The following is a 72,089-nucleotide window of genomic DNA, read 5'->3' on the forward strand; positions in this document are numbered from 1 at the left end:
TGATTGCAAGGTGTACTGTAGATAACTTCTACGATTGTAAACTGGTAACTTTTTTTTTACTTTTCAATTATTTCCATCTTGCAATTCAGGGCTGCCATGCATAAAATAATCTTTTTAACATCAGTGTAACTTCTTGTAAAATACCAATAATGTAAAATATACAGTTAAAGGTATTTTGTTTGGATTGCTGTTTTAAACAGGTCTGTGCTTTTAGTTATCCTTCTGTATTCAGTACTGAAACAAAGCATGCATTCCTGTTTTTCAAACCTGTGACTGAAATCATAGATTGCAGTACAGATGAGGCCATAGGTTTTGTCTTGATGCTTTTCCCTGTTAGTTTAAACACAAGATACTGCTGGCCAGTGCAGCTCTGCTTTGGTTTCTAATAGAATGCCAGACAATAGTCTATTCCCTTGTTTCTGCATGCCTTCTTCATAGCAGATGCTTATTATTGTGCCCTCTGCACACAGTTTAGCTTCAGGGCTCCCTGAGATCAACAGTGCCAAAAACCAAGCAATATCTGCTGTTATGCTGTTCTGCAAAATCACTTAAAGGACGTAACACCCTGCTATATGGTAATAATATACTGGTTGTTTTACAGTGGATGACTTTCTTTTAAAAATAAAAACAGTGCCTTGTCTGTACTGGACAGCTAAACTGACTCCCACACACTTTTTTGTGAAATCTCTTATAGTATCTATAAGGTGTATACCATATTCTACACACAGAACTGTTGTTGTACTTGTTTTTCTTCTCATTATTATCTTTTGTCCATGTATACATTCTCGTATTTGATCTTAGTGATTGACGTGTGCTATTTAAAATGTGATGTTATCAACCTACTAAGGGTGTTCTACAGGGTTGTATGCTAGGACCTTACTGTATGTCGCTCAGACACTGTTTGTAGGTCAAATGAGATCCTCATTTATATTAACTTCTAAGGTACTACAGTGCCAAGAAAACTTTTATGAACCCCCAATGTAACTATAGAAATAACCTTTCACCATGCTTATGAGAAAAACAAACCAGTCTTAATAAAACAAAGGTCATATTTACTAATCTAATGTTTTTTTGAGATGCAGTGGTGTATGAAGTAGAACATAATGAATAATTAACAAGCATTGTATGTAAAATAGTAAGTGAACTACTAGTTTCCTGAGCACAATTAAGGGGTAAAATTAATTAATTATCTAATTAAATTAGAACCAGGCAGTGATATAATTGGGTAACAAGTAAATAAAAACTAAGTTTGGACAGCCCTGTCCTAAACTCTGTAGTTGTCAGGGCTTTATAATTAGTGGAAACATGTCATGCCATGGTCAAAAGAGATTTCAGAGGGCCTCAGAAATAGAGTAGTTGATGCTCATCTGGCTGGAGACAGTTATAAAACAATTTCTAAATATTTGGAGCTCTACTGTATCTATCCAGTGCCAGACAGATAGTTTTGGAAAATATTCAAGACTGTGATAAGTCTATCCAGGTCTGCTCATCCTGCCTAGATCACACCTAGGCCAATCTGAAAAATTATTCAGGAAGTCACAAAAACCACACCGTCACATCTGTGGATTTAGTTTTCACCAAGTTGATTTGCTGTATTTGTTCCTTTCACTTTATTTGTTTGTCATGAAGACTCGCCGCTGCTGTGAGGAATGAAGCAGGGAACTGCTGCAAAGGTGAAGATGGGGTGGGGGGAGAGATGAGTACAATGTTTGCATGGGAGGTGAGATACTGTATCTGTGAGTCATACTGTATATTCTCATAGATGACCAAGACGCAATAGACATGGCAATGCCAGTAGCATCCTGTGCCTTCATTCCATTCCCTGGCACCACTAATCCAAGCAGGAAAAAATTCCATATAAATAATCTCTCGAAAGGATGAGATCCATTGATGCTATAGAAGGGAATGTTTCTCAAAAAAGCAAGGATAACGTTTTATCTGTGGAGAGACCTGCCAAGCAATTTTGTTTCTGCTGATGTTAGAGACCACGATTGCAGTTATCTTCTAATATTCTTGTTAAGTATAGAAGAATCCTGTGTCCTAAACTTACAGTAGCTTTATCCAGACACTTCAAGGTATATACTTATTTTTACAGTATACAGTATAGTGCCCCATTAACAGAGAGTGCACAAGAAAGAAAAAAAAGTTCTAAATGATTGCATCTACAAATGTTATTCACATCTGGCATTATTAAAAAGTTTCCTTAACTGCTTTAATGAAAACTGAATATTTTTAATTACCTCTTGAAGTGGCAACAGATGCACAAAGTTAAATATAAAAAAAAATAAAAATAAGTAACACTGTGGCCAGGTATAGACTGATGAACTCGTATCTTTTTTTTTCTTCATCCAAAATGTATTACAGAGACAATTAACTGAGGATGTCCTAGCTCTTCTTTGAAAATTGTATTTTTTGTTAAGCTTAAACAGAAGAATCTCTTTGAATAATATACACGGTTTGTTTTTTCTAGAAATTTGATTGTGATATTTATCAATCTTACTCTGAAAAACGCAATGTTTGCTGATCAATCCATCGACATATAATTTACTAAAATTATTGTTTGTAGTGTGGGACTTCTTTAAATCCATAAATACAGCTATGAATCTGGGAGGAGTAACTGAATCATAATCATTACTGAGTGAATAGTGGGAATTATGGGTGTACTGTAGTTGGTACATATTATTCCCAGCTTTAATGACTTTGTTTTAAGATAACTATAATAGAGACTATCTTAAGAGTCCGCTTTGAAATCTCACTGCCAGCCAAACGAGTTGGACTGAAGGGTTTTTCATTTCTTCGACACTGCAAGCCACGTATCACAGAGAATGAACACGATCCAAAAAGATTGTGAAAATTAAAAGCAGCACAAAATAATTCAAGAGAGTACCTGTAGTAGATGCTTATACAGATAGTAAATGTAGTCCATAGACAGTTATTTGTTGTGAAGGCTTTTTTGGACTTGGAAAGAATACTAGAATAGGAATAGAACAGAATAGAAAATCCCCTTTTCTTTCATGCCCCCTGACTTGAAATTCTCACTAGGTGGTAACCCCCTCCCTACCTCCTCAATTAGCAAGAACCCCAAGATCCACCTTTGATTGCTGTACTGAGGGGCGGGCTGAGGAATGCTTTGATGTTGTCTGCGGCCGCTCCCCAGTCTCGGACATTTCCCTCCCCAGTCCTGTGGACCTGTACAATGGGGAGCTTGTTAAGAAAGGAAAAGGGTCTGCAGACGCTGGAAAAGGGAATTGGCTGGAAAGGCTACAAGAGTGGAGCAACCATCTTCTTGGCAGCAGTAGCGCCAGCTAGGCAAATCCCTCTACTGCACAGAAACATCTAGTGATGAGTCAGCATTTAACAAAACAAACATCAGAAAACAAGGATTTTTTCCCCACAAAATAGTAGATAAAGATAAGGAGGCCCACCCTGTCAGTCACATCTTAAAGGCCCCTAAATGCAAAAGTAGAGATTATGTTAAAATACTGAACAACATACAGTATACAGTAGGAGCCAATTTTCTTTGCAGGCACATCTTGAACGTACCGCCCACTTATTTTGTATGCAGTTGATCGTTTGTGAATTTTGGGCCCTTTAGTTGCTAAGATTTCGATGGTGCTGTGTAATTGTTCTACCATTCCTAAAAGTCAGTGGTCAGATTTTGATGTGCAAAATAATTTAAGAATAGGAATATTGTTCTTAAAGTTTTTTTTGGATAAGGCCTTGTTACTGAATTAAGAAACTACTATTTAAAAATAAAAAAGAAATTACATACACCTCTTGGTATACACTAGAAAAGGCGTACCCTTTCCTTAAAATGAACCTGAGTATTTCTGAAGTATGACTTTGCAGAACAGTCTTTTCTTGCTTGACACCAATCTGTAGTTATAAAATCATTTTAATAAAAAATACATATCTCACACTTTTCTTCAGATTATCATCACCATGAACCATACAGTATGTATATGCATGTATAAAATCATGGAATATTTCAGAAAGAAGAAAAAGAATTAGCTACAGTACCTTGCCAACAGAAAAATTCTCAGGTCCTTTTCCTCCTCCAGTAGTTTTCTGAAGAGCTGTCCTCAGGGTAATTCTTTATTAAGGAAATATTATGTCATTAACAGTGTTCCGGATGTTAAAGCTATCCAGCTTCTGGCCTATTTTGATGCTCCAGTACTTTTCCACAGACAGACTTATATCTGACTCATTCTTTTTTACTTTGGTTCCTGCAACCATCTGTCAAAATGTGGCACTTAAGTCTAATGCAAAATTAGAAACTCATAACCACATAACATGAAATATAAAATTTATTCTTTCCCCACTGTAATACTGTAATTCAGGATCTGAGACAAAACATTGCTGTAAAATCAACATGGATTAACATGACAGCACAAGGTTTTCTTTCATTTGACGTTTTATTTATCCCACAAATTTCAGCAATGATAAGAGAGATACACAATGTTAAAAGCTACAAAACACAAAGGTAGATGGAAGATAAAGTAATTTTTGTCTTTTAGGACATTTTGATATTGATCATTTCAATATTTCTGATATACAGTACTGTATATTAGAGGTAAATATGTTTTGTAGTGATAACAGGCTTTACTTTGGGTTATATTGAAGCCATAATTTCAGTCATGATTGTATTAGGTTCAAGGCTCACTGCATTCTTAATGCATTAATTTACTGTGTATGTAAAAATAACACATGGGAAAGCTGTACTGAATTAAATGTATATGCTAATATAAATATATTATGTACTGTACAGATACTGTTGAGTGCATATGGATTTTATTGCCTATTCAAATATTTGTATTGTGAATTTTGTGCTCTGGAGTAATAGGCCTTTGTGCACATACTGTACAAACAAGTCCACAGGGAACACATTTCCATAGAAGATGACCATTAGTGTCCAGCAGAGGGCATGCAGTGTATTTCCAGAGTTTTAAATAGCCTGCATATGTGGCAATATAGTGCATATGAGTGTATGTACTGTACTGTCACGATCCATGGAAAAGTGCTCCTCCTGATCTGATATCCATGCCGTCAAAATTTCATTGCTGTACTCTGCACAATTATCGTGCAGGATTGTACGAATAAGTAAATTAATGTAATAAATAAGCATATGATGAAGCAGATTAATAAATAGGGATATTTGATGATACCAGGTGGCATGAAAGTGTGTGATGGGAAGCGCTGCTGCAGGTCCCACCAAGCCTTGATCCTTGCCTTGTAGTCCTGCCTACAGTATGCCCTGTGCCCTTTGCATGCCTATGCACAAGCTTTTAGCTCATCACAACACTCTAAAGATCATACAGTTTCTGAAATTAGATGGATGGACATTTAAATCTACATACTCCTATGTTTACAGGTGCATAAAATGCCTATATTACTATTGGCAGTTAACTCACTTCTACAACTCACCTCACTTCTATAACCTTCAGCAATGAGAGTACAGGTATTCCTTCAAAAAGTGCACTGTGGCACCATATCATGAAAACTGGCATCACCAGAAGTGATGCAGACATCACTCAGAATATTTCTAACTCACAGGCAGCAGCCCATCACTGGAGCTGTGATTGTACTGCAAGGCGAACACACTCAACTGTAGCACTGCACTGCATAACCAATGGTATTGTTGTCACCTGGGACATTCTGGTCACAGCCCTTTACTGATCTATCTTAGACTTTATCTGGCCATGTCAGCATTGTAATGCTCAGTTTGCTCTCCAAACAAGAGCCAAGGCACAGACATTTTTACATTGCTCTGTGGAAATGGCTTCTTTTAAAAGTTTCTTAGATACCGAAGACAGCAAAAGCTAAATATTTAATGGCAAAGTATTTGTCAAAATTAAAATTAGAAAGCACCCACATTATTATCTCCGTGATGTCAGTTTCACAATTCCAACTTAGGTGTGAGAGCCAGAAAAATCAGAGTGTGAATTTTTCTACAGTCTTTTGGCAGGAAGATAAAGCTGTGACTTGGTGTCTGATGTCTACAGATATGTGTACAGAGTCTGCTGTCAGTGCCAGGTCAAACTGCTGGAACTGTCTGATTTCTTTGGTTTAGCTAGAGACTCTGTTGAAGTCTGTGTAACGTGTACATGGCCATTTCTCAGAGAATTAAAGACCGGGTTCACACTGAGGGGGAAGGAGGGGGACACAGTACAACTAAGTGTTCCCATTTTGAAATGTTTGTTCCTGTCTAATCGTTGTGTGAAGATGCCACTCTTCATTGAATAAAAGACGGACAACAATGACCTTGACTCCCCTATTCCTCTGTGCCTGCATTAATTACACTTTCTTACTTGTTTTTTAAAACTTTCATGAGTACTGATTAAATGTACATTGACAATGTGAACACAATCTAATAATTCTTATGGTCTGTAGCCAGTTCTTAAGGGCTAGAGACGTCAGTGTTTCACAGGTAATTTTCAAAAACAAGAGATTAAGACCTCAATAAGGGGGTTAATCAATATGATATTAAAACATTGAGTTCACTTTAAGTAATGAGGGATCAGAAAGGCAATAAAAGGCCGAGGATGGCTCTCTAGATCTGGAGCTGCCCGGGTCCATTGGTCTAAAGGTAACTACACATTAGTATGGGTAAGAAATCTCTCTAAACTGGTGTATCCATTTTCTAGTAGGCCATCTTATTCTTATATCTTACCTTCACAAAACAGACATTTTCCTCTACTACCAAACAGTGATCAGTGCGAATTTGGTACATATTATAGTTTTTGTCAGTGATCCCTGCATGTTAGTATGGTGAAAAATTCAGTATAAAAAGGAAAACATACGAGTGCATCTGAAACGTCCATACATTAATAATTTTTCTATGGAATGGATCATTTTCAGAATGGTGAAGAAATCACACATCAGTTGTTTTAAAAAAAGGACATCACGTTCTTCATGTGGGAATGAAAGACACTCCAGCATAACAATCCAAAGCATATGTTCACGTCAACAAGGAAACAGTAATCTGCACAGAAAATAGATGGATGTGACTGGCTGTCTTCAACTCCAGACCTATATTCAATCAGACGTTTGTGTTTCAAACTCAGAAAGGTAACCAAAGGGTCTGAAGTACCTAGAGCAATTCTGCCTGGAGGAATAGTCAAAAATCTCCCTCAGAAGTGCAGGACCTGGATAGCACATTATAGAAAAGTCAGTGTAATCTCTGCCAGAGGAGGATTTACAATATTAGCTACAGGTTTGTGAATAAATGTGACCTTCAGCTTTTCTGGACTTACTTTTTTATGACAAATGTGATTTTGCTCTGTGCAATGCTGTTAAAATTACATTGCCATTTTTTTTCAACAGGACATACTATCCAATCCGTAAATCTTTTTTTTCCCACGTAAGAGAGGGTATTGATAAACCCTGGATTTCTCTGAAGGCATGTGCTACATACATTACTCTGCTTAGTTTCCTAAAGGTACTAAAAAGTTTTGATGAAACTATAATAACTTAACAAAATCTGTTCTTATTAAAAATGTGAATTCTTTTTTCAATATCAATATGGGTGACTACAAATATTTTTATTAAGTTGTCTAGTTGTTAAAATATATTTTACCATAAAGCAGTCCCTTTTGGCAGTAATTATGAGGGAAAATCTTTTAGCATATTGCGAATGCAGGTTTCCTGACCAGTTCACTGAATCAATGTCACCTTTGACAAGCTTACCACTAGGCAGACGTTGAGGAAAGTCATCTAACAATAACTGCTTTCATAGGCCTAAAGGTTTTCTCAAACACCTGACCTAGCACCCAGAGGCAGTATCCTAGAAGAAATAACAACACTGTTTGCTTAGTCAAGGAAAGTCCTGGGTAGAAACAAAGGGCATTTTAGGTTTCAAATTTAATATAACCACCATAAAAAATTAGGACAAAGGAGTCTGTGTGGTTTGGTATTTAAATAAAAAAATGGTCATTAAAATAGTTGGAAGTGACAAATATTAAAAGGCCTAACACAAACCATTACTGTTTTTAGTTTTATGAAGTCATAATTATTTGATAAGCCTACATAGTACACCTAATATATATGCTTGCTTACAATACAATCTTTTCCCTAATGTGGAAGATGCACATACTGTAGATTTCAGTCCCTTTCATTTTTATATTTTCAGTTTTAGCCCCTCTCTCCAAACAGCTAGATCTACAGTACGTCAATCCATGTCAAAGTCCCAATTTTACAAGAGAGAAATACTCCTAGCGTATTGTAAGAAGCAGCCTTAGATCTGCTAATTTCAGGAGTTACATTACTGCTGCTAAATCTTTGTTGTGAGATGGATTTTTATAGTTCTCATTTAAAAAACAAGACAATTAGTTTAACAGGGTAATATATTAATGGAGTGGGAGGAAATGATTTAATAATAATAATAATCTTTATTTTATATAGCACCTTTAAATGTGACTTCTCAAAGTGCTTTACAGAAAGAAAAAAGCACACAATAAAAGGAGATAGCAGTTTTAAACAATTGCTCTAAGGTTCTGGAATACAGTAGGAGAGCAAAGGGGCACAGAACCAATTAAACTGAAGCCCATTTAAAGAAAAAGGTTTTGAGTTTTGACTTGAAAGTGATCAGGGAACGTTTGAGGCATATCAGGAGAAGGCTCTGTCACCCTTAGTATGTAGCCTGGCTTGGCGGACATACAGGAGACCAGAATTAGAAGAACAAAAGTTATGAGGTGGGGAATAGGACAATAATAAGTCAGACAGGCACTGAGGTGTCAAGCCATGTAGAGCCTTATACTGTAGGTGAGCATGAGGACTTGGTAGTCGACTTGAAACCCGATAGGAAGCCAGTGCAAGGGCTCCAGGATAGGAGTAATGTGATCACTTGCAGTCTGGCTGCCGAATTCAGGAAGAACTGAAGTTTGTTCACTGTGGATTTAGATACCCTAGCAAGTAGGGCATTACAGTAGTCAATTCGAGAGAAGACTAAAGTGTTGACCAGGTTTAAAGCTACAGTTAGCGACAACATAGGATGGATTTAAAACATAGAATTTAAGCTGTGTACTTTGGTTTTATTCAAGTACATAGAAAATAATCCTTGCAGGGAATGTACTCAGACAGTACTTACATAAGCCATTTTTGCGTTTAGAACTACAGTAACTGCCTGTTTCAAAAACTGACTGAACATTAAACAATTCTGGTTATAATTTGGCTCAGAAAAGTAAGCTATTTTTTTTCTTGACAGTACACTTCAAATATCAACTAGTTCAAAATACAACTAATACCAAAAACTGCATCACTAGCACACTAGCTTTACAATAAATGTGTCTGTAAAATGAATGAAATAAATCAATCATTTAATTGTTTTATTTTTCATCAAACTGACAATAACTTAATTGAAATTGCTGAAGTTTACAAACAAATCTTTCACTTACAGTAAATGTTTCATTAAAACAGACTTCTGAAATGTGATCTAATCAAGAAGTGTTGTCATGCACAATGTTTTTTCATGAAAACCATTTCAAGTAAAACCTTTAGAGGTTTATTAAGTAAAAACATCCTAAAATGTGGGATTTTTGTTTCTATACATTTACTTTTTCCAATTCATTCGCTGTGAAAAGATACAAAAATAAAACCATTCCCTGAACAGCATACAGGTACATACTGTAGTTTGCCCAATTGAAAATGAGATTTCTCAATATCAACACATCATCCATTCTAAAATGTTTTCCTTTGCAACCAGAAGTGGAACTAATACTAATAAATCTAAATAAATAAGAATGATCAGTAAAAAAAAATCTAAAGCACCAGATGAAAGTTACAGTTTAGCTCATTTTACTTTTTGGAAGGAACCATAACGACCTTTTGATGTTCCATTCTAAGTGACTATATTCCTTCTGGTAAAGTTTAAGTTAAGGAGAAGAGGAGGATTTGCACATTGCAGAAAACAACTTTTCAAACCCTAATTTTGTCATTTGTTTTACTTTTCCCACAGTTGTTTTTCACAATTCAATACAGTAAAATGCAAAATAGTTCAAAGGACAAGGGGAATTCAAAAACACTTTAACGGTAAAAAACACAAAGGTGCAAAGGCCAATTCCTGTTCATGGGTCAATAAAAGAGACAGCAATATATCTAGTTCCATTTGTGGTTGGCAGTCCTTCGTGTAGGTGAGTTAGTCTTCCTGGGTGCATGAAACTCCAGCCTTTTCTAGGGGATTCAATAGAGCAGTTGTATCGATGAAACCTACAGCCACCTCCCTGTTGAAATGAAATTAATATACATTAATAGAAACACATAGAATCAATAAACAGTTTTCCTTTAATCCAAACTTTTAAGTGCTGCAAAACCACAGACTGTTTTAGAGTCATGATCTAGATGTTTATTATACAGGCTTTATATGTGTTGCTTCTTTGTGATCCATAACCAAAAATGGATGAGAGGCACTAAACCCATTTTGCTCACAGCCAAGTAATGAGGTGGGAAGCCTAGTCACTATCCTCAGGGGACAAATCTCAGGGAGAACAAAACTAACATGTATGTCTTTGGGAGGTGGAAGGAAATGGGATCACATGACCATGAGACCATGTTAACTCTGTATGGACAGGCATCAAAGACCAGACTCAAACCCAAAAGTTTGGAGCTATGAAGGAGCCACACATACTGGTTATTTATTTGCTGCAGAGGAATTACACCACATCAGCTACTGATCAGTTACTCCATTCGAGATTTGCTGGTCTTTCCTCTATGAATTGTCCAAACTGACAAAGCCGTCTGAAAGAATAATCAGCTTGTTCTGGGTGCTTTCCACATTTCAACAGCTACAGCCCGGAGCAGAAAATTAGGAGCTCCATGGTCACACAACTATAGTTGGTAAAAGGGATTTGCCCCTTCTTGTTAGCCAAGCTAAAGAGGCAGTGGTAAGGGCTCTGGAGTCATACACTAGATGGAGAACTACTCTTGTTCTGTAGAGCAAATATCAGTAAAAATTCCCAACTCGATAAATGGGTACAGATGTTAATCTGCCAGCCAATAATTAATAATAACTTAATTATCCTGCAACATTGCTCTTTGTTGCAACGCTGAAGAAAAGGACATGTGGGAAGAAAACAGAAGTGCTTACAAAGTCTACTGCATTACAACATGGTTTGAAACGCAAGATAAGCCACTTTGTCAAATATTTGAAATAAAATTAAACACAAAGAGATTTACAGAAGAAGCTGAATATAAGTTATTTCAGAAAATGGCATTTAAACTTATGAATACTAGTCCTTTAATATAAATAAAACAAAGCAAAATCCAAAAATAATTCAGTATAAATATATTTTGAAGAAGGAAAGGTCATAAAGAAAAGCTGTTAAGGTAATTGCTCAAGAACAATTAGTATATTTATTGGTTTACTAAATACATATTAACACTGTTAGCACTGTGCATAACAGCATCTCACCTGGAAATCTATTCCTTTTCTGTTTAGGGCGATATTGATGGTGAATGTAGAGGAGTCATGATGTGGTCTTAAAGCTGGCTGCCTGACAGGACTGTATTTAACTACAAAGTTCAGCAAAGCATAGCCCTGAAAGAAAATAAAAATCAGTTACTAACATTGGCAGATTTCAAAATTCATAGTTGGTCTCAGTAAATAAACCAGAGCAAGAATACAGAACATAATCTTAGGAGTGCTAGCTTCTAAGTTAGCTATAGTCTTAAACCTTCTGTGGGTTAGACTACAAAAACAAATAAAAAATAAATATTTGTGTGCATTTACAGCAGTAACTAAACCCTGTATCTTGGCTATACTTTTCCTAAATTAATTTAACTACAGTAGAGTTTTGTAAAACATTACGAATCCTCACTGAAGGAATCAAAATCTTAACTCCCTTTCTCACCTACTGTACCTTCTGCCAAAAGGTCTTATTATAGACCTATAGATCTTTCTAACCAGATTTATAGATAAAATACTGGTGTGAAAATTACACATATGAAATTTGATGTAGTATACTGACCTGTAATATTCCAATCAGGACAAAACAAATGGACTTTATGGCAAATATTTAACAGGGAATCATCAGTGAACCCATATGAGAGAATGGTATTCTTTTATTACAAACTTTCTAGCAATCAAAAGCCAATAACAGGACTGTACGAGAAACTAAATATGAATTACAGCTGTGATATGGGTGGCACTGGCCAGTATCAAAGCTTTAGAGCCAGCAGTAAGACTGGAAAAAGACATGATTTCATGCATTACTGTTTTGGAAGATATTATGTTATACTGGTCTGACTGTTGCGTATGGCACAATTGCACAGTAAAAATTACCTTGGTGTAATAGCCAGAGAAAACCTTCAGTGTCACAGGAGAAATATACTCTCGAATGAAATGCAGCCATTCCTTTTCAAAATCAACTTGTGACATGTGAATATCATCGGTTGGGACATTTTCATAACCACCAGAAATACGCTTGTCCTAAAAATAAAAATGAACCAAAGTATCAGGCACGGAACTGCAATAAACATTTTACCATAGCAGGCTTGTTTAAAAGAAGAGAGAAACACATTTATTAAATTAACTGAATTAGTTGGTATTGAGCATGAAGGAAGATTCTTTTCAGATATACTATTGCTTTTTCTGTACATTTTCCTTTTTATAAAGTCAGGAGAAGCCATGGGTGTCTTTGCCAGACTTACTGTAAGAGCATGTACTGTAATTTCAAATGTCACTGGCTCAATTAGTAACAAGCAAGAAAAGACATTCTGGGTAAACTGTTCCATTTACACCATTTGCTTTTTTAAATAAAATGGTATTATCAACCTTTATAGTTTAGATTAATTATTTTTTAAAATATATTGTAATGCATTCACAATAGTAATTATACTTACCTTATGCCTTCCACCTGACCATATCCCATAGTGTTCCATTTCTTCTACTAATTCATCACAGGCTTTATCAGAAAATACAGGAAACCAGAAAACATCTGGACAAGGCTAAATGACATTACAAAACAATGAAGGATTAGAAGAACAAAACAAAAGACATACTAGTCATAATGATTTCTAACAAAATATGGTTCTTTGCTTATCTGTTGGTCTTCATAACTTGCTACGAAATAATTTTCTGGATGCTTTGGACTCTGACCTCTCTAGCTGGTTACAAAATGTAGCATACATACTGTCAGTGACTGTACAGTATACTGGTTTACAGTAGGGTGTGTATGCTCTATACTAGCAAAGGGCAGGTGAAGCCAGAGGAGCTGAACTCTTGAAGTATGGGCAAAGTGGTTTAATTAATTGAGCAGTGTAGCTGCCTCGTTAGCACCCCCTTCAAAGGCTTATATGTTCAGATGTGCCTGAGTCCATCCTGGTATAAAGTTAAGTCTATGTATATAGCCTGAGTATATTTGGGATGGAAGTTTATCTCCACATCCAGGGAATTAGTTTGTTTTAATGGATGGATAGACACAGTGAGACAGGGCCCTAATTAAAAGATGGGTGTGGTCGATTCTTGTTTAGGTTTCTCTTACAAAAGCCAACTTTTCTTAAGGGACCATCTCAATATTGTGTACAGTATACAAAAGCTGCTCCATCCCAGCATCGTGAGGCTCTTGGGTGATCTATTCAAAATTATTGGTGTTAATGTTATGTCTGTAAATGTAAAAGAGTTTGCTACATCACAATGAGCAGGAGAATTCTAAAGTACCTACTGTAAATAACAGAAGCTGTGCATGAGTTGTAAAAGTGTACAACTTATTAAAAAAAAACTTTCAACAGTGGCTACATTCATATAATTCTTCAGTGGAATACCAACCTGTTCTGCGAGGTTTTCTGTGAATATTTTGCTATAGTTTGAATGAATGTATTTTTCTTTCCAGTCCTGTAACAAAACATGAATGTTAGTATAAAGTGTGCAGTTTGCTAGCCAGGAATCTAAAAATAAGAACAGATCAGGAGCTTCCTATTCCTGTTGCAAAGACCCACAGTAAGACTGACGCTCTTCTGTGCATATTTAAAATAAGAGACATACAGTATTTATATATACCATATAAGGGGATATTAAGATTTTGTATGCTTTATTAGGACTTATCAGATGATTCATGCAACATCTGTACCACTAACATTCTGTCTCATCTTATTTAACTTCCTTGAAATCCTGTTTCTGGTTGAGAAGTAAAATGAATTTCTAACTGTGAACTAACAGGCAGCAGCAGTTACATACAGTATATTTTGGCTGAGGGATCTGTTCAGATAAGGCACTTCCATTAGCTGGGCATCTGGGCAACTTTTACTGGCATGGTGGAATTTTACTTACCACTGGGTTTTCAAATATTTGCCACAAGTCATTGTTATAATGAGATGTGTTGTAATTAGCTGTTGAAATAAGTCTTCCAAACTCATGTCGGTTTGTAATGTACATGAAAACCCCCTATGGCAAATAAAAAAATATGTTAAGTTGCTGCATAAAGAAAAGCACAAACAGGAAACTGTTAAAAATAAAAATCCAGAAATGTTTATATTCCTGAAAACAGAAGGTCATATATAAGATAATATTCTCGTGGGAATTTGTCGTCATACATTTTGTTTTTAATTACATACTGTAAACACAACAGCAAAAACGTTAATACATAAAATTTTCTCATTGACAAAAAGCAAAAATATAAAACGCTGGAATTAACTGAAATTAAAATAAAAATGTTTATACCATACCTGGAACAAAGATGGAAAAATATAAATAGCAACAGATACAAGTAAATATTCATGGAATATTTATTGAGCACACAGGTAATGGAGTAATATGAGCAGGGAACAGAGGGGGAGATGCTAAGGAAAAGTTTGCTCCAAGAATTTGATAACCTTGGGCTGTGCAGTAGAGTTTGTACAGTATGTGTGTATTTTCAGTCTAGGCTTTAGAGCAAAATTTAAATTGGCATTACAGAAAACCCACAGAAGGAGTATACCCATTTAGATTTTTAATAGATACTAATAGAAGTAATTTTGAGTCATTTTAAAATTTGTCAGTTGCTTGTCTTTAAGAAATGTATTTGTTGTGGTTCAATTTATGGAGCAATTTTTAGATCAGATTCGCGAGTCAGTGTTATGCTCTGGCCTAGGCTGGAAATGGTAAGGGAGTTTGGAATTAGATTGTTAAACATGTGCTGTGGATTTTTGCTTATAAACAAGCATCAGACAGCTATAGCAGGGAATGTAGGGAGGTAGTTGTTCTGCTTTGGACTTTGGCTGGCCTTAAATCTGGCTCCTTAATGATAAAATAAAATTATGACTTCAGAAACTAGTCATGTAAAGACAATACTTCATTTTTGCCTGCAGATGTTTGGTTTGCATTGGTTCTGCTATCTTATCAAGACAAGTCATGAAAATGCTAACTGAAGTTTCATACACAAATGCCTACAAGTTAAAAAAATGTGCTTCTTTAATAAAAATGTTTCGAAACTATAAAATTATACATGATTATACACGTATGAGTAACATATAAATACAGTAATAATACTGTCAATTTATCATATTGATAAAAAAGCAATAAATAAATGAATTAATGCTTTTGTTATTCATAAAGGATGTAATTAAAAAGAAAGCCCACATGAAATCACTGAGCTTTTGAAAGAGCACCTATTCTTCCCCTTTGGGTGGTCAAGTATTAAACATTATCAGGGGTTCCAGTAACTTCCAAACAGTACATTTGTCAACAAATATTATATTAAACCTTACAATTGGCCTTTTTACCAGTGTTGTAGCACCAAGAACTGGTAGGTTTCCTTTCTTTTCTTTTCAGCATATAATATACCCGTTACCTGTTCCTAATTATGTACAGTACTTTTAAAATCATTACTATAAAATTGTAGCAGAAAAGCATAGGGAAACACACTTTACAACTGATCTTGTACCCTTCTTATCAGTCTGTCTGCACTTAATTGGAAAGGTGTTATTTTACAGTAAAATGTTTGAGAAACAGCTTGCTTGCGAATCTCATTTATTTAACTTCATTTTTAAATGAATGCTATAATGAATGCTATTATTTTTTTAATAATATATTTAAAAAAACTAAGGCTTTACACTTTATGTGCTAAATATACTGATTCCTGTGGAGTTTCCATAGCTTATAATTAAATTGTTAATTAGCTGTACATGTAATTAGCATTCTCAAGAAAAGTAGATGAGGAGTCACCAGGAGAAACAAACAAAAATAAAATCAAAATACTGACTGGTAATATAAAGGCCTCTAAGTATGCTATCCCTAATAATGGATAATGGTTTCTAGCAGAACGGAAGCAGTCCTTTATTGTACCATCATACTTTTACGTCAAAATGAGAAGACATAAAGTAAAACAAAATTAAACCTTTGGGGGTCTGAGCATATGGAATGTTTCCGGAGAAGGGGAGTCTTTTTCCCTTTGTATTGTCTAAAATGAAGGAGAAGCACCACATAAGTTGTGTGACAATTATATATTTATAGAAATATATATGTAGAGAGACACATAGATACATACTGTATATGTGACATACACCTTGGAAGGAAAGAAGATAAGACTCCGTAAGAAAAGAAGATATGCCAAAAACAGCAGGACTCTCTTAAAGCTGATGTTTTGGAATGTCTTTCTTTTACATGGAGCATGCTGGTAGATTGCATAGCTAGCAAGTACATGGGGGCACAAAAAGAAAACAGAGACAGACTGATGGCCAGACCCTTCGAATCAGCTTTTGTGACATTTGAAAAGCACAAAGCACACCAGGAGCCACCAATGCCAGGTCACGAGTGAGAAGGAACAGAGAGAATAATTTGCAGGCAGCCATTGGCTTAACATGAGCACATGGCGAGTAGAGAGGCAAAAGATTGGTGATGATGGGAGACGACTGGAGCAGCAATCCCTTAATGCACCACAAAGAATACCATAAATAGACAGAAGTCATGCCTAGAAAACAGTCAGCACATCTGTGCTGTATATACTTGCCAGCTTTTCTCTTTTTTCGTCCTTTGAGCTAGAGGTTGATTTCACATTGAGAAACATTGCATTGGCACATTGACAGTTAATTAAAACCTTCCTATTGTGCTACTATTCATTCACAAGACATGAAAATATGTCTTCTAATCATGAACTCAGATAAAGAAGAACCTTTCATATTACATTTGTTTATGGAACAAATGTTGAATAGTATAATTTACTATTTATGTATACAATGACACTTGCATGGGACAAGGCCACTCCCTCAATATGTTTACCAGTTCATAATGGACTGACTAAGTAATGTAGCAAAATAGTAATAAAAATAATCAAAAACATTTATGAACTATCACTTTATAGAAAAGAGAAAATATTACGGCCGAGCACATGCTGAATAGTCTTACCAGCTCCCTAGCATTTCTGCACAATGCCATATCAGGGTCCAGTTTTTCTAAGACAAAATAGTTTTTCTCCTTTAATTCATTTCTCAGAGTCTCTCCCTTTATTAAGTAGACATGAGCCATGTATGGAACATTCCATACACCACTAAAGAAAAAAAAAACAGTAGTTAAAACCCACATTTTTCAACATAATGCTTCCTATTCATAACATCAAGTACAGTATGTCTCAAGCCAGCAAGAAACTGAACCAATCCTATTTGTAATAAGCACAGTGTAATGCTGAGATACTTTGTTAACTTGACTGACGTGGAAGTTACATACAAGTGTCCTACAGTGTACTGCTGTTTTTTTTTCTGGGCTTAAGTTGATGGATAAATAAATGTCAGGCTTTGCTGAGTGATTGCTATGTGCGCATCTTTATTCCTTAGTTTGAGAGTGCACACTAGTCCACACTTATATTTACACACTGTTGAGGCATTGCCTCAAGCCAGTTTTCCTCTTCTTTTAACATATCACTGTGACAACATTAGTCAATTATCCAGTACAGGATACATGCATTCTGTGAGGCAGTTAGGAAAACAAAACTTACACCCTCTTCCCCTGGACAATGTCAATATAGTCTTCAGAGCGTGCATAATAACCATCCAGACTTAAGGCACCCCAGAAATTTGACCACAGTTTTCCATGTCGGGTCACAAGAGGGCCAATTATTTTTCTAAAGAAAAAAGCGCAGGTGAGAAGATCTGTAACACAAGTCATTTTCATAATAAATGCAAATGTCTCACTAACAACCAATGATTGATTTAAACTGAGTAGGGTACTAATGGCCAAAAAGACACATTGCACTCAATAGCAGACAAAAATTACAGCATCACCCTCATTTATACTTCAGATAGCGTGAAGATGCATCTCTGGATCAGAAATGCGTCCACCCCAAAGCGCAAATTAGAACTGACATTTCAAGAATATTTTGGGAAATTCGAAAGGCGCATCCAAGAACGTGGGTGATGCAATTCTTTTTATTCACCACTGTACCTCCCCTGCTTTGTTTCAAACCCGCAGGCTGTTTTGAAGAAGTTGGCTCTCGTGAGCACACCATATTATTGAAAATGCATTATAAAAATTACAGCATTCATCTGGGGAAAAAAACAATAAAATGTGCAATGTTAAGGTTAAAATTGAAACTATTCTCCAGCTTGTGGGTCTGGACAATTCTGAAGGTTTCTTTAAATATCACATAAGGGTTTCTTGAAAGTGCAGAAGTGCTGAATATCACTGTGCAAGCTGCACACCACAAAGACATGCTTTTGATGCAAAGGAATAGAAAGTGTGCGTGCTTGTCTTAATGCTATGTGCCATTTACAGTTGGGGACAGTATAGCTTAAGAGGTTTTCCACATGTTGAGGTACATAGGGTGCCACGTTTATTATTTTAAACTGGAAGGGATTTTCATTTGGTCAACTGTAATATACTTGTGGTTTCAGCACTATAGAATACCAAGCTTCTACACATGTAGGAGAACTGCTAAACCAAATTACCGGCAGGGATGTTATGCTGTTTTATTGGATGCTACATACCGGTTTTGCTCAATTAGAAGTTTCAAAGTCTGGGGATTTGTCAGCACAACATCTGCATCAATGCTGAAATAATAGTCACAGCTCTTGTCACTACGACACAAGTCCCTAAAAGATGAAGAACACAGAATTTAAAAATAGTTTCATTTCAATCATTCACAGGAGATCACATTACCAATGATCAACATAACTGTCTGCTGCTAGGAAATAATACTGATTTCTAAATTGAGAGGAATCCGCTACTAGATTTGCAGTGCTTTTTTACATTATAATACAGTATACATTGAGTCACTGTATATAGTGTAATATTCCTATTCAACATAAAGGACTATACTGTATATAACGTGCAAAGCAAAATTGTGCTTTTCTCAAGTTTCAAAAGCTTTTTTTAATGTCCTCCTATTTTTTAGTTAAAACCAAATTAACAAAGGGAACACACACATGCACACTCCAACCAGATGTAACAAGATCCCCAGACAAATGATATAGAATGGGACATGACTTTAAAAATAATAAAATAATGTTCTGTGACAAATTTAATTATAAAAGACCATTATTATTCAGTATTTATACTGTACAAGTGTTGAATGGGCTAACAAGTGTTTATCTAATTTTAAAAGAAAGAACTTTTCAAAAGTTCAAAAGAAAATGTAATCAGATAGCCTATTTTCTATTCTATTTCTATGTGGAAGTATTAAAGTCCTTGCTAGTTGAGCCACAAAGTTGCTATATTAATGCCAACCATTGCTTACTAGATATATCCCACAATGTATTGTAGCTCTAGGGAGCCAATTTAAAATGAAACAGAGATATAATCTTTCACTTGTTATAGGAATTATTAAGTCTCTGAAGCACAAAACATTTCCTGAGCTGAATGTATAAATATGTTTTAAGGATATAGCTTTTTCAATTGTATATTTTTATTTGCAATTCACAAACTAGTTTTGTAAAGTGAAAAGAAAAATCTATAATAAAGTACAAACACATAGCTGGGCACCTGGAAATATGTATTATTTAATGTTAATGTTCTTCCCTCTCAAGAGTCAGGTTTCACGTGGTACAGTTTGATTTAAATATCTTTCCTAAGGGAAAATGTACTTCTATTTGAACAGAGGGAGTTTTTTTTTTATATACAGTAACATCATCTTTAAATTTCAGTAATTAAGCACAAGAAAGAAAATTAAAACATGAAACTCAGGATATTGAATTACATTTTAATGAGAACCTTCAACCTCTGGTGGCTTAATAATCTTAATATTTTGTGGAAAAACAGATTTAACATTATTATTACTGCTCTGCACCATTCCTGTGATTCACTTTTCAATTGCTGAGTTTGAGGCGCCACAGATATAATAGTCATCCTTAAGATGAAAGGATCTTTTTTCTAGAAATCCTGGATTATATGGAATGACAGCATGCATTTATCTAAAGCAGTCTGTTCAGCTATCATGGTACACTGAAGGAGATAATAAGGACAACAGTCAGTTTTAGAAAACCATCGAAAAGGATCATCACTAGCATCTAGGAATAAATCGCAGCTGACCTAAATGGCATCAAATTTCACCTTCATTTGCTTTCATTACACGTGGCAATTGAGGCTAGTTATTCCAGGTTTTGCTCAATAAATCATGATCGGAGTGACTTGCAAAATTATATGTATAAGAGCACATACATTCCCATGTTCCTTGCTTCCCCTTGGCTCAGGTTCTCCTCTGGACCCACAACTTTAAAGCTCTTAAGGGCATTTTTGTTTTGTTCCCAAAACCTCTGGATGTGCTTTTCATGGTAAACTTCCTGTATGAGAGAGAAGAGTCTCTGTGAACCGATGCTTCACGGAACAGATGGTTCATTCTTGATGAACTGCCGCTTGCATTATGTTGTGGACTTACATTGTTATGAATAAAAATGCTTAGTTTATCTTTCGGGTAATCCAAGGTCAAAAGCCGGTCGAGAAATTCAGGCATGAAGGGAGTTGATTGCTCAATAAATACACCAAGTGTGACACGTGGATATTCCTGAATTCAAAAACAAAATCAATAAAATAAAAGATCTTGGGTCAGTAATATAACACTTTGGCCTATCAAGGTCATCAGTCAATACAGTTTGTAATGTACCAATGAATGCATTTTGTGTAAGTTTAAATACTCTCTTGCAATGACATAATGCTTTCCAAACTGCAGTTTGATATAGTGTTGTGGTTGTAAGTTTATTTTGGTAAGTTTACTCTAGCTTTTTCAATTTCACCATGGCCCCCAATATTTTTGCCATAGTTATCTAAAGTTTTAACATGCTTTCATTATGCTTTGTTACACTGGTCCATAGGAAAAACGTGCTGTACCACAGTAAGAATGGCTTAGAAACATTTAACAGAGTACTGTATATATCAGTATTCCTATACTTCAGTGCTCAGTGTCTATAGCCCTATACTTTGTTAGCTATGTAGCTAACAAACCACATTCTCACAGAGCACTGTCAAAGTCCATTTGGAGTGAAGAAAAAGAATGTTCCATCCCATGACCACCACTACAACTATGGTGGACGATGTTGGTCAGGACTGAAAGTCTCTTGTGCAGCAAGCCTAATTTGAGAACTTCAAGTGTACCCTGTTTTCTTGGTATGGAACCAGAATAAGGATTTCTTTTCCAAAAATGCCTTAATTGTTACTGACAGGAAAAATATGCCAGGGAGGATCTTAGCTATGCTATTGATGGTCTTACGCCTACTCCTTCAGTTCAGAAACAATTCTCCCTGATGACATTTCCTTCTTTCCCTATCCAGATGTGGAAACCACATAATGCATATAGCAACAGAAGGCAATGACCCATGTTTACCCTCTGTCTTGGAGAAAGAAAGTAGTCTGCCTTACAAAAACTTGAACCTGCTATTACAGCTCTTTGAATTGGTTCTTTTTTCTAGGAGCCAAAGGTGAGTCATTCTAATCTATTAAGTATTCAGTCTCCTGGAGTGGAGTTCATAAGGGTTTTTATGACTTTTTAAACTGCAATATGAAAAACAATCAGTGATGGTGATTCCTACTACCAAATACTCTTGATTAGGTAAATAATAATTTAAGACACACAATGAAAAACAGTTTATAACCCAAAGTTCCAGGTCTATTTGCACTAAAAAAAATAAATAAATGAAACAGTGATGAAAAAAGTCCTACTTTACATTTTATCAGAACTTCAAAAGTGTAATTTACAATGAATTACATATCTCTTTCTCAGAACCTACTCTAAAACCAGAAAGATATTTAATAAAATATTTTAAATTTTCACTGTTCAATTCTGACTTAATAATATTATATTTTGGTTAAAAATGTCTATAAACTCAAACCCTTTATTGCAATAATGATAAAATATTTTGTCTAAATATACATGATATTTTATGAGGTATAATTTATAAAACAAACAGCATTTCCGGTCTATTGAATTTAATCAAAGAGTTTAAATATATAAACAAAATGTCAGAAACTATGACAGAAAGTAAATAAAAATAAAAGGATCATCATACACTTTAATGAATTACTACACAATGTCCAAATGAAAACATGGCACAGTTAATATCCCCTGAGTGTTAATACAATCCTGACAGTGTTGACATGTTTCATTCTGCGTCTGGATTGACTGAGGTGGGTTGCTAACTGGCGAAGGCTGACCAGTCATAGTTGTCTCCTGTTCATAGCACTAGTGAGTCTACAGATGTCCCACAGATATTTTATTAGACTCAGGTAAAGAGGAAAAGCTGGCCACAATGTGACAGTAACAAGATTGTTTTGTTGAAGTGACCCCACTGCAATTCTAGTGTGTGTGGGCTTGCAATGTTCTACTGAAAAATCAACACTTCCGGACTAGATTACGGGAACAGAAAAGTTGTTGATTAAAGAATTTGGCCAATCTAGTGCTGAGAAGTAATCAAAGGTGTTCTTGTTTTACAGGAGATTCCTCCCCATACTATCATGTTTCCATATCCCCTCCAGTTGACTTGAAATATTCCCCTAAAACATGTCTTCCACTAATGGAATAAAAAGCTCCACCATTCAGTCCACTGCCACCTAAGATGTTCTCTAACCCAAAAAAAACAGTGATTTAATCTCTCGGCTGTTAACATTATTCCTTAATGTCCTCCAAGAATGCAGATTCTTGATGCGTGGGTTGTTTCTTCCAGGAATTTCTCGTGCTGCAGCCAGTGCTGTCTGAAAATGTTCATGTGCAGGCACATGTGTTGGTATTAGGGCCTTCCAGGAAGTGACCTGTCCCTCACAGAGCTGGTTTACTGGTGTCTCTGGACTATCTGTCCCTCACAGAGCTGGTTTACTGGTGTCTCTGGACTATCTGTCCCTCACAGAGCTGTTTTTGTGGTGGCTCTGGACTACCTTTCCCTCACAGAGCTGCATTCCTGGTTTCTGGAGTAGTCTGCCAATCATTAAAGCAGAACATCTTATTCTTCCAGCAGCTTCTCTCACAAACAGGCAGCCTTCCATCTACCAAGGTATCAACCACGTGATGTTCCTCAGATGGGGTGAGGTGAAATCTTTTGCTATTCTTGCATTAATTAAAATAATATTTTTGTGAATGGCTATTTACATGTATTTTAACTAACTGTGGCAATTACAACTGAGCTCAAACACCAAATAAGAAGAACTTGGCATTTTTTAGTTTTCAGGTGATTTGAGCTCAGTATTTTGTTCTCCTAAGGTGATATACTACTAAAACAATAAAGAAACCTATCTGCTTGATTTTTAAAACATATATACTATTATGTATGTGTCCAATGGGCTGCTGATGTAAAATGTAATTGCACATCTTTAATAGAATAATACTGCTTGGGTAAAATTCTCAGGGCAACGTAGGAGGTTCATACTTCTGGATAACATGTAAAAGCTCTACATATTCTCCATGACACTTTGCCATAGATAACAGGCTAAAGTTTCCAAACATTCAGTTTACACTGTGATCGTCTTGAAATATCTGACTCATGTGGTTTTCTTTTACCCAGCACAAGCAAAAGAAAAAATAAAAGTAGTGTTCACAGATCTTCTGGGACTAACGTGAAAAGCTCTATCAGTAGCCAGCCTTGGCTGAACTAACTAACAAATTTTCAGGGCAACCACTGTAAGTCACTCAGTGGATTAAACCACACTGAGAAGCCCACTATAAAGCAACATGGTCGACAGTGACACCCCTTTAAGTGAAACTTTCTAAAAACCAAAACCCATTTCCTGTACCACAGAAGTGTAGCACTTCCTCTTCATAGAAAACTCAGGCATTTATATGCTTTTAATGAAGGTCTATGCATATGAACTAGAGCATGATATTTGTTATTGTTGGAAACATCCTATATAAAACTGGAGAACTGCCTTATCACAACTCTAGAATGGAAATTCAAGTTCAGACTTGTATTTCACAAATCAGCACTGTGATGACTTCGGAGTGCAAGTGAAAATGAATGACAAAAAATAATTAAATTACTCGCATCTTTTCAAACTGCTATTGATTACTGACCATTCCATTTGAATTTGACTTACCTTAACTTTGGACAAGTCAAAAAGGTCATTATCACAAATACCACATCCAGTTTCATAATTCCAAACATTAGGTATGTAATTTGCTAAATAATTCAGGTAAATCTGTAAAAAAAACCAACATGAATATCAGCGTATGAATAGAAATATTAAATAGAAAATTAAAAGATAACTTTTAAGTTTTTTTAACTTTTTATTTTTAATATTTTAAGCTTTCTTGTTAATTCACATAAAAATTCTAGTTTTGCTTAAGATTCTACTCAATTAATGTTTGTAAAATATATGGTTTTACCATAAGTTTAAATAAAACTGAAACTACAGCATAATCAAACTATCCTGTTTAAGAACAGTCTGTATTTAATGTACAGTATCACATTACCAGAACTTCAGATTATGACTTTCAACAGATTTAATTACTCTATGTACAACAGAAGAAAGATACTGCAAAACTTTAATTACAAAGAATTTGGCATTATTAGGTATTAAATCTTCTAGAGTATTCTTTATATAACTGCAAGATGATTTTGAACATTTGAAATAGAAAATTAGCATACTAATGTAAAGCTTTCAGTGTATACACTTCTAAATAGAATGCAGGACATTGCAGTTCAGAAAAGACCCTGTTTTTGTTAATGACAAGCAACATTGATCCTCAAAACACATGCCTCAAATCTCTTTAAAGACACCCCATAGATAAGTTAAAGGTAAGGAGACTATTTGAGATTAACTTTAGTCAGGCCTTTTTAAATTCTCTTATTTGCTGGTAAAAACCACACTGTCAGTGCTTTATTTTTTATACAACACTTCATTCCTAAATGAACGGCATAAACAAGCAATATACTGTAAAGTAATAAACTCAAGATGAAACATAAGTTTCATAAGTGTCTTTACTGACTAGGTGGTACTTCTGCTGATTGCTGCTTCCCACAAGCACTAGAAGAGTATTATAGAAAGACATTTCAATTTTGTCTAGCCAGAGCACTCCTTAATGACATTCCTTATGACACTTTAGAGCAGTTCAAAGACGTTTCTTTGGAGGATGTGTGCCATACACATGGTGATAACACAGGGAAATAAAAAGTTAAATGGAGATTTCTTTTGTTGAGAAGCATGTGTGCTAGCTTAATGAGGTTCAGCCTGCACCTTTGAAACTTACAAAAACCTAATTACTCATTAAAAACAGCATGATGAATGCTGCAAATCAGAAAAGATCAACTGACAACTGAGTGCTGGCTTAATCCCTCACGGTTACTTTCAACGCAGTTTGAATCAGAAACAAGTTATTCCAAAAGGATCACAATGCATCAGTTTCAGTTCTGAATGACAATATCTGGTGCACACTGTGTTGGCTTCACAGATTCTATTTACAACTATCTCTAAGAATGCCATTCCAAAGAACACTGTATCAATCACTCAATCATAAGTACAAAGATAACAAACGTTATGCAAAAAATGTCTCCCATTCTGTATCCTGAATTGACCTTTTTCCATTCCTAAAATCGTTCCCTACAAATTTGACGTTATATTCTTTTTTCCCCAGTACCTCATACTTTTATCAGAATGACAATATCAAGCAATATCCAAATTCCCCCAGGGTTTCATTCAATCTAGCTTTAACTTGTCTTCGAGTATACAAATTTAAGGCAGATTCCCTCAGTGACTGTAATGAAAAACATAGCCTTCAATTTAATTTGACACCCTGGAACTTGCCATTAAGCAGAACTGCAACAGAAACGCCCAGCTGTAGAAAGGATCATTTATCATTTTTGGTTTGATTTGTGTCTTATATGAACGAAGATGTGACTCACTTTAGTGTTTCCATTGCCATGAATTGCTATTGGCAGAGTGTCATAGACTGTGTTTCGTGCTCTTACTCTTTCTGTTCCAAACTTCAGTAAAACTTCATCTGAAGAGGAAAAGAACAGATAAGGAATACTTAAGATAACACTGGTCTGTGCTTTCTGGAGGCTCCTGGTTTGAGGCCTCCTGCCCTGTCTCACCCCCCACTTAATAAACACACACATACATACACCAGAGGTACAGTTAAAGTTTTATCTTGTGAATTTCCATGAAGTTTACTTATGGCTTGCTGACTTACTTCTAATGTGCCCTTCTAAAACAATAAACAATAATTACCATTTCTCACACTTTGACGTTTCTACCACGTCTCCCAATGGAAGTGTTTTTTAAATGATCTTAGCAGCTTTAAAAAATATATATTTTTTAAATTCAAACTGCAAGCTAAAGTGTTGTACTAAAACACAAGCCTTTGGAGTGGTTAGAAAAAGAACTCCAGTAAGATGGCAAGATGAAGTCAACAGATTTGCAGAAGCTTGATGGATGAGGACATACAGTAAGTGGATCAAGCTGTGGATTGATAGAGGCTCATGATGATTTATTTAAAAGTCATGTCAAATTGAAGATAGACTTGGGTTGCACTTACCAATTGCTCCATTCAGGTTTTGAAAAATCTGGCACTTATGATCCAGCGTAATGTTCAGACGTTCCTAAAGATTGTCAAGGAACATATAATTTCAATTCTACAGTTTTAGGTTTTGCCGCAAACACACCCACTGTAACCTACTCTCTGCGATACTTTTTTCTATAGACATTTTATGATGTGTTGTTAACTTTAAGGAGCAAGGAAATGCAACATTCACTGTCAAGTTCACATCACTTCTACTCACCCTCTGGAGAGGATCCAGATATATTTTTGTGTAAAAAAGTTGATCGTCATCGTTATCCTGAAGGTTCCACTGTTCTACGATCCGGTACACATATGGCGCATAGCCAATGATTCCTGTGAATTTCATCAGTTTGAGGTTAATGTGAGAGGAAATTGTGAGCAAGAAAAAAGAACGTTTTTCCAAACCCAAGCTCTTTGAAAGTAATTCTTAAGGACTTGTTTGGGGCATTTGTTCTGGCAAATATCAGAAATTTGTTAAGCTTCATTTTAAACCTGAAAACAATTAAAATGTTGTCCAACATTACTTTAAATCTTTTTTATCTTTGTCCAGAAGACTTATAGGAGTGTGGCAAAGGGTACATTTTAAGCTTTGAACTTTTGGAACACATTTCCAAACTACAATCTGCACATTATAATGATTTACGTTAAAGATCTATAACGTTTACTAGTTGATTGAATTAAAAATTGTATGAACTCATAAGAAATATAAATATTGTATTTTAAATTGGATGTGCCCTTAATATAATTAATGCTAGTTATTACATCAATTCCAAATACAAAATGCATACATAAGTAGCTACATAATGCTTCTTGCAATAGTTCAAATACAGTAAACTAATTCTGCAGAAATGTTAAGTGTGAAATTAAAACATTTAGTGTAAGCCTGCAAGGAGAGGGAAACTTAATTTCAAACTTTAGTTTCCAAAGTTAAAAGGGAAAGAAAAAAGAAAGTGAATTGTTCAAAATGTGCAGTATTGTACATACACTGTAACACTAAAGAGATTCCACAGCCATAATTTAGAACAAACTGCAACCAATTGTTATTAAACCATTTATTATCATTCCTTAATTTTATAAAATTGTCTCAGATAGGTATTTAAGGTTTTGCCTTTGTATAACATAGGAATATTTGTCTCAGAATACATATATTACTAATATTGCAATGCATGTGCATATGCAAGTTATGAACTTTAATAGAAGTATGCAGCTAATCAATTTCAATAAGCCATTAGTGGTTAATGTGCCACCACTTGTGAGTAATTGCTTGGGCTGGTTTGACTGGAGCAGGTGGGTGTGGGCAGGTCAGAGACCTCTTAAAGGACTCCGTGGAGAAACTCTGTAAATCTGAATGCTAAACTGCCCAAGCCTTCTTGGGCTGGATGCCATTTTGAGAATTTTTCTAAGAAAATTCTCCAATTCTCCAATTGGCACCTGCTCTCACTCAGTTTTGAAAGGGGGGTTTTCCCTTAAAACCATGATTTTTTCCTGTCTAGGCAGCAGCAGTCTCCCTGCCACAAGGAATAAGTAACACAAACACTGTTACCCTTTAGAGTAGGAGAATATTTTTATCCTTAATGCTGCATAACATTAATCACAATATACTGCTGACCTTGCACTCTGACCCCAAGCTTCTCTCCCTGTCAAGGAACAAGTAATAGGTTTATTCCATGCTGAAAAAAAGAAGAAAGAGAACACAACGTTTCGGCCGTGGAGCCTTCTTCAGGTGTGAGAGAGACAGGGCAGTAGGCAAAGGTAAAGTAGCGGGAGAACAAAGGTTGGGAGGGAGGAGGAGTGAGAGGCGGGAGCAGGGGACAGAAAGAGAGGCCAATCAAGAGGTGTGAAGTCAGAATGGGTGCAGAGAGGTGTGAAATGAAACTTCCAATGAATGGAGAAAATTTAAAAGAACAGTAGTCTGTCGTTAAGGGAAGGGAGAAGGTGTGATCCTAGCTGCAGAATAATTTTAGTTTCGGTGGTCTTTCTGATGTATGAGTTTGGAAAACCGTCTTTGAGAACACAGACGGAGAGATTAGAGTGGTCGTGGCCGTCAGAGGTGAAATGAGAAACAATGGGCTTGGAGAGATCTTTAATCTTTACAGCCCTGACGTGTTCTCTGAAACGGTCTCCGAGTCTCCTTCCTGTTTCTCCAATGTAGATGGCTGGGCATTTACTGCAAGAGATACAGTAAACAAGGTTGCTGGAGGTACAAGATGCTGTCTGGGTGATCCGGAATTGTCCTGAGGGGCCTTGAATGAGTGTGGTGGTGGCTGTGTATTTGCAGGTGATACAGCGAGCTCTGTTGCAAGGGAAAGTGCCTGGTGTGGATGGTTGTTGAGGGCGGTCAAGGGAGCTGTGAACAAGGAGGTTACGCAGATTAGGTGGTCGGCGATATGAGATGATAGGGCGATCAGAAAAGAGGGCCCCAATGGAGGGATCATCCTGTAGGATGGAAAAGTTGTGGTTAATGGTCCTGGGGATAGGAAGTGTGTTAGGGTGGTAAGGAAGCACCAGAGGAATGCGGTTGTTACGGCGGGAGTTCCTGATCGGGTTGATGGTCCGGGGGGTGTTTTTGGCTCGGGCAAGGGCCATGTCAATCACACTGCTGGGGTATCCTCTGTTGATGAAAAATGAGTACATTTCGAGGGCTTGGTTCTCGAAGTCGATGTCGTCGCTGCATAATCGTCGTAACCTAAGGAACTGTGAAAAAGGAAGAGAGTTTTTAGTGTGGTTGGGGTGAAATGAGCTGTACAGGAGGTAGCTGTGTGAATCCGTGGGTTTGTAATAAACTGAAGTGGACAGTCGGGGGTAGTTGATAGACAAGTGGATGTCTAGAAACGGAAGAGTAGTGGAAGATATGTTAATCGTATATTTGAGGGACGGGTGGAAGTTGGTGAAATGGTGCAGGAAGAACTCAAGCTGATCGTTGGAGCATGTGGCGGCACCGACGCAGTCATCAATATATCGTTTGTAGAGGTCAGGGACATAGCCAGTGTAGGAAGCGAAGAAGCGTTCTTCTACCCAGCCGACAAAAATGTTGGCATAGCTGGGTCCCATTCTGGTGCCCATGGCAACTCCACTGACCTGTTGGTAAAAAAGATTATTGAAAGAGAATGCGTTCAGTGTGAGGACCAATTCTGCAAGGCGTACCAGGGTGTGGGTCGGTGGATCAAGCACTGTGCGTTTGTCCAGCATGTGCTTGAGTGCTGTAAGGCCGTCATTATGGGGAATGACGGCCTTACAGCACTCAAGCACATGCTGGACAAACGCACAGTGCTTGATCCACCGACCCACACCCTGGTACGCCTTGCAGAATTGGTCCTCACACTGAACGCATTCTCTTTCAATAATCTTTTTTACCAACAGGTCAGTGGAGTTGCCATGGGCACCAGAATGGGACCCAGCTATGCCAACATTTTTGTCGGCTGGGTAGAAGAACGCTTCTTCGCTTCCTACACTGGCTATGTCCCTGACCTCTACAAACGATATATTGATGACTGCGTCGGTGCCGCCACATGCTCCAACGATCAGCTTGAGTTCTTCCTGCACCATTTCACCAACTTCCACCCGTCCCTCAAATATACGATTAACATATCTTCCACTACTCTTCCGTTTCTAGACATCCACTTGTCTATCAACTACCCCCGACTGTCCACTTCAGTTTATTACAAACCCACGGATTCACACAGCTACCTCCTGTACAGCTCATTTCACCCCAACCACACTAAAAACTCTCTTCCTTTTTCACAGTTCCTTAGGTTACGACGATTATGCAGCGACGACATCGACTTCGAGAACCAAGCCCTCGAAATGTACTCATTTTTCATCAACAGAGGATACCCCAGCAGTGTGATTGACATGGCCCTTGCCCGAGCCAAAAACACCCCCCGGACCATCAACCCGATCAGGAACTCCCGCCGTAACAACCGCATTCCTCTGGTGCTTCCTTACCACCCTAACACACTTCCTATCCCCAGGACCATTAACCACAACTTTTCCATCCTACAGGATGATCCCTCCATTGGGGCCCTCTTTTCTGATCGCCCTATCATCTCATATCGCCGACCACCTAATCTGCGTAACCTCCTTGTTCACAGCTCCCTTGACCGCCCTCAACAACCATCCACACCAGGCACTTTCCCTTGCAACAGAGCTCGCTGTATCACCTGCAAATACACAGCCACCACCACACTCATTCAAGGCCCCTCAGGACAATTCCGGATCACCCAGACAGCATCTTGTACCTCCAGCAACCTTGTTTACTGTATCTCTTGCAGTAAATGCCCAGCCATCTACATTGGAGAAACAGGAAGGAGACTCGGAGACCGTTTCAGAGAACACGTCAGGGCTGTAAAGATTAAAGATCTCTCCAAGCCCATTGTTTCTCATTTCACCTCTGACGGCCACGACCACTCTAATCTCTCCGTCTGTGTTCTCAAAGACGGTTTTCCAAACTCATACATCAGAAAGACCACCGAAACTAAAATTATTCTGCAGCTAGGATCACACCTTCTCCCTTCCCTTAACGACAGACTACTGTTCTTTTAAATTTTCTCCATTCATTGGAAGTTTCATTTCACACCTCTCTGCACCCATTCTGACTTCACACCTCTTGATTGGCCTCTCTTTCTGTCCCCTGCTCCCGCCTCTCACTCCTCCTCCCTCCCAACCTTTGTTCTCCCGCTACTTTACCTTTGCCTACTGCCCTGTCTCTCTCACACCTGAAGAAGGCTCCACGGCCGAAACGTTGTGTTCTCTTTCTTCTTTTTTTCAGCATGGAATAAACCTATTACTTGTTCCTTTGCAGCCTACGCATGCTGACCCAGCTACCCACCTGAACTTCTCTCCCTGTCTGTGTGTCCCATGGAGAGCAAGCTGGGGTCTGCGAAAAGACAAACTCCTAATACAAGAAATTGTATATGGCCAATAAAGTGATCTTAACATGCAAGAGGAAAACTGGTAACCCTTTTTCTTCGTCTGGTGAACTCTGCCTTTTTTAAGTATCATATAGAAAGTACCAGAAAATTGAAGGGTTTGGTTTTGTCATTGGTCTTCGTCCAATTTTAGGTATGCTTATTAGGAGGCCCTTCAGACATTGCTAACACGAAAAGAAAAGCAGATATTCCATAAATAAATAAGAATGGGGGGAATTATTCCAAAAGCTTATTTTATTCCAAAAATAAACTAAAATTACAAAGCAAATGCAAAATAGTTTCAAAAGTCCTCACAATTAGAGACAACCTTCACCACAGGTATTATATGGGTGATGACAAATGCACCTTCAAGTGGTTTATTTCATGGCAGGAAAAGTCTTATTTGAAACATGAGGGATTGAAGAAAGTAGCTTTAATAACCATATCCAACCAACCTTTTCTGAAATTAAGATTTTTGTGTTAAAAATAGATAACACTTGTAATCACTTATATTTGACAGTCTCTATAAAGCTTTTCCATCTGCTAGAGAACAAACATTTCATGTTTAAAAGTACTTCCACATTTTCCTGTTTAATTTAATGTAAATTCTGTGCTCTAATAAAAAAAAATCACTGCACTGCTTGAATAAGGAGACTATTGCCAGACAAGCCACACTAGTACAAAATTAATCTATTCTTTAACAGGACTGCAGAATTAATGTTCAACATACAACATCCTGAGTTGATCTCATCTGGTGCAAACAAAGAGGCAAGCACTTCCATTTGACAAAGAACATCTGTTTTATTTGAAGAACACTTTTGCGGTTATATGATAATATCCATCACCGACAATAAATCAAACCTGGCAGGGTTTCAAGGCAATATTGAAATGAAATTGTAGATATCAGCAGGAACCTTCACAAAATTGAAATTGTGTTTTTGAACTTTAGTTTAATTTGGTTTTATAAAGGAAATCATGTGCAAACAAACTACAAATGCCAAAATGGCATAACATACTACAACGTACTGTATAACAGGAAACTACATACTGTACCATCACTCAGAAGAAGAAACTGAAGTGATGCACTCGGCTCGAATTATAATATATAATATAATAATTTCTTATATAGCACTTTTCTGGACACTCCACTCAAAATGCTTTACAGGCAAAGGGGAAATGGGGAAAATTGTGACTTAAATGTCCAGATTGTTATACTGTACATATATAAAAATTTTAACTTAATACAGCGATTGTTAAAGTAAATTTTTATCTTAAGGCAAACCTCATTCATTTTTAAGTCTCCTGATAACGTGTATGCATTAGGTTTTTTTCCATGCAGTTTGGGGGAAAAAACAGCAAGCTTGACCTATTGCTTATCCTCTGAGAGGTTAGGGTAAGTCTGCCAGCTTACCCACAAAATATTACTTTTCTTACAGAAATGTAGCTGCAGCGAAAAATAATACTTTCAATTTTACATTTTCATGCAAAACATCAAAAAAGCTAAATCAAATTAACATGTCATGTTGATGACAACAATTTGTCCTGAAGATGACAGCAGACAGACCTATCAGCACAGGGATCGGACAAAGAAGGCAAACTGACCACTCCACTGAAAGCTGTAATTTTGGCTGTTCAAAATAGCAGCAGCATAACAAGCATGTGATCTGAAACACCATGAGCCACAAAATGATGAATGTAGAAGCTCTGGGCAACTCTCCTTGTTGTAGCGTTTCATGGGATGGGAAAAATGGCTGAGGTGAACTGACAGACTGCAATGAATGAACCATTCACCTAATCTTAAATCATGAATAGGCCAGTATTTAGTCTGTCCAACAGGAAATACCACAGAATGCCCATTGAGTCCTTTCTATTTTAAATATATAAAAATTCTACTGAAAGTGCTGAAAGGATTTTCTGAAAGACTTCAAGGAAAAATAAGTTTCAGGGGTATTATACTACAGTCATAGATGTGTTCTAATTATCTATGCAACTTCCCGAACTGGGATTGGGAACAATATCCTTCTGTTAAATCTCAGCAAGCCAATGTTTGAGACTAGAAAATAATATGCAGAGGTGACAGAGGGGAGCCCACAGCATAAACAAAATTATCAACATATGCATTATCTAAAAGGTGACCAGTTTTAGCTGGCCTTGTGTTCAATCAAATTAGTTTATAAGGTTTTTTCCATGCAAATGTGTTCTGTGAGACAAAACTGATACAAGGAACTAATGTATCTAAACAGACAGAAAGGGAAAGGGAATGATTTAACATTTCTCAGCAGAATCAAATGCTCATGAGAAGTAATCCAATAGGCCTACTGCCCTTCAGCTTCAATGATCCTATGAGATAAAAGTTATAGGAATTCACCCAAATTCCTGAACTTGTCTGATCTTTTAAAATTGATCTAAATCAACTGCACCCACCTCCTGAGTTAAGGAATCGCTTTCCACTTCGGACAGATGGATACTTGTCTGCTAGTCTCTTATCTGGCCAGATCAGCCCCTCAGCAGCAAACAACACTTTGTGATTTGCTTGTTGAAATTTTTTTAAGAGCTCCTCGGGGCCACCAGCAAAGATAACATCATAGCTAAAATGTAAAAGAAGATAAAAGCAAGAAATACCAGTTACAATTATATCAAGAAAGGTAATCATTTAGGAAAACACAATTAGTTTTCCACACAATTAGTTCCATATCCTCTGTGTGCAATAATAGTGATTATAGTGCTTTCAGAGGTAAAATCACCTGTTTCTATGAGGTTCCTTAGTCAGGTAATTAATTTCTAACAAAGACTCAGCCATGAAGACAGTGGAACTTTCAAAGCAAGTCAAGGATAAAGTCATTGAAGGGCACAGATTAGGAGAATGGTACTAGAATATTGAGGTCCCAGAATATCTGTGTGAGCAAAATGTACTCAATCATCAAGAAACAGAAGGTAAATTTTACCAGCAGAAAATGACTGCATGAGGACATTCTTCCAAACTAAGCAACATGGAGAGATTTGGTGAGGGAAAAAAACTCGAAAGAGTTCAGTCAACAATATCCTGATCACTCCACAAAGCTGGCCCTTGTGGGAGAATACAAAGACTCACATGGAGTTTGCAACAAAGCACCTAAATGTTATCTTGCAAAAATACGGCAAAATTTTTTTGGCACCAGATACCAAATTATATATTTATGGTCTAAATGCGAAACCTTACATTTGATGCAAACCCAACAAAGCACATCTCCCAGTCAACACCATCCATAAAGAAAAGCACTGAGGTGGCAGCATCATTATATGGGGATATGTCTCCTCATAGGGACTGAAAAGCTTGTTAAAGAAAAAAGAAAGAAAAAAAAATGGATGGAGCAAAGTACAGGTAAATACTAAACAAAAACCTGTTTCACAGTCTGCTAAAGTCTTCACAAGCAATCCCTAAGCAATTTGAGAGAATGTGATCCATTTGCCAAGATCAATAGACAAAAATTGCCACAAGCCAGTGTTCAAAATCCAAAAGGACTCATGACTAATTGCTGCCAAAGGTGCTTCAACCAAATACCTGAGTTTGCAGGTCTGAATATTTATGCAATCAATACATTTTAGTTTTCGTCATCAGATTTACTGTGACTTCAGTTTTAGCATTTTGGTTTTCATTAAAATATTAAGTTTATAAAAATGAGTATGCATCATTTTATTTCACAAAATGGGATACTATAGGAAGGGTTTAAATTCTTTGCAAGGCACTGTATGTAACTTCATTTTTTTTGGTCTTATACATACATATCCCTTACAATAAGGGTGTATATATTTAGGGTTTTCTGTGGCTTAGTTTCTCCATAAGCATTTTGGACTGATTCCAGCTCCAGCAGTGAATCCAAACCATTATTGCATATTCTATTAATATCATGGCGAGTCTCACAATATGAAACCTATCTGTGGAAATCATCCGAGGGAATTACTTCCAGGTGAAGCGTCTGAGAAAGATACACATATGTTTTTAATATCAGTAAAACATTTGGCTGAGGTGCTCAATATTGTTTTACAAGTATCAAATGGTGTTGAAGGACTGGATCATAGAGCAGGATTTCCCAAGACATACACTTCCTACTGCACCGTAAGATACAATTTGTCCATATAACATCCTCCGTTAAAATGAACAGCATTCAATTAAAAAACAAAATGTTTCTGACGATACCCCAAATCTTCTATAGATAACGCCGTGGTTTCTAAGCTTAATTATGAAACATTCCAATTTTGAACATCAACAAAATCTACAGTGATAAGGCAAGTGATATGTTTTCAGGAGAACTGTGCTGAGCCTGTGTAGTATATTCGATATATTTAAATATTATTTATTATTTATCAAAAGGCAATAATTGTATTGCAGGGCTTTCCAAAACTTATTGTTCCCACCCCGAAGCAATGGAGCAAACTTTTTTGGGATGAAGCTACTCTTTTCTGTATCCAATGTAAGTCCTCTTAAATAAACCCACTGGTGATGGTTTAAAGCTTACTAAAAACACTTAAACACTGGGTGTAGTTCAGTTCCAACACTATGCCAATTAACAATCATTTCTATTTCTCCATACACATTTAGTAGGGAAAGGTGTTTTATGTGATGCATTAAAACTGGACACCCAATAATTTAGTAAATGGTTAAATTAAGTAACCATTTATTACATTTGATTACCTAAAACGACCTCAACACAAACATGGTATCTGGCAATTTTTCAAAGGGAAGATGGCTATCAGTTTAGTGCAGCAGAAAAAAACCTTTTAATTTATATGATTACAGTTCAATGGCTTTAAAATGTAGTTATGGGTTCTAGAATTATTATAATTACATGGTATTCAAGTATAATCAAGAAAGTATAGTCATTAACCACACTATAAGTGTTATTAAATAAATTGTTCCAATTTTTTTCAGACTATACGACTTTTAGAAAAGTGTATTGTTGCGTGGCAAACTCAAGAAATACGTGTAGCAAAGCACACTTAGGTCAGGGATACAAGCATAATAAGCATATTTATAGATACAGTAAAAGCACAATCAAAACTAATGCTCAATGTAAAACGGATAAACAAAAAAAAATGACGGTATGGTATAGTAAAACCATAAGAAAACCAAAACAGGGAGTCATGGATATCGTACCTGTCAATAGCCATTACAACAAGGTCTTCCTGCTCAGCAAATTCTTGCATTGCCTCCTTCAGCAGTCGCACTTTCTGCCCTCCCCCAATCGATTTTCCCACATCGCCGCCTTTCCACTCCTCTCCTCTACCGAGAACCTGCACAGACAGAATTGACCATTAAAAAAAGTTACAATCCTGTGCCATAAGATGGAGAATAATTACAATAAAGGCTTTACTTTGTGGCCCTTCAATCCTGCTGTGGTTCTTTTCAGGGTAAAGTCTGCCCCGCTGTTTGGTTGTTCTCTCATGCACACCACATTTGTCATACCTTAACAGTGTAGTTCAGAAACTTCGCCGTCTGCATAAAACGTAGAAAGCCATCTGTCTCCTGAGTTGCAACGGTAAGCACAAGCAGTTTATCTGAAATAGAACAAATCAGCTATTTTACAGTTTCTACACAAAACCAACTGCATACTGTATGCCTTGTTTTCTACTAGAGTTTGAAGCGACATTTTTTTTTTAATGAGAATTTGACCTCAGTTCAGGCAGTCCTCTTAAACCACTTGAAAGACAAAAACAAAACTCGTGCTTCAGTGGCGAACAATACAGCCACCAAAACGTATTGTGCACACATTGTAGATTGTAGATCTGCTTTTATTTCAAATGCATACATAATCTAGCACTCTGACTTTGAGTCTGGACTTCAGTGGCTGGTGCGTAACCAAAGAAAACTATTGCTACATCTTTTGTTGTCATTTTTCTTCGTCAAATCCAAACCCACAATGCTCTAAAATAACCATCTAATTACCCTGAAAGCACACATCACCCAGTTACTGAAATGACCATTACATTTCCGTCCTTTGAATTGCCACACACATCTGTCTGCAGAATCTATGAGAAGCCTGAACTTCCCAGCTGTAACCCTCAAACTCAAGGATTCCGTGTCCCTCGGTATTTACTGAATAATTAACAACTGATAAATCAGCAGTCATCACTGCTGCATGCCTTTAAAGACGCCTAAAGATGAGGTAGGGGATGCTGTTGTTACAGTAATAAGAATACAATACATAATTGACCCTTGTGCATTTTCTTGGGTTGTCAAAACTAAATTACATTCTAAGACACACTTCATAAATGGTCCTTTTCTAGTCTGATTCTTCTTCTTTTTTACAATAACTGAAACCATCAGAGCAATTAGTCTACAGTACACAGGTCATGAGGAAATTGGTTACCCTACAGCTCAGAAAAAATCAGTAGCAGATGTGTGGATATCCACTTCTTGTATAGGAAAACCCATGAGTGGTACATCCATCATCAGAAACAGTATGTTAACAATAAGCCCAGATATCACGGTCTCTCATTTCTTCTCTTTTAGCAAAACTATTTTTCAAAACCTACTATATTTGCATTTTTAACCTTACTATGCTAGAGAGACGGTATTATTGTCTTGGTGGTGTTGTTAGTGGTATTGTCTTCCTATTCCCATTAATCAAAAAATAAAATACACATATACATGTACTGAAGTAGTTTAAGTAGGTGGCTGCGTCGGCATGCGTAGGCTGAAAAGGAACAAGGAAAGGTTTATTCCATGCTGAAAAGAGAAGAAAAGAAATTCAACGTTTCGGCTGTGGAGCCTTCTTCGGGTGCTGACACCTGAAGAAGGCCCCACAGCCGAAACGTTGTTTCTTTTCTTCTCTTTTCAGCATGGAATAAACCTTTACTTGTTCTTCTGTGTACTTATGTTGTACTTTACTGTACTGTGAAATGTGAACTCAGTTTTGTTTTTTTATAGTTATTATTTAATTACATCTCATAATATCTCCATATATCAAAGACATGAAACACTGTGAACTAAGAAATCAAGGTATTGCATGCATAAATTAGACGCATCACTTCCTCTCCTAATCAGAATGAATAAACAGTGGGCAGACAGACTGTTACACTGTAGTCTGTTTATGCAAACAACTTTCCTGTTACAAGCATTTTTTATTTCCTGTCTTGAAACTTGAAGTTATAATCTCTTTTTCTACCAGGATTCATGAAGTGGGACACATGATTAGCTTTCTGGATTTTTTTAGCTTTCTCTATTGGCAGTTCATCTTAGAAGAGGAGTAACACATACTGTACAGGAATGCAGGGAATGAACTCCCAACAGCTCCCATGTTAAAAGGGGCCCTCCAGCAGGATATCTTATGTTTGGCTTGTACTGTAACTCACTCGTTATCGGCCAGTATTGCATACATGGAGTTTTCTGTCAGGTACTTCAGTTTTCTCATGATTCGTTAAACCCCAAAAGTTTGTGGTTACGAATATCTACTTGAAGAGGAACAGATGGCAAAGTCGTTTAGCATGATCATAGCTACACTGCAGCTGTCTTAGCTCTCTGGGTAAAGATAAGTCTAGGAAAAGTTGTTTTTTCCCCATAGTGGCTAAGTTGATGCAGAGGTCATGTTCATATTGTTTATTCAGGCATATCATATTCGTTTGTAACTTCCTCCTTGTTCAGGGAACAGCAGCATTAAATCAAACTTTCTTCATGATAGTTGAGACATACCGACACTGACGTAAATGGAATAAGTGAGGTACACTATTTATCCAAAAGATGCCTACTTTGTGAGGACAGAGACTATAAAAGGAACCTGCACCTTTTGCAAAATTCACACTTCCATGTTAAAAATAAATGGTCTTACTGCTTCTACCTTGTACTTCAATGCAAACTACTAATGTACGTCCGTTACAGATAACGGACCCCTGTGTCAGCCCTCATAAAGAAGCTCTATACCACTGACCTATACTTCTGTTTCTCCTCCACAACAGACTTCTACTATTCATTTCAAGCTTGGAAAAGGATAGAACTCAGAGGGTTCAAAAGGAACAAGGCACTGTTGGGACTCAAGACAGCCGCCATACTGAGAGGAACTGGTGTAAGATTTAAAGGTCTGGGCAGAAATCATAAATCAAATTATGGGCAGAAATCAATAATCAAATTATGATCACCAGGTTACCTGGTATCCAAATAAATAAATGGTTTGTGTACATACTGTACGTGCTTAAACATGATAAGAACAATGCACGGGTATGAATAGTATTTAATCACAGCTAGAAGCCAGTCAAAGTCATGTCACTTTCCAAACCATCATGTATTTATTCATCATTGTTCCAAAATACAAAAATATTATTAAAAATACTAAACCAGACTTATTGCTACTATACTTAAAAACAAATCATATTTTAAACAGGGTGGTTTTATTCCTGCTCGTGTATTAGAATATTGGTGAATAGCTACTTCCTGACTGCCCTATATTGGGCTTCATGGCACATGGTTCTCCAATGCAGGCAGTTACTTTTGTATAGTGTGTCTACTAGCTACAGTATACACACACCCGCATAAATGAGTAGTGAAAACGAACACCATACATCTCACTTGACCCGAACATGGACTGATGTCAAAAAACTGATCCATTTAAGAAAATGCCTGAGAAAAAAAACCTCAGAAAAGTTTAACTGAAAATGCACTCCCTGTTGGGGTGTACATTAAACTTCCCTGCCATGTGTCCAAACCCCAACATTTCCATAATTTCTAATGGGTGATAAAAAGTAATACATCATCGGGTGTTCAATACATTTATAAAAAAGAACATACTGAACAGTTGCTGTGTTATCAAAACCTTTAAAGCACCGTATCTTCTACATTACACTGTAAATGGTATGATGATATCATCCATCAGGCAGAAGGAATCCTCGTGTGATTTTAATCTGAACATTCCAGCATTATTATGCAATGGTACTGTATGAATAAATCCCAGAGGCTAAAACAGTAAGTAACCAGAGACATATGTCACTGATTATGTTCTTGTGTGTACTGTATGTGCATGATTTAACTTTCCATTAGGTTTGAAAGCAAGGTAAAAAACCCACAAACAAGGAACACCGGGAAAACTGTAATTGAATATACATGTGGATATGATCTGGGATACCATCTATACACAGCTATAAAATTATAATACTTTTTTTCCCTGGGTCATAAGAGCTTAATTCACAACTTCAGCTAAATTCCTCAGAGCAATCCTGGTTTTCTAGCCTGCTGAGTAAACAAAACTAAGCCTGAGATGAGACACAGCTGTGAATGCTTAGCCACTGGCAGAGCACTCTGTTCTACTGCATCTCAGCAGTGAAACAGGGTTTCCATCAATTTAAAAAAGAGGCTTAAAAGTTCCATGTGGCCAAGTGATTGTGACTTCAGTGCCACAGCCAACCACAAGCACTCACAAACTTATGCAAGCTTTCATATCATTTTCCCCCATGCATTTAAAACTAAGGCACACTTTTAAGAGACGAAGTGGTCTAAAGGGGCTTGTACTGCACATTGTAACAACAGAGAAGCTGTATAATAACAAAATAAACAATGTCAAATCCAAAATTACTGATGACAGATCAATCCCAGGCATCCAGTTACCTAACCATCTCATGCCTGTTACTAAACACAAAGCAGCCCATTCCTAAAAGTACTAAAACAATTTTTTCTCATGCTGACATTCTTGTAAAACGACAGTATTTACAGGTCTCATTAAATTGAGAAAAGTTAATAGAACTATTTTATATTTTTCTTTTTTATTCTTTTAAAAGATGTTTTGGGTAGAAGACTATAATTGCACTACTTCCATTATCTTTTTTTTCCATTATACACACACTGTTATAAATCCACTACTTTAAAACTGTATTAGCATATTGTCAAAAAAGTTACTTACAATTCATTGACTCATGTGAAGCCCTAAAGGGGATTCACACTAAATTCTAAAATGCTTATGGCATAGGTTGGATACATTTCTTTTAGTATCTCTTGAACAGTGAATTCAATTCTGCAAAAATATATATATGAAAATTCCCTAATTCCAGCCTTGGAAAAGTCCTTTATATTAAAATGTAAACTATTTAGCAGTATTTTCTTCTGAAAACAGAAAACCTCACATCTAATTTACTTCGGTGCTACCTGAAGTTCTTTCATCTATTATCCCATGTTTTCTTCATCTTCATTCAAACACTGGGTTACTACTATAGCACATGAAATCCACTGTTAACTTTTTAACACACACTAAAATGAATTAATAGATAAACACTGGGCGTTTATAAGATAACACATTGTCTTACTTAAAACAGAATTTATAACCGAAAGCAGAAAGACAGGCTTCTTATTTCAGCACTGAAGGCAGTAAAACACGTTTCTTGCTTATTGAAAACATATGTACAATTAGTTTAAGTGGTTGTGAATGACAGCCCCTGGTTGCATCATCATCTGTTTAGCTTCTATTTGGTGCATTTTACTCTCAAATACAACAATCTATTGTTGAGAAGCTTGATAATATTTGATCATTTTTGTAAATACAGCTTTCTTTCAGAGTAAGTGTATATTTAAAATGTTGCAAAGGAACAAGTAATAGGTTTATTCCATGCTGAAAAAAAGAAGAAAGAGAACACAACGTTTCGGCCGTGGAGCCTTCTTCAGGTTCTCACACCTGAAGAAGGCTCCACGGCCGAAACGTTGTGTTCTCTTTCTTCTTTTTTTCAGCATGGAATAAACCTATTACTTGTCCCTTTGCAGCCTACGCATGCTGACGCAGCTACCCACCTGAACTATTTAAATCGAAGCGTTTTTGTGTCTTGCCGAAGTATTAACCCACTTAAAATAATGTCCTATTTTGTTAAATTAAATGGTATCAACACATTTTTTAAAAAGTGAATATTTTTAATGAAATCTTTAATATTCAGACTCAACATTTTTTAGTGTGAAAGAAGTTAAATGTCAACAAAAAACAGGGATTTAAATTTGTTGATTTCAAAGTACTGGTATTCACCCCCTTGCTACTGCTAACTTAACTTGGTTGAGGTGCATAAAATTACATTCACAAGTAACATAATTAGTTGAATGGCCTCTGTGTGATTTAGTGATTAGTGTGTGTGAATTAGTGAGTCACATGATTTCAGAAAAATACACCTGTCTCTTTAAGGTCCCTCAGTCATGTAGTACATGTTAAACAAAATGTCAACCATAAAGACCAAGGAGTTTTCAAAACAATGTAGGGATAAATCTGTAGAAAGGTATAGATCAGGAGAAGAGTATATACAATTTCAGAGACACTGAATATCCCCTTAAGCATATGAAGCTGATCACTAAGAAGTGGAAGATAGCCTGTATTGCACCACCAAGACACTGCATGTGAGGCTAAAAGATCAGACAGTCCCTAAAAACTGAGCAGTCTCGTTAGGGATGCCAACATGGTGAATTCAACAACAGACATGGGAGAAAATGTCTGCGAGACAACGATATCCTGGCCACCCCACAAAGCTGGCCTGTATGTATTAAAAAAAATCCCACATAAAATCTTGCATGGAGTTTCCAACAAAGCATTAAAGTGATACAGCTAACATATGGCAAAAGGTTTTGAGGCCAGATGAGAGAAAATGTTATTAATTCAAAGTGCTATATCTGCTGCAAACCGAACAGTGTATTGGCCAGTCAACACCTTCCCTACTGTCAAGCATGGTGGTGGCAGCATTATATTAACAGGTTGCTTCTGATCAGCAATGACTGGGAAGTTTGTCAAGATGTAAGGGGAAAATGTATGAAGCAAAACACAGGCACAGAAGGAAAGCAGACATAAGCATTTTACAGACCTAAAACTGTAATGAAAATTAAACTTCAGCAGGACAATGACCAAAAATACACTGGTGTGGCTTAACAAGAAGAAGAAAGTGAATTTATTTGAGAGACCTAGTCAAAGTCCTGACTTGAATTCAATAGAAAATCTGTGGCAAGCCTTGAAAAGTGCTGTCCATCAATGATCCCCAGACAACCTGACAGAACATGTTTTACAAAGATAAATAACAGAAAATCACAACATCCCCATGGGCAAAGTTGGTAGAGATTACAAAAATAAGTTTTGACACAAGAGGAGGACTACTTACAGTATGCAATAAGTATTTTGTTATCAATATTTGATCTGAGTTTTCTTAGCTGTTTTCTGAGGATATTTTACTTAAAGTACCCCCAAAACATGTTGAGTTAGAACATTAAAATATTCACTTTAAAAACTCTGTATACATCATTTGTAATTCAGCCAAATGGAAGAAGACTGGATGAGGGTTAATGGTTTTGCAAGGTACTGTACTGCATGTTCATTTTTGTTCCATATCAGCAGGTTCCCATGTGGTGTTATTATTGTAATTGATCTCAAAGCTTCCTCAATGAAATGAAATGATATGACTTTACCTCATGGTAGTCTGCTGAAACCAATACCAGACGCCTTTCTCATGGTTACCATAGGAATGTTTTACTCAGCGATTCAACGATAAGTGTCTAGTCAGAACAAAAAAAATGCCTGACAGATTCCCGTTAATACTCAGTCATTCCACTGGACTTCTGTGCAAACATTCATGGTGTGTTATTTTGCTAGCTGGAGCACAGACTTTATAGCCAAATGTTTTCTGTAACACACTAGGAAAAATAGTCTATGGAAACTTTCACAGAGCAGTGAGCGTCCTGACTCACTGGCGATACTCCCAATATCACAGACACGTCTTGTTGGAAAAGGGAAGACTTTCACAGCTAAATCCTGGCATCTGACCCAAAATGAAAACAGTATATGCACATCATTAAATACCCTATTATCAGCTGTCTTTTCAGTGATGTGATACCAAAAGCTTTTTAAGATTTTTCAAGCAATTTAGTTCATTTTGTTCTTTGAAACACACAAGCTAATTGAACCATTTTCATTGCCAAAAGCAACAAAGTTCCAGCAAAGTAAATGACGGCATTTTATGATTGGCAGAAGGCAAGAAAATTATTCATTAGTATCTTTTCAAAGCAGCACAATACATTTTATCATTTACTGTATGCCACTGCGAAAAAAAACTATTAAGAAGCACCAAAGTTAACTATGGAGAAAATGCCATGAAAAAGAGGTGATTTAGGCCCTGATGCACTTTTGGCATGGTCTTCTAAAATTTCAGGTACAAGTCAGGCATATAGCAAGACAGGTTGTCAGGTCAGGCTTGGTGTGTATATAAATTTAAAAGTGATACTTTTAAAATATTGATGCTGTCAAAGGCCACACTAGGATCAAACAGAGCAAGAAACTACAAGAAAGTTCAATCAGTGGCCATGAACACGCAAGTTTGATCTTTGATGAGTGATGACTTTGTACAGTATAGCATTGTAGTCAAAATCCTAAAAGGTTTCATAAATATTTGTTTTAATCACTTGCCGATAAGGCTGACTAAGACTAATCTACTCAGAACTCAAATGCATCAAACGCACCATTCAAAGTAACAGTGACATGGCATCATGGCTAAAGTCCTAAAGCACCAGCTCTCTATTTACAAAATGTGACATTATCCATCCATTTTCAAACTGCTTTATCCAATCTAGGGGAGTCAGAGCCTATCCCAGTAAACAACAGGTGCAAGGCAGGATACACCGTGGATGGGATGCCAGGTCATCGCAGACATTACATTATGAAGCACATTATTTAGAGATGGGCTGTATGGTGAATTAATGAACAAGGAACTGGACTGAAATAACATTTAACTAAGATTTCATTATCTTAATGCATCCCTATCAGTTTTCCTTCATAGTTCCACATTGCAGAATAAATTAGATGGATGACAGGTGTGTGGCATGAGTTGTGATTCAACATTGTGCACCTCCTGACAGTGTTTAAAAATAAAACAACTAGTTTTCTAATCCACCATGCACTCTCACAGGCTCATAAAACATGCCTTCTTTCTGGACGGTAAACTATGGCTTACTTCCATACTTGTCGGAGATTAAGTAGGTTATATACCTTGTTCCAAACTTACTAACAAAAATAATGGGTAATTATCACATTTAAAATTTCCAAGGAATCCATTAAAAAGGAACATCTGGGAATAACAAACTTAAATGGACAAAATACAACTGCACCATAGCACTTGACCCATCCTACACTTGTAAAAGATTCTGCATTTCCATTTACAGAAGACCAAGGCCTGAAATTCAAGCACTGCTTGGATCACAAAAAAAAACTATACAGTGGAATTTCTGTGTTTTTGGAGGTAGACAGACATTACTGCAGCTGTCCGGAACTGAAATAGAACTTTCCTTTTTGTGGCCAGAAACTGACCCTGATTAGTAAAACATAGCAGTGACATAAAGTATAGCAATAATGTAATCCACTAACTTTGCAGACAATCCACAGAGGGTTATGTTGAAAATGCATGTACAACATCTTGAATGAGTTAAAAAAGAACTTTAAAACTCAGAATGCAGCACCACACCATTACTTTTTAAACCTGAATATTTTGTGAAACTGGGAGCATAATCGTTTATCTATGATTTATGCTTGTAAACATGAATTGTACAGCAAAGAAAAGATAAAGCAAATCAGAAGTCCAGCAAAAAAAAAATCAGACTCCATTATGAAAACCTCACAAATGACTGATCAACCGCTAAGAAATAATGGCTGTGTTTAACATGCCATTTAGATTAATTAGGAACAGAAATATTTTCTAAGCCCAGGAGTCTTAGTGTCTTTTCATGGTCGAAATGCCAATATGTTCACTTTTAATATCATGCACGGTTCAGATGCCCTCATTTCCCTCGTAGGTTCCCAGAACCTGGTTTGTCAGTTTCACAGAAGTCGGCAGCTAACTTTGTCTCCAATGACAGTTAAACAGAATCCCAGACGTTTTAGCAGCATTATACTCATCACTAATTCCAGCTTTATCTTTGCTTTCCATTCCCAAACACTGCACTATAATTGGTGTCCTGAACATATTTTTTTTACATTCACTTGCTCTTCCTGGTTACTCTTTTTGTCTCATCTCGCCCTGTCTCTACCTGCCTCGTCACTCTAGGGCTTATGCTACAGTATTAGACCTTGCCTTGGCACCTGACCTCTTGGCATTTGCACAAATAAAACAAATGTGTCAGCCTCAAATGGCCTGCAAATGATCACGCACACAGGCCATTCTGAAGGCATCGCTTCGGAATTCAAAACATGCCTGTTTTATTATTTTAACCACTAAAAATCACCAAAAGTCAAAAAGGGACAATCGGAACTCTGGCATCTCCAAATGAGTATGAACATTTTAGAGGAGAACATAGTGGTAAAATATTACAATAAAGAAAAGGTCAGTTTCTCTACAAAAACTTTCTAACTGGGATATATTCCATGGATCTGAATTATGAAAGACAACAGACAAAATGAGAACCTGTTCAATGTCTGCAGACAACATAGTGAAACTGGAAAGTTAGAATTTAAATCTCACTGAAAGTATTCCTTAACTTCTGTAACATACAGGACTAACAATAAAGTTTATAAAGCCTTTGCCACATTCAAAGGAGAACGTTCCAAGTAGATTTACAGTATGTTAGTTCTCCAAATTAGGCACTCACTTATCATTTACTGATCCATGAGGCGTGCATTAGCTGTTGCTTAAATTACACATTATAACTGTCTCTTGAAATAAAGAAAAAAAGAGAGGGATCATGTGGTGGGTAGCTTGCCCATGCTTAAAATATGTGATCAGTAGCTGCATCATTATCAAGACTCAAGACAGTATAGTTCCATTAATGTTGGTGGTAATTATTATGCAAATAGATATTGCTAAAAATTAGTATTTTATGGATGGTGATATAATAACAGTCATTAAGAGAGCATTAGGATAATGCTCTTGTAAAATTCCCTTTCGGGGATTTCCTTAAAAAAATCAATTACCCAAGCTCAGCTGCAACAGAGCGAAAAAACTCTAGAATGAAAGTACCAGTAGAGTTAAGATAAACAAGCTGCCATTTCTAGCTGCTGTCACTGCTTTCCAGAGAACAAGACCACATTCCATGGTCCTGGACCTCAACTTTTTCAAAGTGTCCTTACGGGATAATTTATCACAGGCAAGAAACACCCCAGATGTTCAGACTTCATGAGTTTTATTTCAGAATATATACATCTAATCAAAGAGTGAAGGTCTGGAAGAGAATAAATACCTCTCTATTTCTCCAGAAGCTACAGTATGCTGGTAAAAGCCATTCTGATAGAATGCTGCACTTCTGTCTTCACACTTATACACACTGATTAAAGGGCAAAGAACATCCCTGTCATTTCCTTAGTTTATACAATAACATTAGCTTAGTCATTAATTATTAACTATTCAATTCATATAAGGACAACATTATATAATGAGTCTGTTGATTTTCAAATTTCAGAATTACCTACAGATAATAATAAACCATTGTGTGCCAAATCTGAGGTCTAAATATGTAGTTTAGATCCAAAAAATCGACGTGAGTATTTAAGCATTATAGGTCTAATGAGCTACTCTCTCCAGGATGACTGAAGAGCAAAGTATGTACCAGACAGTATCTAGAAAAAAAATATCACAAAAGAAATAATTAAAACACAATAAAACTAAGAAAAGGCAGAGGAAAATAAAACTTAAAATTCAAAATGGCTAAGGTTGGGGTACATCCAAGATCCTTCGGGAGCTGGTTCCAGCTATGAGCAGCGTAATGGCTAAATGCCATTTCACAATGTTTAGTTTCAACTCTTAAGCACCACTAGCTAACCAGTCCCTAAAGACCTAAGAGACCTACCAGGTTTGTATTCCTCAAACGTATCGGAAATATGCTGTTACTGGGCAGCGGAGCACTTTTAGCAACAGACTGCTCCAGCTACGGTGTTCAAGGGAACGTTTCTGCAGGTCTTTCCTCCCGGCAGCTGTCAGGGTGTAGAGCGCTGCCCTAGGCTAGGACTGTTAGCCCATCTATTGACCGCATGTTGCTCCATTGTACATTTTGGACAATCAATCTGTATAAACCTATGCACATTTTGCACATATTTTACTGTTTTTACAGTGACTATGTTCATCATTTTTTGCACACACCTATGTATTTATTTTTATTTATTTAATTTATATTTATTTTGTATAATTTTTCATCTATTCTGATGTCTGTTTTTGCTTGTCATGGGCTGGACTGCTGTAACACATCAATTTCCCTACGGGATCAATAAAGTCGTATCTATCTATCTAATATATTTTGGGCCTAAGCCACTGAGTGATTTATACACAAGGAGCAATAATTTGAAGTCAATTCTATAACTAACTGGAAGCCAGTGTAAGGATCTAATGTCACGGATGTCGGAAGGGACGAACCGTGGAATGACAGGAGAGCGGAAAAAGACCCTATGCGTAGCGGCAGAACAGCGTCAGCTGTTCAGGAAATGCCATATAGAAACCTACGCCCTCAGGCCACGGATGTGGGGCGACCTGGTGCTAGGCAGGTCTCAGGACATCCGAGCCTCAATGCTGAGCGAGCAGGAAAGCGTGGCCCAGAAATATATAGCCCCAGACAGAGACACACCGGAAGGACAAGCAAAGCACAGGAAACTAGGGACAGGACAGAGAAGGAGCGCCCTCTAGATGTAGAGGGCGTGACAGTACACCCCCCCCCCCCCTTCATGGGTGGCTCCTGATGCCCAACAAATAAATGAGCTGCACAGCACTGAAGGGAGGAAAAAACAGAAAGGAAACCTCCGGGAGTCCACGACTAAGAGGTGCCCCCTCGTCCACGGTAGAAACCTTCATTGGGTAGAGGAAGTGAGGGGATGGGTAGAGCTCCAGAGAGAAACAAAAAACACGTACAAAAGCACACACAACAAAAATAAACCTGGGAGACCAGGGTAACAAACCACAAAAAACAGGTAGGAACCAAGTGTTCCACAACACAGGGGTCAGGGGGACCAGAGAGCAGGGAAACCAGGAAGTGAAAAACCAAAACAACAAGAGAAAAGGCAAAGTAACAACAAAAAAAACAGGTTAAAAACAGAAAAACACCACAAACTGGGCAAAAAACACGTTCAACATTCTATCATTTATACGGGGAGGTGACAACTCGAGGAAAGCCAGGTATTCGTACGCGGATTTTGGAACGGCATACCGCTGAATGTTCCACTCGAAGGCATGGATGTCGGGAGGTGGTATCCAGCAATGAGAATAGAGGAACGGAAAAAACCTCACCATTCTATCACTGATATCAGAGTAGACAACCCAAGGAAATGCCGTATAGAAACATATGCCCTCAGGCCACGGACGTGGGGCGACCTGGTGCTAGGCGGGTCTCAAGACATCCGAACCTCAATACTGAGTGAGAAGGAAAGCATGACCCGGAAATATATAGCCCCAGACAGAGACACACCAGAAGGACAAGCAAAGCACCTTTCACTAGGGACAGGACAGAGAAGGGGCACCCTTTAGCTGTAGAGGGCAACATCTATGATTTGGAGTAAAATGCTCAGTTTTCTTGGCCCTTGTTAAAATTCTAGCAGCAGCATTTTGAATACGTTGCAACTGTCTAATGGTCTTTTTGGAAAGGCCAATCAAAAGAGCATTACAATAGTCCACTCTACTAGAGATAAAAGCATAAATGAGTTTCTCCAAGTCCTGCTTTAACATAAAACCTCTAATTTTAGCTATATTTTTAAGATGATGAAAGGTTGATTTAGTTATTACTTTAATACAGCCACTGAAACGAAGCTCTTCATCTATGAATACACCAAGATTTCTGACTTGGGTCTTAGTCTTTAGAACCCTAGAGTCAAGGTAAGCACTATAAGCCTTCCCTCTTTGTTCCCACGGAGAATTATCTCAAACTTTTCTTTGTTCAGATGAAGAAAATTTTGTTTCATCCAGTTACTTATTTTCTCTAGGCATTGACAGAGTAAATCAGAGTACCGTAGTCATTGGGTGAAAGAGCTAAATAGATCTGAGTGTCATGTGCATAACTATGAAAAGCAACCTTATTATCTTGCAAATTTGACCTAGTGGAAGCATGTAAAGATTGAATTGAAGAGGCCCAAGAATTGAACCTTGGGGAACTCCGCACGTCATGGTGGTCTGTTCGGATTTATAATTACCAATAGTGACATAATTACCCCTACCTTCTAAATACATCCTAAATGAACCACCTAAGAACCGCTCCAGATAGTCCAACCCAATTTTCCAATCTATGCGGAAGTATTTTTTGGTCGACAGTATCAAAAGCTGCGATAAGATCCAGTAAGACCAGGACTGATATTGCACCTGAATCAGTATTCAGGCGAATATCATTTAGTACCTTTGTAAGAGCAGTCCTCAGTGCTGTGATATAGTCAAAAGTCAGATTGAAAGTTATCAAAATAGTCATTCAAAAAGATGGTAAGTTGATTGAAAATAACTTTCTCAATAATCTTGCCTATGAAGGGAAGGTCTCTATGAATAGGTCTATAATTAAGTATAGAAGGATCCAGATTTCTACTTTTCAGGAGGGGCTTAATAAAGTGAACCATTCACTATTTGTAATAAATCCATTGATAAAACAACTAAAATGTTTTTTAAAAAGCTAGTTGGTAGAATATCAAGACAACAAGCCAACTAATTCCTCAAGGATTTTACAGTCAATAGCACTAGATTTTTTAACCTTTTTTCAATAAATGTTAGTTGGTTAAATTTTCATTTTTTGTGAATGCAGCAGGTCACAAAAGACTAGCTGACATGCTTTTCAGATGTTTATTTTTAGACTCCAAGTTTTCTTCAGTTTCTTATCCAAATACAGAAAGGCAGCAGACAGGAGGAATTTTTCATGTCTTCCATTTAGAATGCCATGCTTCAGCACTTCCCAATCTGTTACAGTTATGCTTTTGAAATGTTGACACCTACTGTATGTGCAACTGACTAGCCTTTTTCCAAGCTATTAGCGTTTTTTTTTTAATTGCTGACCGAAAGGACTACAAAACAGATAATAAAACTGTCAATTAATTTTGCTTCTTTGTCATGCCAATGTCTCAGACAAAAGAACAGTGAAGAAGTGTCAACAGAATAGCTGTTGTTTAGTTTGTCAAAAATATCTCTTGGTACTACGATCAATATTTAATTCCTCTTAAGTGTCCACATGTACATCATATGTAACCTGTCACAGTTGTATTACAATCAAATGTTCTAGCAGAATTACTATCCAATCCACATTATAGTAAAGTGATATTGAAGAATTAAAACATTTTATGTTTTCCCTACATTTGTTGTGCTACTGATGTGGTGCAATAACTCCTAAAATTATGATTCAACATAAAGCAGCCAAAGAGTGCTTTGCAAAGAGTGCAGGATAAACCAAAACTTTTTTCTCTTTAACCTCTCTCTCATACAAATAAAAGAAAACACACAAACTTCCACAACATGACAATTTTCTCTTTTTTTGCGAACTAAACAGTTCTATACACATATAATACCGGTGTGGCTCTGTTACTGATTTTTTTTAAATTTATTTTTATTTTTTTAAGTTAAAAAAAAGTTATTAAGGAAATGTAAAAAATAGGATGGAACAAATGCATAAAACTCAATTTGCCCTTTAAAATATAAAAAGAATAAGTCTGCAACTTGTTTACAGTGTGTTTTTGTTAATGAAATACAGATATTAAAGAACATTCAGTGTACATAGAAAGAGGCTGCACTAGGCACAACTTGGCAAGTCCTAACCAATAATATTGTCTGGATATGGATATGAAAGACTGTGACCCTGTGTCTGGTAGCTTTGATAATGAGCTACTCACTCCAGGATGATTGAAATGCAAAGAGAAGGATGAAATAATATGTCATGAATTCTTCAACTATGCGTTACTAAAATAAGAGGTCAACCAAGATGGATCTCACACTCTGCATCATTATCAGCAATACAAAATAAAACCAAAATACACACACAAAAATACAGGAAACTACCCCTGTAAAACACATGTATCCCTTTGGACAAACCATGGGTATTTTACTTATTTTCTAAAGCACAGCAAGCTGAAAAGATAAGATTTTAAGATTGGGTATGAATCGTGTTGAATCATGTTTTTCAAGAAATATTACACATTTGAAATATTTCTTTAAAATTAAAATATACTGTTCAGTAATGACCTTTCCATGCCCTGTCCCATGCAGTACCAGACAACAGAAGAAAGCAGGATCTTATATTTACAGGGATACAGCTGGGACACTGCCCACAGCTGCTTCTGAGACGTCAAGCAGTATATACTTGTTATTTATAAAAGTGTGTATATTTACACGCACTTTTAAATACTTCTTAGGAATTTTCTTCTCAGCACATCCTTATGGCTTTTTATGAAGTGTTAAAAATGTAATAAGTTTTACAGGAATCATTCTAAAGTTTAAAATGTTTTACAGGAAATACAAATCTAATTTTAGTGTAATAAGAACAAACACTACGGTCTCACATGACTTCCACATATTTAGTGGAGTTCCAAATCAACTTTAAAAACAAGTTTCATGCACAAGAAAACATCATAAAATAATCACTATACAAAAGTGCCATGTTTTAAATCCCAGGCCTTTCTACAAAAGACAAACCAGCTCTCTAAGACAGCCATTAATGAGACTCTAATGATTAAATTGTTTGGCTGATATGGCTCTAGAACATAATTAAAATGTACAGGCTTATTAAGGCTTATAGTTCCGACAAGGTACGACATGAACCTCTTGCACTCACTGTCGTACTGTATCTCTGGCATTGCCACAGACCATTTTAAGAAAGGTTGAAAGTAATTTGATAGTCACTTCTAGGGTCTCGTTTAAATGGGAGACTGCCAAAACTGCCTTACTTTTGATATCTAGGGGTTATGGGTAACGATTACTGGGTCACAATCATATCATAAAACATTACAGTTGTTCTGTCAAATACTAATAATGGCGAGACAAGCTGAGGAATAAAGAGATAGTGTGCTTTGCACTCTGACAGTGCTGGTCAGAGATCATCTCCATCTCATCCTTATTGGAGGTACGGGCCAGGAGGTTTACTGAACCAGTGATGTTGAACTGGAGGGAGGGATGCTAGAGAGAATGCATGAGATGCCATGTTAAGCCAGGGAACATTTTATGTGCAGGGAAGCAGAAGTGTGACATTAGAATTTGACCTCCACTCGAATTTCTGTTCAATAACACCATTTTGTACTATACTAAACACACTGTCCCTGCAAAACTGACTATTTTAATGGATGAAGAATTTACACACATCTGGCTTATCTGTGGAAATGACAGGAGATCCTGTAAGACTGGTGATGAGGAGGAAGGGTGGATGTGAAATAACATACACTAGCAAAGGCTAGTGGCTACTGGCTACTCATATTTAGAGATGGAAAAGACACATATAATCAAGGGGCTTGTTCTCTCTGTGAATTGAAACAGAACCACAAATCTCCAGTGTTGCAAAATTGAAAAGAATGGTTGAAACTTTTTTTCTGTAGGCCAGTGAAATCTCACTTCACTTGAACATAACTCGGAAACAAATAATCTATGGAAATATGAACCTTACATGTAGTGAAGGTTAATATCAGTCTCAGTAGAAACTGCAGGATGCTCAACAAGTATCTCAGCTCCCACAATAAAGTACTTATGGTTTTGTATAATATGTCATACAAGTATCACTGGGTCTCCTGGCAAACATGGATGGCACTAATCATGTGCAAACCCACATGAATTTCTTTAAATCTTCATGACTTTGAATTTTCACAAACCTGTATTTTGGTATGTCGTACATTCTGTTCAGCTTGTGGTGTAGTTAATATTTTTGTGAATATGTTTGGTATGCTTTTACACAGACTAAACAAAGCTTTTATACAATTACCTAATCAATAACTGAAAAGGGAATAAAATCTATTTTATCAAAAATACTGATCCCAGTAAAAGTTGATCAGCCCAACAACCAAGACAGAGCCATATACCACAGAGAGAAAGATCTCCAAAAACCATCTCTAAACCTGGACTAAAATGGAGACAAGTATTCCATTCATTGCTAATGAATGAATGTATTGGGTACTATATTGTTCTACTGCACATAGAGTTCTTGAGGCATGCCTAATGGGCTATCAACATTACATGCTTTGCAAAACAAAAACTGATTTTGATTTGCCAGTGAGCTATTTATTTCTATTCCTGTAAAAACACATACTACTTTAACACCTGTTGTTAAGGAAAAAGAAAAACTTTTGTTACCTGACAAGCATTTTCAAAATGTTGGGTTTGCCTAAGATTACATATCATTGTCATAAATTATATCTTTGCAGAATACCTAGTATTTAAAGATTATAGGTTATGGAACTATGGACAACAGGCTGTTTTCTTTTAAGCAACACAATCAATATATGGTTGTGTGAAAACTGCACATAACAAATAAGTGGAACCTGACACTAACTATTGTTTGCTGTATATATATGTAAGCCACACTACTGCTCACACTGCACATTCATCTTGCCTCCTGAGGCAGATGTAGACCAGCACTTACTCAATAAACTTTTATCATCATTTCAATTATTAAATTCATTAAAATATTATTTCCTCAACATCAGGCTTTGGGAAATGCTTATCTCATCAAGTAAAACAGTTTACAACATAGTTAAACACATTTTTCCTACATTAAGTAGTGTTTTTGCCTTGTTTCTAGAGCCCTGTGGTTAAGAACCTGTATTCTAGTGTTCCACAAAGACAGAAGCACAGAATGTGAACCTACCAGTCCACTGAGTTCCAGAATCTAAATTACAACACCAGGCAATCTTCTACAGAAACATGCATCTTATTAACACGAGGAGTCATGGAAAGTAGACTCTCTTCATATGGATTCAGACTCTCGCATATGGATTCACTTACAGCCTGGCAGTGGGTTTTACAAGGTGCCCTATGTTACCAATACACTGCGTTTTACTAAAATAATATGGATGTAATGGGAAAGCAATTCAGTGACACCCTTAAGGATATTCATAGTCCACAGAACTTTATAAACATGTCCATAAAGTCAACCTGTTTTGGATTTCTCAAACTGGACTTAAACTGTGTTAGGTTCATCATTAAAACCTTGATTCCCCACATACTACTAAGCCTACCTGTATATATGACAAAATTGAGCATACATTCTAAATGATGTTTGGTTCTCAAACTGTTTCCATAGAAAAAGAAGTCTTTAAATAGACCATACCTTTAATTCAAATAACAATAGTCTATAATTTAAGGGACTTTACATAATCTTACATTTAAATCAAGATATATTTCATTCTTTCCCTCCACACGGAATAAAGAATGTGTTATGGAAACATTCTATTTTTTAATGTTTTGGAAACAAAACCATTGAAATAGTATATTTTGCATCATGGAGATACAGTATTTGTACAAGCTGATCATGTGAATACCTATTTGTTGAGCTCTCCAAGAACATATTTCATTGTACCATTAAAAAAATGTCAGTGGGATTTATTTCTAAAAAGGATTCTTTTTAAAATGTGCCTAAGATTTTTTGTTAAAGAAATTGATTTTGATCTGACAGACCACCCCATTTAAATGTTACACACATAACATTTACTGTGTATTTAAACTTACACATGCATTCAATTTGTTGAGTAAGCTGGAAAAAACCGTAAAAGTTTAATTAAAAAACTACATGAAAGCAATATACTTGGGTTTAGCGGGTTACATGGAAAAACGTAAAGGGCATTTTTAATTAAGTTCTTATACGTCAGCACAGAGAGTGGTCAATATATAGTACTATTTGAGAATAGATACTTTATGCTAGCAAGCGGCTAAAATTAATGTTTGACCAAAGAAATGTTACGTTGAGTCAATTATTGCAGAAGTATAAAATTATAGTGAGTTGTAATCCACAAGACGTACTTTTACTATGATGATGCTTTTAAAGTATATGGTCATCATGTATTGAATACATTTCAGCTATACTGTATGTTGGACACACTGCACTCGAGTATGCCCAGACATTGATACCAACGTTAAAACCTTGTCTAGCACTGCTTGGTCTGTTCACAAGAAAAGGGGGTTTGTTTTATCTTTTAATCACCCGGGAGAAAAAGGAAAGTCTTTCCTCGCACGTATTCACCCACCAGTTTGCGGTTTCACTCTGACATTAAAGCTTCAAATAAAAGTTCAGCAAGCACAAATAGTTCCGTGATCTTCATAGCATCGATAACCTCCCAGACAAAAAAAAAAGACTGAATTGTATGAAGTGTCATATTCTGCAAAAATCAAATCCTCCAAGTGGTTAACCCCAGAAACTGCTATTAGTTACGATGTGGTGTTATCTGAGGCATCTGCATATGATGATGAAGATTAAATTACTGCAATTAAAATTCGCGATAAAAATTGAGTAAAGTTATTAATACAGATGAAAACGGCAGTCAATCTTAAAATCTGACAATGGATTAAAGCTTGAGTTCTCTGTCATGTAAAGCGGTCACATTTATTAAAAGGTCGCCAATTTCCTCCTAACAACTTTCAGAACTCTTCCACTGTAATAGAACAAGTCTGTGGAGGGGAAAAAGGACATTCAAAAAGGGTTAATGTAAGAAACAAAACAGAGAAAAAGACACATTTCTCACCTGTTGGAATTGGTTCAGGGTCTTTGCTCACACACCGGACTGAATGCGTTAAAAATAACACTGCAAAAATGCAGAGATAAAAAAATTGGAGGTACTCCATCGCCATATTCATGTATATGCAGTACAATCTCCCCTGGTTAAAGTCTTGCGTTTCAGGATCACGGCGTAATTCTGCCTTAGCTCAACAGAAGCACATAAAACTGCAAACTTGGTCCATATAGACCAAGGGTAGGGGGCTCTCTCGCGATAGTAAAAATTCGGCAAGTTTGCGTACTTTAGCCAGCACTGGCGCCCCGGGGTTGGACTGAGAGAAGATTGAGCAGCGAGAAGCCCTGGGGGATGGTATAAATACTGTTATTTTTGAAAGTGGAGAGAGCTGAAGGCGTGGTTCTTTAATTACAATTGCATATGTAACACTTCTGATCTTCCAGGAATACGTTAGCGTTCTTTAAGATAACGGTATATCTGATTCACACGGAGGAGGTGAAAAGCGACAGAATTTTTAACACTTGCTTGCCTGCACAACAATGGCAGCTGTGTTTGATCTTGTTCTCTTGGTTTGTCCTAAGTACATATTGTAAAGTGGCCAAAGTTTTTGTTATGTGAATTTCAAAGTGAAAGACTTCATGTGATTTACACGTTATTTCTTTACACAAATGCGTGAGAAGAAACAGTACTGTATCACTCAACTGTGAACTGTCCTTCTATTGCACCTTGCCATTACTCCATGGCAACGAAGTAACTTACTAGCGGCAGATATTTTAAAACTACGTTTACTAGTTTGTTACTTTCGGTTTAATTTGGTAAATAAAAAGTTTTATTTGATTGTTAAAACATATTATTACTCATTATGAAAAATGGTATAAACACGATTATATGAGATTATAAAATACATGGATATTATATATAACTATGTATTATGTATAATACACAATATTATAAAATATTAGACAAAACGTATTTTAAGCACAGACGTACTAAAGGTCCTATATTTGATTATTATGGAATGCATGTTCGAGACTAGTAACGCAGATGGAGATTAAATCCAAATTAAATACATCCTCAGTTTAAAGCTGCACTTTGTGCTTTTTGTCTACATTGTAAAAGATATAAAACATAAGGAAAAGCTGAAATATTTAGCAGACAATCAATACACTTTCAATTTACTGAAAGCAATTATTCCAGAACCACTGCATATTGTCATTTGGGGCGGAGTGGTGGCTCTGTGGCTAAGGATGTGTGCCTGTGGCTGGAAGGTTGCCAGTTCAAATCCTGCAGTTGGCACAGGAATCCTACTCCGTTGGGCCCCTGAGCAAGGCCCTTAACCCCAACTGCTCCAGGGGTGCTGTACAATGGCTGACCCTGTGCTCTGACCCCAGGCTCTTTCCCTGTCTGTGTGTCTCATAGGGAGCAAGAAAAGATAATTCCTAATGCAAGGAATTGTAAAAGGTTAATAAAGTGATGTTATTATTTATATATGATCAGTATCGCCTGAGCTTCAGGTAGATCATTGTTAAATATAATTGTACTCCAGAAAGGCAGATTGTAAGTTTAAAAATGTTGTTTTCCAAAAAAGTTATTGACAATGAAGCTGGGCTAGCCTTTGCACCTGTAAATATAGCTTGGATTTATTTTTCATAAACATCTTATTTCTGTCATTGTATGCCACGAAAGATAATTAATAATAGTAGACTTTAATTATACCTTAATCAGGACAAGCCTATCTCTAAACATATCACCCCATGGTATTTTCTTTTGAGCACCAGTTCAATTGAATAGCCTTTTAAAATCTGTCATGTTTTTGTCTTTGTAAATGGCATGCTATTGTTTTCCCGACTATGATATGACTGAGGTTTTGTGGCTTTATAAAAAACAGGTGCTTTCTAACTCATCTGTAATTATGTAAAAGGGCAAGTGGTATGTTCATGATTTTACTGGAATTAACAACGGATGGCCTCAGCCTTTTCTGTTCTTTGATTAGGACACATTATCTTTACTCAACCCAGCAAAAGAATTTGACGATGAACACTTTAAACATTTATTAATCTACATTGAGAATCAACATACTGTTTTGTGAGTGACAAATACATACTGTGTATACAGTATATGTATAGTACTGGGAGAACAGAATGTTGACATTGTCTATGGCCGTTTCAACTTCAGTTGCAATGTAGCCTAAGACAAGTTATAAAGTAGTGAAGGTCATTTCATTTATCTTGTTCATTTAGTTTCTAGCTTAATTGTCTGAGATTTCCATACATTTCTTAAAGGATCCTATGGAGTCATTTTCAACCAGATGACTAGGGAGTTGATTCCAGACCCCCACAATGCTCTCTGTAAAGAAGTGTATATCTTGAATGGTCCTGAATCTAGTTTTCTCTTGTTTCCCCTTTGCTGCTGATCTTGAGTCCCCTTGATTGACTTGTTGAGTTCCTTGCAGGATTTTGGACACCTGAATGAAGTCCAGATATAATGGTGTGACCCAGGCTGAAAAGATTCACTTCCCTTAGTCTGTTCAAATATATTCCTTTCAGTATTTTGGAGTAAACATGAGAACTAAGTTATTCATTTTTATGGACATACTAAACTGTTTGAAATCGGACATATTCCCACTAACACACATCATTCATGTGTATGTTCCTCGAGAAAAGTCCCAAGAATATACAGTGTATTAGAGATTAGATTAGACTCTTAAATTACATGTATCTGTCCATCAACACTTCTGTCTATCCACTAATCAGGTTATTACTAGAACAAAGTCTTTCATTTGACCAAGATCTAGCTGAATTAGTAATCTTTTGAAACTGTACAAGTAACATTTTCTGTGTTTATATTCTAATAACAGCTTTAAAGATGAAAGGATCAATCAATCTGAGAGCATTTCTGAGAGACTGAGATAAGTGGTTGTGTGAGGTGAAAATCATATTGTTAACCAAGGGATACACCCCCTTTTTATAAAGTACATATGATTTACTAAGCTCCAATGTTATTCAAGAGGAATGTATCACAATAAAGGATAATTCTATTCTGCTGTGTACTGTATATTTATGGTCACAGGAAGGTAAACAAAGCCCTGCATGCTAAGTAATGTGGCTAAAGCAGTACTCTAAAATTAACTGCTCCCGTTTCAGCCCATCTGCTAAACATGCAAGTGTGTCAGTCAAACAAAAGAAAGAATGACAGATTACTATTGGGAGTTACCCTAGTAAAACAAACAATAAACGTCTCCCAGTTCTGTTTTATGAAGGGGTTTCTAGGAGGATTTTGTAACATGTACCAGGGTCAAAAAGAGTTTATTTGTTTAGTTAAATGTCATCTGGCAGTTGTTTGCCCAGTTTTGTATACTGTAAGTTCTTCTGGAGCTGCAGCTTCTGCAGTGTTTGCTATTCCTTCTATTTTGTTAACATCTGTGATACCAAATTTTACTTGTTTAATAACTATACCAGAATCTTGATGTTAGATATAGATTACAAAGAGGTGTGGTCCTAATACAGATCTCTGTGGTACATCGCTAAATTACATCACTTCAATCTAAACATTCACCCCTTATCTGTTTCCTATGCATTAACTACTAGGTACATTCTAACTACTAAATACAAGCTACATTCTTGTACATTCCTGCCACCTGCCAATTTAGAATTAATCATTTAATAGGTAGCTTATCGAAACCTTTCTGAAAACCTAATTTTATCGTACTAGTGTATATGTTCTGTTTTTAAGAAGACTAACCAATTAATTTAGCAAGACCTAATTTTTCTAAATATTGACTTTGTCTTGCAACCATATTGCTATACTGTCATTTATGGATTATGGTCACTTATGGATTGGATGATCCTCTAATTTATTTATAATTATTGTTTTTACATCACTGCACAGAACTGAAGTAAGACTTATTGGTCTGTAATTGGTTCAATTTTGTTGTTTATGGATTGGCACAATATCAGCAATCTTCTAGAGAATGATATTTCCCCTGTCGTTAGAGACAGAGAATTTATGTTTTGCAGCCTATGAATAACATTTCTCATTTCAGTAAGTACTCTTGGTAGAATACCACTGGTTTCTGGAGATTTCTTTAGCCATAAGTGCTTCTAGTACATACCGTTTAACACTTCTGCCTCTTCTATGATAATATTAATACAGAACTGTGGCTGACAAAACTGAAGCCTTCTTCAGCATACTATGTTCTCAGATGTGTGTTTTTATAATTAATAATGTTTTATGCAACTTCGCATAGTGAAGTCAGACTTATGTCTGTGCTCATGTTCTCTGAATTTTGTTTTGTATGGAAAGTGTGCTGTTTATGCCAAAGTCATTTGTCCTAATACGGACAGAACCAACTTGGTCTTCACCTGCCTTTGCTAGGAGATCATCTACTTAATAGACAATGTCAGCCACCTAAGCACGAGAGAGATTGCCTACTGTTGTTGACTTGATGCATAACGTACTGTCCTTGCAGGTTTTCTGAAAATGGATTCTCTGACAACTACCATGCCTTTTTCTGTACTTTTGGTGTGACATACAATGATTGAAACTGCTATGCCTGGTGTCCTGACTTCAGTGTCTCTGATAATGGGATCCTGGAAGCCACCCTTAGCTTCCTTAGCTTGCAAATCTTGACTGTCTGTTCCTAAAGGGGAACAAACTATTTGGAAATGGGACATTAGACTGGAGGAGGCTGTTTGAATAGTGTTTTGTGTTTTATTTCTGTCACTCCTGGGCTGAGAGCTGCTCACTGCCTGCAGTTTTCGTGGGAAACCACAGAATTCCTACAAGAGCACGCATTCCATCCATTTAAGTCCTGAAACATCACTGGTTCAGGGCTCTGACATTGAGATACCTAAGGTAGTGCAGTCTCCTGCCTGATTTAGCAATCCTGACTTTGCACAAACCAGGAGCTCGGAAACGCAGATTAATTTCAGCTTCTTAATCAGCACCCTCATTACACAGCCTCTCCCTATGAACCTCCTCCTCTGTGCACTGTCTCCTGGTGGCTTCACTCATTTCACTGTCCAGTCCTCCGATGTCTCCCCAAGAATCCCAAGTCCTGTATGTAGATCTCAGCCTGTCTGTCCGACCACTGCTGTGCACAGAAGCCGGCAGCGACATTACAATTTCCTTTGACAACCTGCTAGCAGATCTTGATCTTGATGAATCGGGGCGTTACTACAGTACATGAATGTGGAATTTGCCAGGTCATCAATTTCCTGGTGCTACTCAGTACCTGCAGTACTCCAAACCCTTTTCTCCAGCATCATGCTCATTTTCAAAACGTTACTGGATTTTTTATAGATTTAGGGTACATTGTCTTTTATCTCAAAATCTAACACAGTGTCTTTGGCATTAACTGTCAAGGATTATCCTAGTTATGTTCAATTGATGCAACATGCTCTTCATTGACCCAGATGGTTTATATAACTGAGATTTGATGGTACTAATTTCTTGCATATTCACAGGGGAGGAAAACAAAACATTGTGAGTTCTCGTCCCTGCTGTAGGTGTATAACACGAGATAAGAGATCTGTTAAATGTTATTAGGTAATTGGTTTAAAAAAAACACTTAGCAGTTTTTTTTTACATTTTCTCCTCAACAGAACAGAAGTGAAAGCACATCTTCATGATCAGTAAACTAATAGGGAAGGGGAAATGTTGTTTGTGATTAGTTGGGGGACCTGTGGAACTGGGAATTTGATTTTTATCTGTTCCGTTGTAATAACACTAAAATGGTTCACAAAAAGTTTGACTAGGAATATAGATATGAAATGCTGTGAAGGTGCTATACTGTAGTTCATACTACTGAAGTAGAATGCTACCATTTGATACAGGAAATCAATGTTATGAGAAAGAGTATTGTATGATAAAAGATGTCTGATTGTCTTGCATTTTGAAGGATTACTATACTGAATGGATAAAGAAGTGTCCTCATTTTTGTCCTCTGTTAGAAATATAACAGTCTGCAGACCATTGTAAAGCCCACTCTGTCTGGCATTCTCAATGAATTAGACAATGGGAATCTCAGCTCATTGACTTCAGGAATATTGACTCATTATTGCAGCCAGAGCAAATATAGAACATCTGTTTGTGGTTACTGTATTTAAAAGAAATTCTATAACAATGTGAGAATAATGTGTACAGGTTCTGTGACCTGCTGCTTTCTGTATTTTCCCTTTGAAGAAGATTCTCCTACAGAACACTTTGGAGACCAAATACTGTGTATACTGTACACAGCCAAAACATGGGTATTTGGATATTTCAAGGTTGCTTCAAAGAAAAAGATTTATTTAATTGTACTTCATGAAATAGATACCCAAGTCTGTTAGAATAAAAGAAATGAGTTGTTTTTTTTCCTTGGTTTTCTACAAACAGGTAAAGATTTCTTTTGTAAGCATTCCTCATTAAACTGTCTGTGATTGAATTCATGTGAAAAATGATACTTTTCTTTAGCAGAAGAAGTGTGAAATTCACAAGTACAGCACTAGAGTTCATACAAGCTGTACACTAGTTTGAACAGTTAATTTAGAACACTTTACATTTGATATATAGGAATATCATCATATCTAATGAGGTACTGCTTAAGTAGAATACTAGAATGTGATACATATATTGAAATGTATCTCCTGACTTGACCCTGAAAGTGTATTTTGAAATTCTGTTGTGATGTATGGCACTTTATTTGAACAATTCATAAGATCAATCAGAAAACTACCAGTATAGTACCAAGACCAAGACAAGTGTTTCCAATAATATATGAAGTTATTATTTTTTCTCTCCAAACTCCCTGCCATCTCCTTTAAACAGGAGATTATAACTTGACTTTATTTTCAGGTTCAAAGAAGAGATCCATACAAGCAGTGCCTTTTGTCATGCAGTACCAGATGATGCCTGTGGTTTGAAGCCAAAATTGACCAAGCTATGCGTTTCATTGCTGTTTTAATTTTCTTACAGTATATAGTCCCCTATACACAATAATGAGACAGAATCAAAAGGTTTTTTTAATGTTAACATCAAACCTTGTGTTGTAATAGCACATGATCAGAAGAAGCACTCATCTTTTTAAACTGCTGGCACGATGTAAGTATAGTCATGCAAACTAATTGCTGAATAAGAATAACCATCACAGTGGTAACCCACTACTTGCATTTCAAAGGACAATGAAAAACCTCATTCCGTAATGGCCCACCTAGGCCTTCATGCTGAATGAAAATAGCTATGTTTCCTTATGGTGCCAGTCCTCACACCAGCATTTGGTTTTTCAATTACAATGGTGAGTCATCCCATCCGTCATTTCCAGTTTCCCGAAGACTGATTGAGACTGTACCATAATTGCCTCATGGCTTCCTAAAATAGTTTTTATTTTAAATGCTCGCCTTTAATCAAGTCACTTCAGTTAAATGGCTCTGCTTAATTACTAGTTTGGATCAATGATAGACACTCCTTTTATTTTATTTTTTTAACATTTCTTTAATGTGCTCCCTCCCCCGCTCTTTTGTCCATTTAAATATAGATAAAAAAGGACTGAAGCTCTCAGAAGGAATGAGAAATGGATGGGCTGACAGAAAAGCAGACCGACCGTACTGTTACCAAAGTCACTGCACTTTAGTAGAACTACTAATATTTTATTTTTGGACTGTAGTATCATCTATTAAATTCTGGATTATACTATAAACCTTAACCTGCAGTTATTTTCCTCAGTTCACTCAGTTCACTCCACATCTGTCTTGTAGAAAAAACACTGAACACTTAAATTCCGGGTGGTACATGTTTTGGTGGTTGGAAGCATTTAATTACGACAAACCAAAAATCTTTAACACTTTTTTTTGTTGAACCTATGTTTCAGTAAATGACGTAATGAGCGAGAGGCAATTAAGGACACTAGCTATCTTGTTTCTCTCTTCAATGCAGAATTCAATGCTATTTGATGTCATCTAGGATTATGCCATTGTAATTGGCTCCCACTTGCTCCAAGTTGCTCCAAAGTCCAAGGTGGAATTTTACAGGACATTTTAAAAGTTTTGAAAGGCTCAGACTGCAGAACTGAAATCGCACAGAATCCCATTCTTTCATCGGTTCTCTTTTATATGCTAGTGCTATTCAAAAACGGCTGAGTTTGATTACCACACATAATCTGTATGTGTATTGGTTCCAAGAAAGAAATAAAAAAATCTATATTTGTAGATGGTTTCCTTATCATATAGTTAACATATTTTCAAAGAGAAGGCAAGGATACTGTATGTACAGGGCTCCCACTTTCTTACACAAACACATACAATATATTGTATGTATAAAGAATTCCTGTCTATCATATAGTATATACAAACTATGTGTCACATGGGCTTATAGCTCACCCTGTTTATACAAATAGCATAGCACTCAGTTGAGCAATATGAAGTAGAACTTCTCTTGTGTACTTCAAATGTACCGTAATTCAGCAAGCAGATCTAATAGTTTAAGTATTAGATCGTTTACTATGTGTAGATGTAGTAAAAAAGAAAGCATTTTCTTAAAATTGCTCTGTTTGGTGCATCTAGCCCCAAGGAGGTTGAAACAGGCTCCTGTGTTTTCTTTAGACATTTGTTGTGTTGTTTTCACAGATTTTGCACCCTCATTCAGTCCCACTGTTTTTTTAAGCCTGGCTTTACACAGATGTCTGTTGTTAAACTTTTGTTTAACAAGACTGTGCTTCACATGCAGATACAGGAAATTTCCAGATACACTGACATTTTAACAGCAATGTTAACAACAATACACTGACAAATTAACAAATTACTTTTCTGTTTTCTTCTCTGTTAAACTGTTAGACACATGTGGTACATGTTCTGATACGTCTTTATCAGCTGTGATAGAAAAGGAAATAGTGTTTTATGGGAAAGATTTTCTTTTTTAGTTTAATTCCAGGGCACACTTTTGACCGTGAGTTCTTTATTTTAAAGGGCAAGCATAGCAGATATAATATGATCTATATACTGTAGCTTCAATCAATATACAGTATGAATCAATTAGATATTATTTACGGAAGAAGCCAGGTGGTCTAAATACCTTTCTCTTGTTTGTAACCTACTTATGTTCTTATTTTTATGTCAAATTTTAATTTTATCTTTAGTTTTTTTAGATAAATAGAAAGCTCTAACCATCTGTTTGGAATTATGAATGTTAGTAAGTAGCACATTTTCAATTTCATAGGAGAACAATTATAAATTAATTTTGCAATTTAATTCAAGTTAGATCAAGATGGGTTTTAAAGTGAAATTCATTTTAATTTAACATTAATAAAAATTCTTTTTTATTTTAGTTGACCATGCATAATATTTTGTAGACATGGCAGATATTGAGTTTTACCACCAAAGAAGTAATAGAGAGTGTAATAAATCCATTTACAATGTATTTTTAAAAGATCTTAAGAATAGTGCACATTTATGGAAAATACTTTGCTTCCTTCACCTAAAAATATCTTTGCAAACCAAATAGCTAAAATTTTCACAGTAAGATCCTTGTTATTTGTCAGTCTCTACCCAGCAGTTACCCTTTTGAGCTTGGAACAAAGAAAAAGTTGGACAGGAATGCTTTTGTTTGTTTAGCCCCACTATAAGAAAAGCTTTAGATTTCTCCTTGTAATTATCCTTAAAAATACTTATGGATGGAAGTGTTTTCATTCTCAGTATTTCCAAATGACTTTGCGTGTGCAGACTCAATGAGGTGGGCATATTAACACGTTGTCACATTTTTCTATAACATACAATTGAAGACTCACGTAATTGCTCCTGTGGCATCTCAGTGAAACTAAAAATAGGAAACTGCTGGAAAAGATGGAATGAACTGCACCATTCAAGACAGGAATCAAGAGTTAGGCACAAAATAAAGCCTTGTTTTATCATTGAGGGGATGAACACATACAGTAAAATGATTTTTTACAAAGTTGCAGTGCAAACATACCTAAGTATTGCCCTTCTATGAGTTTAGTTAATGAAAACATTAAGTACAACTTGCAAGGATGAAGGAGGAATCAATAAACCTACATTTGAAAATGTTGTACTCTTAACAATAAGACTTAATAAATTAGTGAATAATTTTGTTTAAGATGTAGAATCCAGAAATGTATGTTTGCAACAGTATTTGGAAGTACTGTACTTTTTAGCTATACCATAACCTAATTTAAATGTAACTCTCTAGAAATCAAATTAATCTAGGTTTTAATCTGTGTTTTTCCTATATGTGCTGTATATACATTAAGGACAAACTTAATTGTCTTCTTTTTTGGAATGCTTCTACAATCATAAAAGAAAAAAGGATGTTTGTATCTAGAGCTGAGGATGCACTACTAGCCTCTCTGAGTTTATAACATCTTGAACTGAAACAAGCAACTCTAACAAACTGTTACATCACAACAAATATTGTTAAATGTTTTGTCAAGATATTTGCAACCCAAATTATTCATTTTAAACAAGGAGATCAGAACAAAAATATTTACAGAAAGAAAGATTTCTTCTCTATATGAAAAAAGGTCTTATGATGTTTAAATTCTAACAGTAATTATTTTGCTGCTGATGCTACAGAACATTCCACATGGGAATATGGCTTTTTAAAACCATGTCCCAAGCATAAACTATTGGAATGTCAAGGAGCCTGAAATAATTTTGAAAACATGTTCTGTGGGCACTTCAATTTTTCTACCTTGTTGTGAAGTACTTACAGTACATTTCTGTAAGCCATGAATCTTATATGGTGTTTGTGCACAAATACACTTGACAACTTTTCTATGTTTTATAAAACTTTTCTGAGGCAAACAATCATGTAACGTTTATGCACGTAAGAAATGTTTGTGGGCCTACTTTCTGAGTAACATCCTCCTTAAACTGCAGACGACAGTAATGTAAGTAAATTATACCCTGCAAACCTCAAGTGTTTCCTGAAAATTAGGGCTTTTTAGTGACAAAATGTTGGCCTTTACAAAACTGGTTTTCCTCAACATCTGCACACTTTTAGGGAAACCCCAACAGAAACAGAATAAATCACAATATTTACATAAGACCTATTATCTGTGATGGACTCTTGTCATCCAGGGAATTTCCTGCCTTCGATTCCCCATCGTGGAGGACAATATTTTATGGCCAGCAGCCATATCACCCTGCAACTCACATCTGGCAACCCACTGAAGCTAAGTGGGTGTGAGCCTGGTCAGTACCTGGATGGGAGACCTCCTGGGAAAAACTAAGGTTGCTTCTGGAAGAGGTGTTAAGTGGGGCCAGCAGGGGGTGCTCCTAATGCCCCAGTATAGTGACACCGTCCTTCAGATGAGACGTAAAACTGAGGTCCCATTGGCCCTTACCAATCATGGCCTCCTAATAATCCCCCTCTATGAATTGGCTTCATTACTCTCTGCTCTCCTCCACTAATAGCTGATGTGTGGTGAGCGTTCTGGCGCACTGTGGCTGCCGTCGCATCATCCAGGTGGATGCTGCACATTGGTGGTGGTGGAGGGGAGTCCCCATTACCTGTAAAGTGTTTTGAGTGGAGTGTCCAGAAAAGCACTATATAAGTGTAAGCAATTATTATTATGCCCTTGCTTCCCCAAGACCCTGTACTAGATAAAGCAATTAGAAAATGTGAGGATAAATGAATGACCTATTAATCATACATAAGGCCACATTAGTAATATAGTTCTTAGATATAGTGAATATACAAGGCTGTGCTGTCTAACCCAGAAACACAGATACTTTCAATACATTTATCTGTAATGAGGAAGAGAAAACAAAATCTTACTTAAGATTTCAACTCTTAAATCAGACAGAAGGTGGAATTCATAATAGGCTTTTGATATTTATCGTTAGAGTTTTACTTAATATTTCTTTACTCGATAAAAGATATCCCATGAAAGCAATATATGACAACTACTCACATTCAGTATTCAACACAGTTCTGAAGTGACAAGATATACCTTATTTGTATAAATGAATCTGTTTATATTTATAATATTTACATAAAACATTTAAATGCAGCTCCACCTGTTTTTCTCTCTCCCTTTTCCCACGTTTGCTTCTGTTCCATTATAGTATTGAATGCAACATTTTTTTTGTAAAACCCAGCCCTTCTCACAGCTATCCCTTTCCTGGTTAAAACAATGATATCACTGTGCTGTCTCTCTGCATCTCTTCATTAGTCACAGAGCTTCACAGCAAGTGAGAGAAACACACAATAAACTATTTGAGAAACCAAGAGTGGAAACTAAACAAGTAACTTTGGGCAGATTTGGTGTTTACATGTTCCCTCCACAAAATAATATTGGGCTCTGCACAGTCATTGTATAATTTATACAAACTGAGCCAAGTCTGTAAAGAACATTAACACATCTTGCTATGATCTCTGCAGTACTGTGGGCTAAAGTGGTCTGAACTATGAAATTATGAAGAGAAAACAATGCAGGGAATGATTGAGGAAAATAAAAAGCATCTGTCTGAAATGGCCAAATAAAAACATTTTGCCAGTGCCCACAGTGGTCAAGTTCAAGTGTGATTGGCTGTTCGGGTCATCAGAAGTATAGGCCCAATCTAATTAGCACATACTGTAAACTTCCACATGCCTGGATGGAATTTCCTTGGAGGGGGTTTTCCTGCTCAGATTTTAACAAGAAAATGCTATCTAAAGGACATTTTCTTGCAATAGTCAATGCATACAGTATGCTGTGTTGTAGCCAATATGTATTGAATGAATATCTAATGAACTCAAAATGAGAGAGCAGAAATATCACATTTGAATTTATCACATCATATATACAGTACTGTAACTATACAAAAGAAAATTGTGACCTTAAAGAGTTAAAAATACATGAAAGTAAGTTTTCCAATATCATATTCAATTAATTTGTTATTCAATATGTGTTCATTTGTATCTGTTCAGTGTGTCTATAAGAATATTATCCAATGTAATACTACCCAATAAGCCCCTAAAGCTTCTTTATAATTCTAAACTTTTTAGTCCCTAAAATTAAACCCTAGCCCAGTTCTGCTTAATGTTAATGCTTCATTCTGATTGAATATATAACTCTGGCACCACCAAGTGTAAGTTTTTGGGAACATCAGTAAAATCAAGTACAGTATGACATCATGGTAAATATTTCTTGAAATTAAGAATTTGCTTCCAACTTTCTTATTGCTTTTAATACATATAATACCTATTTATATACCTATAGATTACCCATATCTTTATTTTTTCCTCTTAGTCACTGAAGTTGAACCTAATCATAATTTCACTGATTATTTTGATCAAATTGCATTTAGCTATATGACAGTACCTCTCTTTCTATCACACTTTGGAAAGAAACTGGCCAGTGCATGTGCTTTTGCTTAGAACCATTGATCGTGAATATCACAATCACACTCTGGCAAGTACTAGCAGTTTTAAATAAATGCTCTTGATCTTTTTCCCCACTTTTTATTTCAAAATCCCAAATAATGTGGCAGAGATGCTTTTCCATATACGAGTACAATACGAGTACACAAGGATATTGTTACAAATGAAAACTTGAGAAATGTCGTTATGAAATGTTACAAAAACATGAGAAATATCAGGAACTGACCAAGCAGATAAATCAATAAGTAAGATTAACACCCAACTTATAAAGATTTCTGCCATGTTTTTACCATTCAGGTTGGTATATTTAGAGGCACATGTGTTCTGTGGCACAGCTTTGGTGAAAACAGTAATAATTCAGGCACACTAAGTTAAAAGAAAATATCTATTTAAAACGTCAATACACAACATAAACTACACACATCATAAACATACAACATGCAAGTTATGCTATGTACAAGTTTTAAAAAAGCATCCCAAAAGCCTACATTCTAAACACATAGAAAAAAAAACAATTCTTAAAAGTCACAGTTCTACAAAGAACAAAAGAAGAGATAAACTACCTATAGACATTTAATGCATTTACAATGCAAACACATCATAGGACATACAACATACAGTACAACACATAGAACATTATTTAGAAACAAGCTCACTGTTCCTCAGGCTGTGAGAGGAGGTCACATACTGGGCTGCCAGTTCAATTGAGTTTCCTTTCCCCTCTCCCAGTAGACTTGGGAACTGTTGTGATCCTGGCAGGTGTGGAGATTCGGGGATTTGATTTGGTATTTTAGGAAAGAGTGTTTGTCTAATCCCGTAGTATTTCTCATAGTGCAACAGAAAGTGCATCTCTGTCTCTCTTTCTCCCTGCTGGCGGTGGGAGCATAGTCTGTCTTTCCTAGGCAGCCAGGTGTGTCCCAGTTTCTATGGCCAGACAGTGGGCACTGAGCCTATACTTCATCAGGGTTTGTTCTTTTTGCTGTTTCCTACCTTGGTCAAATATTATAAGATAGCATGTATTGTCTGTTTATGGTTCATGTTTCAGGAGCTTTCCAGTTTGTGTTGTTTTTTGTGTTCTGATGTGTGTGGTGATTTGGTTGACTCTGATTTGGGGTGCTCTACAAGTGCTGTCCTGAGGCTGGCTAGTGTCAGTGTGGTTCGGGGCAGTGTGCTTCAGGACCAGCTGGCTCAGAGGGCTCTTCTTTGGGTTCAGATCTCAGCTCAGCAGGGTCTTGTGGTAGTAGGAGTTTTGGTCACTGCTTTTTAGATGTAGCCAATACTTTATTGCTCTCCTCTGTATGATGATTAGTAATGGATAACAAGTGTATATCATATACTGTACTCTGCAAAACATCATCACTTATGAATCATACACTTTGGTTCTCTGTACCAAAATGATGATGATGTCTTGGCTC

At 36.5% G+C, this 72,089-nt stretch overlaps 1 protein-coding gene across 2 annotated transcripts; it reads right to left on the reverse strand.

Moving 5' to 3' along the window:
* Positions 1-9,309: 9,309 nt before the first annotated feature.
* plod2 (procollagen-lysine, 2-oxoglutarate 5-dioxygenase 2) lies at positions 9,310-57,655 on the reverse strand. Of its 2 annotated transcripts, XM_088913529.1 has the most exons (20): positions 57,334-57,655; positions 37,224-37,315; positions 36,915-37,051; positions 34,205-34,368; positions 27,094-27,206; positions 26,850-26,913; positions 26,215-26,312; positions 24,410-24,511; positions 20,772-20,897; positions 20,555-20,676; positions 18,886-18,990; positions 17,898-18,023; positions 17,312-17,453; positions 16,305-16,367; positions 14,261-14,374; positions 13,760-13,825; positions 12,835-12,939; positions 12,275-12,421; positions 11,405-11,530; positions 9,310-10,217 (listed from the first exon to the last, which is right to left on the reverse strand). In XM_088913529.1, exons 1-20 carry the CDS (start codon positions 57,443-57,445, stop codon positions 10,062-10,064), a joined length of 2,280 nt encoding a protein of 759 aa, XP_088769655.1. In that variant the 5' UTR covers positions 57,446-57,655; the 3' UTR covers positions 9,310-10,061. The 2 variants fall into 2 exon arrangements, with proteins under 2 accessions (XP_088769655.1, XP_088769656.1); XM_088913530.1 differs by lacking the exon at positions 16,305-16,367.
* Between the last annotated feature and the right edge of the window lie 14,434 nt (positions 57,656-72,089).

This window comes from Atractosteus spatula, chromosome 4 (assembly GCF_055471065.1).
Source record: "Atractosteus spatula isolate fAtrSpa1 chromosome 4, fAtrSpa1.hap1, whole genome shotgun sequence".
Lineage (NCBI taxonomy): Eukaryota > Metazoa > Chordata > Actinopteri > Semionotiformes > Lepisosteidae > Atractosteus > Atractosteus spatula.

Coding starts and splice junctions, on each gene's coding strand:
- plod2 (XM_088913529.1), bottom strand. CDS start 57,445: ATGAATATGGCGATGGAGTACCTCCAATTTTTTTATCTCTGCATTTTT. Junction 13,826..14,260: donor AAATATTTGAAAACCCAGTG/GTAAGTAAAATT, acceptor GTTTTGTTACAG/GACTGGAAAGAAAAATACAT. Junction 11,531..12,274: donor TCTCTGGCTATTACACCAAG/GTAATTTTTACT, acceptor ATTTTCTTTCAG/GGCTATGCTTTGCTGAACTT.